This window comes from Mustelus asterias, chromosome 7 (genome assembly GCF_964213995.1).
Source record: "Mustelus asterias chromosome 7, sMusAst1.hap1.1, whole genome shotgun sequence".
NCBI lineage: Eukaryota > Metazoa > Chordata > Chondrichthyes > Carcharhiniformes > Triakidae > Mustelus > Mustelus asterias.
This window is the reverse complement of record NC_135807.1, coordinates 120,002,885-120,068,877: the sequence shown is the minus strand read 5'-3', so window position 1 is coordinate 120,068,877 and position 65,993 is coordinate 120,002,885. Positions and strand designations below refer to the sequence as shown.

The 65,993-nt window shown below is 43.6% G+C and overlaps 1 protein-coding gene across 3 annotated transcripts; it reads right to left on the bottom strand.

The window, feature by feature from the left end:
* Window positions 1–5,972: 5,972 nt before the first annotated feature.
* On the bottom strand, window positions 5,973–61,667 carry cd226 (CD226 molecule). 3 transcript variants are annotated; one of them, XM_078216709.1, is made up of 7 exons: window positions 61,314–61,667; window positions 37,809–38,141; window positions 29,390–29,740; window positions 20,298–20,375; window positions 14,357–14,450; window positions 14,201–14,261; window positions 5,973–9,443 (listed from the first exon to the last, which is right to left on the bottom strand). In XM_078216709.1, exons 1-7 carry the CDS (start codon window positions 61,366–61,368, stop codon window positions 9,339–9,341), a joined length of 1,077 nt encoding a protein of 358 aa, XP_078072835.1. In that variant the 5' UTR covers window positions 61,369–61,667; the 3' UTR covers window positions 5,973–9,338. The 3 variants fall into 3 exon arrangements, with proteins under 3 accessions (XP_078072835.1, XP_078072836.1, XP_078072837.1); XM_078216710.1 differs by lacking the exon at window positions 20,298–20,375 and having other exon boundaries at window positions 61,314–61,453; XM_078216711.1 differs by lacking the exon at window positions 20,298–20,375 and having other exon boundaries at window positions 14,357–14,444; window positions 61,314–61,443.
* Between the last annotated feature and the right edge of the window lie 4,326 nt (window positions 61,668–65,993).

Below are 65,993 nucleotides of genomic sequence, written 5' to 3'. Positions count from 1 at the left end.
ACAATCCAATCTGATGTTAATACTGGGCATGTCAGATCCCAAAGTAAAACCTGGCTTGATACATCCTAACTTTTAGAAAAAAAAAACTGTGGAGGAAAGTTACTGAACAAATTCACAGGAATCTGCTGACGAACTTTTTAACACAAAAGATAAAATATTTATTAAAGCAAGAAAAATGAACCATAAAAAAATCAGACAAAAAAGGTTGGAAAGATTTCAATATGATGATTCTGTTTCCCAATATTCCTTTGCCCAGCAACACCTTTACAGATGCACAAACCAGTGAAGAGTTACCACTATCTTGAGACAAAGTTTTAAGTTTAACTATTAGTGTCACAAGTAGGCTTATATTAACACTCACTGTGAGAATCCCCTCATTGCCACACTCTGGCACCTGTTCGGGTACACTGAGGGAAAATTTAGCATGTTTTTTGGACTGTGGGAGGAAACCCACGCAGACATGGGGAGAACGTGCAGACTCCGCACAGACAGTGCCCCAAGCCAGGAATCAAACCCAGGTCCCTGGCACTGAGAGGGAGCAGTGCTAACCACTGTGCCACCCCTTTGAGGGGTTCTTTGATTGGGACTGGCATAGGTGCAAAAGATTTTCTCATCCAGCTCGAATCTCACCCTGAGACACCCAAAAATAACCCACTTCAAAGTCTGCTTTAGTTGCAACTCCGTTAAACTGAGCCCTACAACTGACTATCCAGTTAACTGCAATCCAGTGGGCTTTGTAAGTTTCTCTTTTGAGGGTGCTGAAAAATCCCTCTCTGAAATCATAGAATTCTTACAGTGCAGAAGGAGGCCATTTGGCCCATCGAGCCTTCACCGACTCTCTGACAGAGAGTCTTCCCTGTCTTTATCCGTTGTCGCTTGATCACTGTTGCTAGACAACAGCCCAGTTTTCTCCCAAAATCTTCAAACATCTAACCTCTTTTAATCCATCTTTTTAACTTCAGGGCTGTAAACCCTCATTAAAATGTGTTTATAAACAAATGTAAAAGACCAACCTCTGAGCCACAGGTCCACTCAGATTTCTGGGCACCAAAGGCTCATAAATAACCAAAAGCTAAAGTGAAACCATTTTACCTTTCTTAACACGTAAATATATATATTCAACTCAAAAAATATACAATGTTCCTAACAGTTGGGAAATAAGGAAATTGTATCTGCAGTATTTGTTATAATATCTTTCATTGTACAGTCATTCCAACAAAATATGTTTGGTTAGGAGAATGTTTAAAGGTCGAAACACATTGATTGTTGAAGGTTACCTCATCTCACTTATCTGAGAGCTTTATTCGAACTGGTATGCAGATTTGGAGCGATTTTTAAAGTGAGATTGGATGTAATAGTGTGTGTTGACTGTGGGGACTTTTAGCACTAGTATTAACTCATGAGTCTATTTTTATTCTCATCTTTTCAGAAGCAATGTTAGGTCATGAAGATGACTTGTTTTGGTTCCTTTTACTATGTACCATGTCAGCATAATATCTGGGAAGAACTTGGGGTGTTGCAGTTTCAACATCTATGACTATATTTGCCAATTTCCATCTGTGAGAGAAGCAAGCTCATTTGTGTAATATTGCTTCAGTCTTCTGAAGTCCTGAGGCATCATGCACATCGTGAAGAATGGTAGAGTTTTGACCTGTTTTACTCATTCACTGATGTCACCTTTCCCTCGTGAATTCTCCACCTTTGTCTGTCCTGTCCTTTCACATTCTACATAATTTAACTGCATCCAATTAATTCTGTCCATCATTGATTTTGCCCTCTGCCTCCATCTCCTACATTTTCCATTGATTTGCCCACCAATAACTGTCTCAGTTCACCATCTGATCTAATGAGGTGGCCCCTGTATCGCATCTGAGGAAGGATGTCCTTGCTATCGAGAGAGTACAGCAGAAGTTTACCAGGCTGATTCCTAGGATGGCAGGTCTGTCATATGAGGAGAGACCAAGTCTGTTAGGATTGTATTCATTGGAGTTTAGAAGAATGAGAGGGGATCTCATAGAAACTTCTAAAATTCTAGCAAGATTAGACAGGGGTAGATTCATAAAAAATGTTCCCAATGGTGGGGGAGTCCAGAACTAGGGATTATAGTTTGAAGATAAGAGGTAAACCTTTTAGAACTGAGGTGAGGAGAAATTTCTTCATCCAGAGGGTGGTGAATGTGTGGAATTCACTATCATAGAAAGTAGTTGAGGCCAAAACGCTGTGTGATTTGAAGAATAAATTAGATATAGCTCTTGGGGCTCAAGGGAGTGAGGGGGATTAGAGATATACACATAGCTCTAGGGCTAAAGGGGGAGAAGAGGGAATCAGGATATTGAATTTGATAGGTAGATCCAAATTGTAGGAGCCAGAGTATCAAATCCTAATAAAACTGCCACATTCTTATAAGTTGTGCTATTTGATATGCGTTCAAGAAGGTACCACACCACCGCCTTCTTCAGAGCAATTAGGGATGAGCAAAAAATGGTGACCGAGCCAGCAGAGCCCACATCACATGAATGAGTCAATAAACAATAAACCATGCTGATCACCAGTTTATTAAACAATTTACCTGCTTTTGAGAATGTGTTGAATCCGCAATCAAACCCAGACACATGGAGAAAGTGGGTAAACAAAGTGCAAATGTTGGATTCCCGCAGAATTGATCTTACAAGATTCAGAATGACGTTTTGATACGGAAAGCCCAACCCTAGGCAAGAGGGGTAACTTTTTGACTTTGGTCGCAAGTATAAAACGGGCAATATTAGCTCTATCACAGGTTAAACATCCACACTTCATTTTCATTGAAGTCAGTAGGAGAGGCTGAGCAGTCAAATCAACATCACCCATTTTACACTATCTCCCAAAGTCAAAAATCCCTGCACTTTATCCACATACACAAGCAGATTCCTGGAAAACATTCAGAAGGTTCATTCCCTTAAGACATGGCCACATTAAGAGAAATATTAGCACAGGCGTAATTAGAAATGAATACTGAAGAATTTAGTTACAGCTCTCGAATCAAGTTAGAAGGAAAGATCTGTCCAATAATGGATATTAAGGTAAGGATAGAAATGTTATCAAAGAAGAACACAACAAACACCTGCCCCTTTTAGATTGGATCGACTGTTTGAGTTTTAAGAGGCAAGTTATGTTTGCGGAGTAATATATTTGTGACACTTACCAAATCTGTTTGTGAAGGTGGAACATAGAAGTCAGAAAGTCCACAGCCAGAAACATGAAGCAAAATCACGCTATGAAGTGTCAGAAGTGATTGTATATAGTCACCTAGAACAAGTCGGCTGTCCCAAGGTAGGAATATTGTAGTTAGGTCCGGTAGTTAGAGTAGGATTTGTTCGGAGAACCCACCCCTGACCTTTCGTAATCTTTGGGCCCCAGACTTGTATTTGAAATTGAATCTTTTTCACTCCACCAGCTAATATACCGTGACTGGAGTTGGGGCTGGAAAAATTTGTTGCAATAAAGAAGTTGTTTCAATAATTGCTGTTGGAGCTTGAGCCAGTTTCAAGAAATCTTGCTTCACGGTGATCAGTTGTATCAAAAACCTGATGCACCATCTGTCCCACATTTCTGTTGCTTTGTCACAAATGCATTCATCGCTTGTTAACTCCAAATTCATTGCAGTTACTGCTCCCAGCAGAGGGGAGCCTAGAGCAACCACGGAAGGGCCCGTCAGAGCAGCGCTCCAATTTATGACTCACCAAAATATTTGGCTCTTAATTTTAATAAATCCTGGATCGATAGTACTGAAAGTTGCCTCTGTGTGGCTCACTGATCAAAGGATTGGCCAAAAATGGATTATATGTCATCGTTGACATTGTGAAAACTATGTTCAAACATGCTAGTTGTTTCAGAAGTCATGCTAACTACAGAGTTAACTGTTAAACAAGTGAAAGTTAAAACGTTGAAGCAGCAATGGACTTATTGATTACAAATTAACAAAGATCCATTTGACTGATACTACAATTGGTCAGACAACTCTTACCATTCGTCCATAAGTGAACTAGTTCGGGATCCCTATATTTTCCATGGTTAGGTTTGATTCGTAAGTAAAATAAGTTGGGTTTGCTCTGAATCATGCCAGAGTGAATAACCCATTGCTCTTAAAGATGGTTTTACTCCAATAGTACAAGCTCACACCATCACCAAAACTGAGGTAAAGGTGAAATGCACTGGATGTTGGGTACTATTTGTCAGCCTCAGTATGGTCCTTTACATACAAAGGGGTCTTGTTTCATTGTTGTGCTAATGAAGCTGCAATTGGAGTGAACAGGCAGTAGCTCAGTCACAAACCAAGTTAGGTGGTCGCATTTCTTTTTTCAGCAGTTTCTTCCGCAGATATTGGAAGTGAGCTTTCCCCATTCTGCCTCAGAAGCATAGAAAGCCCCACATTTTTAACATAAAATTATAATGAATGCTTGTTTCACTGTGATGTACATAATTAATTAATGAAATGAGGTGGCGATTGGTACTACCTATTGCTGTGTTTTTCCATGGTGTGCTGTTTTGACATGAATTTCTATTACGTCCATATTTGTATTTGTGGAACTTTTCTAACTGCCCTGCTAACTTGCTTTTCATTCCCTCCACCCCCTTTATCATGGCTTCCATCTCCTAGTTGTTGGAACAGTCAAGTTATTTTCTCTCCATGTTTTCTCCACTGTAACTCTCTTCAACTGTGTGACAATTTGTTTTCTTTCTCAGTGGGTTATCTGCTCTCCTTATAGTCAAAACCTTGTATGCTGTAAATTAGAAGAGGTCTCGAGAAAATCTAGGGTGTCAGTGAAATCGGCTGTGCATTTAGACTTTAAGCGCCTGTTTAATACACTTGCAGGTATGTCGAATGTTGTAAGTCATGCACTTTGCGCACTGGGCTGGCAACTAATTACAATCATGATTCACTCTGCTCGTCCCAGCTTCAGCTGGTTGTGTCAATCTTCGAAAATTCAACTGCATGAAATGAGGAATTCACTGGCTTCAGTGAAATCTCGAAGTTTACGGCGTTCTAGATTTGCTTATAAGGTTCACTGTACAATCTACAAGCCTGTAGCACAGAGGGTGTTTGATCGTATGCATTGTATCTGTTCCTTTGCAACATGACATTTTCAATATTGTGGAAAATTAGATTTAATTTCTATTCATGTTATTTTGTTGCTCTTAGAAAATCATTGTGTGTTAGGAATTGCGTTTTTTTTTAAACAAAATGTTAATAATTTGCTCGTGAATTCTGTATTGGTCATGTCCAGCATCCATCTTACACTTAAAGGCCTACTTGTCACCACGGTAACTTGTCTTGGAAGACATTTTAGCACGGCTGTATACTGAGATTAGTGCAATTAGCAAAATTATCACGCCCCTGGCCGCACCTAGTGCGACAAAAACTTTGGTTAACGATGCAAAAAGCATTTTGAAAATTAGATCGAGTGTTGCAAGTCACAGCCAATGGGGTTTTGGTGTTACAAAGCTTGAAGAGTAGGTTATTTCCAGGACTTGCCTATTGCCTATTCCAATTACTTGCCTAGTAACTCCCTAATATGACAATGTTATGATGCTACCAGTGTTATGATAGGTGTGAAGATATTAGTTCACACTCTGAAACTGCTTCGGTGAGTATCATGACTAAATGTTAGTTTGGTGTGAAAACAGCAGAGTAAAATGACACTGATCTCCAGTTCAGATTTTAGGCTACTTTTCTTTTGTTGTTTGTCTCATGCACTTAATGAAAGGAACAATCTGATGAAAACGAGAAACTGATTCCTAATCAAGTTCATCAGACTGGCCTAGATATCTGTATCCAAAGGAAATTTGCATCTTAGCCATCGTTATCTACTATTTATCTCATGCTTCATGATGTATTTCAGAGTATGGTTTTCAGTAGATGTTATTTTTATGTTGTAATTTATGGTTCTGTGTGACTGCTCTTGGAAATAAATTATTGGCTTTATCAAACTGTGGGTTTTGAGTTGCGTTTTATTTTGCACACCGTGGTATCGGTTACATACAAAAATGAGTTACATTAAAAGCAGATTGATTATCATAAGTGCAGATAAGTTCACCATTATCGGTAACATGTCAGGTAATGTACAAGAAGTACAGATCGCCATTTCTCAAATACATTTGGCTCCCATTTGTATTGTGGGGTGCGACTGTCTGAGGTTCCGCTGAGTTGAGGGTGTCTATCAGCAAGCTTTCATTATGCGGTCTCAGAAGCAGATCAAATGAAGCCGCCGGAAAGTAGAACAGGCCTTTTCACCCGACTGCTAGTTCCAGAGTTGACCCAGTTCCCCCTGCTTAAAATTTTCAGTGTGGCGAAATAAATAAATGAATGGTACTCAAAGCCACCTTTAGCACGATATGAATGAAAATGATAACCGTGCCGTTTACAAATGGGCACATGATGTGCTTATGCATAGGCACATAACTAAGGTAGGAGGAGATTTGGGAGGTGCATAAACCTGTTAGGCAAATGACCTGTTTTTGTGTTTCAAATTCAATGTAATTCTGTGGCACCTCTGTAGGAAATGGCCGTCTCCAATAACTCCCAGTGTTGGAGTCTAGACTTGGGAGACCCAATTTCAAATGCCACTCTGTCTTAATTTTTTACCCAAAGCATTCCTTTACAGCTTGGGTTTTTGCTTAATTCATTTAAGTTTGAGTTTATTTTTATTTATGTCACTGTAAAAATCCCCTCCTCGCCACAGTCTGGCGCCTGTTCGGGTACACTGAGGGAGAATTTAGTATAGCCAACGCACCTAATTTTGGACTGTGGGAGGAAACCGGAGTGTCCGGAGGAAACCCATGTAGACATGGGGAGAATGTGCAGACTCTGCACAGACAGTGACCCCAAGCTGGGAATCAAACCTGGGTCCCTGGCACTGAGAGCAGTGCTAAACACCGTGCCACCTCTAAGATTAAGATTGGTGAGGGAGAGAATATTTCTCAAAGATGCTTTCTGAGTCAGACCAGCAGGGCCAATTGAATAATTCCACTTGTTGCGTGCCCAAGAGTTGGCAAAAAGGGACCTCACAAGGGTGAAGTACCTTATACTGGCAGACTGAGATAGCTTTGCTCACCCAGGTATTTTGACACTTTCCAGTTTGATCATAGAGATTTGCCAGTGATTTCTGATTCACTGCTTACAGATCACATATATGGTGTGCCAGAGGTTCTTTATCTTTAACATGCTCTTTTGTTATTTACATATGGACATCATCCAAAATCATGGAGTAAGCTTTTGTCTAGTTACCAAAGACCCTCAGCTCTATTCTTCACCTCTTTGAATTAGCTGTTATTAAAATCATAATGATCTATGTGTCCTTTAGCCGACCAGTTCTGACCAATTTTGACCTCCGAAAGCATTTACTTTTAAGTTTATTTATTAGTGTCACAAGTTGGCTTACATTAACACTGCAATGAAGTTATTGTGAAAATCCCCTAGTCGCCACACTCCGCTGCCTGTTCGGGTACACTGAGGGAGAATTTAGCATAGCCAATGCACCTAACCAGCACGTCTTCCAGAATGTGGGAGGAAACCCACACAGATACAGGGAGAACATGCAGACTCTGCACAGTGACCCAAGCTGGGAATCGAACCCAGGTCCCTGTGAGGCCAGCAGTGCTAACCACTGTGCCACAATGCCACGGGTATGACTCCGGTAATTTCCTTGTCTAACATCTGGGTTAAATCCAAATTCTCCACGTCCTTGTTTCTTCCAATCTGCACGATCCTTTCAGGTTTATACCCCTGTGCATACCCTCTGCCCATCTAATATTTTAGTAACTTTGACAACTGCTGCTTGAAGCACCAAATAAACCTCTTCTACTCTGGAGCTCCCTTAATCCGTATCTCAATCTTGCCAGCTCCTTCCCTACTTTCAAACCTTTCCTAAAGACCCTGGTACAATATTTCCCTTTCCCTCTGAAGCTCAGTGATTAAATGGTAAAGGGATCTTGTTTGTGTTGCTGTAGGGGAGACTAGCATAGTGGTAATGTCGCTGGACTAGTAATTCAAGCTAATTGGAACTTAAACCGAATTAGTAAAATCTGGAATGTAAAACTGTCAGGAATGGTAAACATTAAACCATTGTCGACTTTCGAAAAAATACCCCATTTGATTCACTTATGTTCTTTAAGGAAAGAAACCTGCCATCCTTCCCCAGTCTCCTCCACATGTGACTCTAAACCTATAGCAATATGATTGTCTCTGAACTACGCTGTGAAATGGTCCTCGCAAGCCACTCAGTTCAAGGACAATTAGGGATGGGCACCAAATGCTGGCATTGTGGGCAATTCCCACATCCCATGAAAGAATAAAGGAGAAAAAACTTCAGACTTATAGAATTTCTTTTGCAGGGATCACAAAGAAGCCCGAGACTAGGAAGAAGCTCTTGATCAACTGAGGGTGACCATAGCTGAATAATAAGTACAAGACATAAAAAATGGAGCACAAGTCAGGAAATTAATATAATATTCCTTGTGTATATGAACAAGCTGGAATATGGTGCTGTACCAAAGCTCCCACAATCTGGTATAAATCCCTTTTTTGGCACTTCATCTGTTCAAAAGTAACACGATAATACTTGCAGAACGCAAAAACAGAAAAATGCTGTAATATCTCAGCAGGTGTGACAGCAGCTGTGGAGGGAGAATTGCCAATGTTTCAAGTCTAGGTGACCCTTCGTCAGAGCTGACAATAGCACTTAGGCTGGAATTCTCTGACCTAACCCACGGCTGAGATTCTCTGCTTCCACTGAGTGCCCAATTCTCTGCTCCCATTGGCAGCAGTGGCGGGGCATCCAACATGGGAGAACTCCAGCCGTAGTTTCATGGCCTCTCAACTGAATATATTTGGACACAATCCAAATGTCAAAGTGTTAAACAAACTTACAAAAGAAATCATCTAATGTCTGCAGCCAAGTTTTCAATCACACCTGAAGGACTGACTTAGTTTCTCAGAAATAGTTTTTTACTCACATAATGTGTTTTGCTAAGCGAATATTTCCTATAAATTCTCAATTGCCAAGTATATAAAGATACTTTCCTTTACTCTTGTTTGAAAGATAATCATATGGAACTTATAACAATAAAACAAGTGGAGCATTTTTAAAAGTTAAAAGAAATAAAACAATAATTTCTTACAGATTTGGTTCTAACATTACAGTAAAGTTCACCATTTTTGCAATGGAATGAATCCACAATCATCTTGTTAGTGAAGAAAATGAAGACTGAAACATGGGAGCGGTCCATGGTGATGAAGGTCTGTCCGCCATCTACCAGTGAAGTTACTGGTGTATCCTTGATCAGCTTATCTGCTGTAGATTCTACAAGTTAGCATAAATAGATTCTTCCTGATATCCCGCAGCCCTGGAATTTGCTCGGTCATAGATGTCAGGGGCTGCATAGCTGTTTGGATTGGCTCTTCTTTGCTGTTTGTAAAGAGGGCGGTTAGAATGGTATTGCAGACAGCGACAATCATTAAACACCAGCTGAACATTGTTCAATGGTGGCACAGTGGTTAGCACTGCTGCCTCACAGCGCCAGGAACCCAGGTTCAATTCCGGTCTTGGGTGATTGTCTGTGTGGAGTCTGCACATTCTCCCCACGTCTGCATGGGTTTCCTCCGGGTGCTCCGGTTTCCTCCCACATGTTGATTGGCCATGCTAAATTGTCCTTAGTGTCGGGGGGATTAGCAGGGTAAATATATGGGGTTAATGGGATAGGGCCTGGATGCGATTGTTGTCAGTGCAGGCTTGTTGGGCTGAATGGCCTCCTTCGGTACTGTAGGGAGTCTATGATTCCGTGAGAAGATTAAGTTTATTTATTAGTGTCACAAGTAGACTTACATTAACACTGCAATGAAGTTAATGTGAAAATCCCCCAGTCGCCGCACTGCGGCGCCTGTTTGGGTACACTGAGGGAGAATTTAGCATAGCCAATGCACCTAACCAGCACATTCAGATGGTGGGAGGAAACTGGAGCACCTGGAGAAAACCCACGCAGACACGGGGAGAACATGCAGACTCTGCACAGACAGTGAGCTAAGCCGGGAATCGAACCCAGGTCCCTGGCTCAGTGAGGCAGCAGTGTTAACCACTGTGCCACCATGCCACTCACACTTGTTCAATGAAAAGATAAACCCAATAAATAGTCATGTCCCATTATGGGGCACAGCGAAAAAGGGAGAGACAGACAAGATAAGTCAAATCAAAAAGGAGCGGTGAGACTTTGTTCTGGCTGGGTTTCAATCCCTGGTTCACTTGATTTACTCTATTCCAAGAGGAGGATTTATTACAGTAATAATGACCAAGTAATTTTGTGGGAAAATATCTTCGGAAACTGTTAATAATTTGCCCAAAGAGAAGCAATGGCCTAGTGGTATTATCGCTAGACTATTAATCCAGAAACTCAGCTAATGTTCTGGAGAACAGGGTTCAAATCCCATCACAGCAGATGGTGGAATTTGAATTCAATTTTAAAAAAATCTAGTATTAAGAACCTTGATGACCATGAAACAATTGTCGATTGTCGGGAAAAAAAACCATCTGTTTCACTAATGTCCCTTCAGGGAAGGAAATCTGCCATTCTTATCTGGTCTGGCCTACATGTGACTCGAGAGCCACAGCAATGTGATTGACTCTCAACTTTTCTCGGGCAATTAGGAATGGGCAATAAATGTGGAGATGCCGGCGTTGGACTGGGGTAAACACAGTAAGAAGTTTAACAACACCAGGTTAAAGTCCAACAGGTTTATTTGGTAGCAAAAGCCACACAAGCTTTTGGAGCCCCAAGAAGGTGAGTGGGAATTCTGTTCACAAACAGGGCATATAAAGACACAAACTCAATTTACATGAATAATGGTTGGAATGCGAATACGTCCAACATTCCAACCATTATTCATGTAAATTGAGTTTGTGTCTTTATATGCCCTGTTTGTGAACAGAATTCCCACGCACCTGAAGAAGGGGCTTGGGGCTCTGAAAGCTTGTGTGGCTTTTGCTACCAAATAAACCTGTTGGACTTTAACCTGGTGTTGTTAAACTTCTTACAATAAACGTTGGCCAGTCAGCCACACCATGTCCCACATGGATAAAGAATAATGAATGAATAAAGATAAAGGTCCAAGGAATCACCGTTGAGTGTATAACCAGTTGTTATAAATTCTGAAGTCACTTTTGATATCATTGCAACCAAGCCTAATTCTGCCTTAGGTCAACATAGACCTACACTGCCAGGCCAAGTTTTTGGAAAACAGTGCTGGAAAGCCCGGATAATTTTATTGCCCCACCCTCACCCCAGCCTTCACCTCCCACTACCTTACTCTGTGCTACTGAGGTCAAAAATTGTACATTTCCACCACCACCCCAGCTAACTCAGGATATGGATATAGATCTGCCCGAGCTGAACCATCTGAGCTTGCAGCAGAGCCATTCCTCATTACTCGATAAAACTGCTGGGAATGAGAGGGACTGGCCATTGACGCTATTGTTTGTTACATGCATTAAACAATACATTGCTCTTTGTAACCCAACCCTTGGATATTATTACGTCCTCGTTATCTTTTACACCTCCAATTCAAGGCCAAATTAAGTGGATAGAAGTTTTTTTTGTAAAATGGGGAATGTTTTGTGCTCAATCGACGTCTAAAATTAAAGACTTGAAACTCAATTGTAGGATGGGTTATTAAAAGCAGAGTGAAATTCCTCCAACTCAGCTGTGTGCCCCACCACAACCTGACAAGAAGCCTAATGCGAAGGCAAAATACTGCAGGTGCTGGAATCTGGAACTGAAACAGAAAATGTTGGAAAATATCAGCAGGTCTGACAGCATCTGTGGAGAGAGAATAGAGCCAACATTTCAAAACATTTCCACAGATGCTGTCAGACCTGCTGAGCATTTCCAGCAATTTTCTGACAAGAATCACAGAATACTACACTGCAGAAGAGGCCCTTCAGCCCATCAAGCTTGCACTGATGCATGAAAGGCCCTGACCTGCCCACCTAATCCCACTTGTCAACTCTTGGCCCAAAGCCTTGAATGTTATGGCGTGCCAAGTACTCATCCAGGTACTTTTTAAAGGATGTGGGGCATCCCGCCTCCACCACCCTCCCAGGCAGTGCATTCCAGACCATCACCACCCTTTGGATAAAAACGTTTTTCCTCAAATCCCCCCTGAACCTCCCACCCCTCACTTTTAACTTGTGCCCCCTTGTAACTAAGTTAACCCATTAACTAAGGGAAACAGCTCCTCCTTATCCACCCTGTCCATGCCCCTCGTAATCTTGAACACCTCAATCAGGTCACCCCTCAGTCTTCTCTGCTCCAGAGAAAACAACTAGAACAACAGCAAGAAGCCTCATTGTTTTCATTCCTGCATCTGAGTTTTCCGAATCAGAGAGATGCTCAAGCAATGTACTTCTTTCCAATACCTAGCGTAACCAAACACAATACACAAACCTTTTTATTTTGGTCACACAATAACCAAAAGGTAATTGTTAGATAACCAGAAGGTGATTGTTTCCCATTGCAAGAGAAAAACATGGGCAACCAGAAAGTGTCGTTCAACCAAGTTTATGCAATCCTTAGAAAGAAAGCTCTTTCTGGTCTTCAAAGGCAAATTGACCGAAACACCAAAAAAACCCCAAATCTTACATCTATTCAATAACAAAGAACAAAGAAAAGTACAGCACAGGAACAGGTCCTTCAGCCCTCCAAGCCTGTGTTGATCAAGATGCCCTAACTTAAAAAACACCTTCTGCACTTACTCGTCCATACCCTTTATTCCCTCCCTATTCTTGTACCCACCCAGATGCCTCTTAAAATTTGCTAATGTGCCTGCTTCCACCACCTCCTCTAGAAGCACGTTCCAGGCACCCACCACTCTCTGCATGAAAAATTTCCCCCACACATCTCCCTTAAACTTTTGCCCTCTCACCTTGAACCCGTGCCCCCTTTAATTGACACTTCCACCCTAGGAAAAAGCCTCTGACTATCCACCCTCTCTATGTCTCTCATAATTTTGTAGACTTTTATCAGGTCTCTCCTCAGCCTCTGCCTTTCCAGTGAAAACAATCCTATTTATTCAACCTCTCCTCATGGTCAACACCCTCAAGACCAGGCAACTTCCTGGTGAACCTTCTTTGCACTCCATCCAAAGCTTCCATATCCTTCTGGTAGTATGGTGACCAGAACTGCATGCAATATTTCAAATGCAGCCTAACCAAGGTTTTATATAGCTTCAATATGATTTCCCAACTCAATGCCCCAGTTGATGAAGGCAAGCATACCATATGCCTACTTAAACACCTTGGCCACCTATGCTGCCACTTTTAAGGAACTGTGGACCTGCACGCCCAGATCCCTCTGTATGTTAATGGTCCTAAGGGTTCTGCCATTTACAGTATAATTCACAGCTAAATTTGATCCTCCAAAATTCATCACCTTGCATTTGTCCAGATAAAACTCCATCTGCCACTTCTGTGCCCAAGTCTCCAATCTATCTAAATCCTGTTGTATTCTCTGACAATCCCCGGCACTATCAGCAACTCCACCAATCTATGTGTCATCCACAAACTTACTAATCAGACCACCCACATTTTCTTCCAGATCATTTATATATACCCTTTGGTACAGCACTAGATTCTGAAAAACGTCCTTCCACCCCTACTCTCTGTCTTCCATAACCAAGCCAGTTCTGTATCCATCTAGCCACCCCACCCCGAATCCCATGTGATTTTAGTTTTTGTACCAGTCTGCCATGTGGGACCTTGTCAAACGCCTTACTAAAGACTACATAAGCTACATCCACAGCCCTTCCCTCTTCAGTTTTCTTTGTCACCTCTTCAAAAAAACTCAATCAAGTTGGTGAGACATGACCTTCCTCATGCAGAGGAATAGACAGGGAGAACGTGCAAACTCCACACAGACAGCGAAGCCGGGAACCGAACCCAGGGCCCTGGCGCTGTGAGGCAGCAGTGCTAACCATTGCGCCACCATTGTGCCTGTAAGGGAGCAGATTGGAGTCCCTGTCAATGGCTGAGAGCTTTTTTTTTATCTTTCAACCCTTTAAGGGCCTGGAACTGCAAAGTCTTATAACTAATCTAAGTTGATGTGGCCCATCATAAGATTTACATTAACAGCAAATTAATTTAATAAGCATCTATCATTGTAACAAAGATTGTCTTACATAATTCCTTTCGGCTATGCCCTTTTTAAACTGTTTTTTGTTCCTTTTCCGTTTCTTTCTTCTGAGGAAAAGAATAAGGCACGTTAATATGTCCCAGGTCAATCACTTCATTACCTATTCACTCATTCACTATTTAATAAATCGCAGAATACATACCTCTTTACACAAATTACAATAACAACACTGATGACCAACACAAGGCTTCCAAAAGCAACTGCACCAATTATTAAAAACATTGTTATGTCTGTAACTGAACAAGAAAAAAGATATTAGTGCATAATATACTAACTTAAAATGAAATGAAATTACTCAACAGATTCCATGTGATTATATTTGCTGCATATGTACTTTGCCTTGCTAATATTTTGAGCTGTCAACTATTTGGTTTTTTTTTAATCACATAAAACTAACACATCACTTGCTTTGGTTTTCCATCTCCTATAGCAATAATGAAACTGTCATTGCTCAGAGGTTATTACACAAACGGGGCAGCATAGTGGCACAGTGGTTAGCACTGCTGCCTCACAGCGCCAGGGACCTTGGTTTAATTCCCAGTTCAGGTCACTGTCTATGCAGAGTCTGCATGTTCTCCTTGTGTCTGCGTAGGTTTCCTCCGGGTGCTCCGGTTTCCTCCCACAGTCCAAAAGACATGCTGGTTAGGTTCATTGGCCATGCTAAATTCTCCTTCAGCATACCCGAACAGGTGCCGGAGTGTGGCGACTAGGATATTTTCACAGTAACTTCATTGTAGTGTTAATATAAGCCTACTTGTGACACTAATAAATAAATAAACAAATGGTCTTGTGGCAAAAAGCATGGATGTACCAGTGAGCCACATCACAGAGAGGTAGACAGAAATCTGAAACACAAAAAAGAAAGTGCTGGAAGTACTCAGCAGGTTGAGCAGCATCTGTGGAGAGAGAAGCAGAGTTAATGAACGAGAATTACCGGCCATCCCGCCAATGGGACCTTCTGGTCCTGCCACTGGTGACCTCCGGTAGAGGGTTCCCTGGCAGCGGGATGAGCATGACACGCAAAACGTTATAGATACTGACGGGACCAGAAGATCCCACCGACAGCTAATTGTGAGTCACCTCCACGACTGGAAAACACAGGGCGAGGGGGAGAGGAGTGGAAAATTCCACCCTATGTTTTGAGTCAATTATGACTCTTCAAAAAGCTCAATCTCAATCCTTCTATCCTCTCTAATTACCATCATACTTCAAACTTCCCCACTATTGCAAACATCCTAGAATGTATTGAAACCAAAGCCCTTTTCAGTTTGAATCTATTTAGTCCATTTCCGTCACAGTGTTCAACACAGCCAACTACTTCACATTCCTCCATCATTTATCTCCATGTCAATGCTCTTGCCTGGTTCCAATTCTATTCTTTCCAAAATAGCTAACACCTATCCTGCAATGATGTCTTCTCCTACCCATGCACGGCCACCTCAGGATTGCTCAAGTTACCAACCATAGGGAAGTTGAGGAGATAATGTACAACAACTATTGTTGTAGAGAATGTTATCAGCGACTTTGCTTCGGCAATGTCAGCCCTGCTGATGTGATGGAGTGGGCTTTTTGAGGATGGGAGTGGTGATGATGATAACCATTTTGAAGGGCTGAGCAACAGTGCCCGCGGAAGGGGAATAGCTATCAATATCAGCAACTCGTGGGTCGAAAACTGATAAACGTGAGGACAGCAATTGGGCTCGGACAGTCTCAAGTGTGAGGGCCAAGTGTGAGCCCTCATCACGAAGAACCCTACAGTGCTTCCCCCTGAAATTTACAGCACTCTTTCCATAAGCTTATGCTGAAACATGTCAAGAATCTCATTAATATCTAATGGACTACAAAACCTGAAAAACAAAGCAAAAATTAGCATTAGGATTGCAAGAAAAGTTATAATCCACGGAATAAAAGGGACAATAACAACGTGGATACAAAAGTGGCTGAATAATAGGAAGCAGGGAGCAATGGTCAATGGATATTACTCGGCTGGAGAAGATTTGTAGTGGTGTTCCCCATGGGTTGACATTGGGACCCTTGCTTTGCCTGAGTTATATTAATCACCTAGATCTTGGTGTGCAGGGGACAATTAGTTTGTGGATGATACAAAACTTGGAAGTACAGCATAATCAAGGACTCACGCAACCCAGACATACTCTTTTCCACCTTCTTCCGTCGGGAAAAAAGATACAAAAGTCTGAGATCACGTACCAACCGACTTAAAAACAGCTTCTTCTCTGCTGCCATCAGACTTTTGAATGGACCTACATTGTATTAAGTTGATCTTTCTCTACACCCTAGCTATAACTGTAACACTACATTCTGCACCCTCTCCTTTCCTTTTCTATGTACGGTATGCTTTGTCTACGCGCAACAAACAATACTTTTCATTGTATACCAATACATGCGACAATAATAAAACAAATCAAATCAATAAATCAAAAAAGTATTATAGACTGTGAGGAGAACAGTGTTGAAGTGATAGTGGCTGATCAGAGCAATCCTTGAGGAAATTCCCGGCAATTCTGACAGCTTAAATGATGTCTGGCAAATTAATGTATGCAGTGGGCTGTTGGCAAATGTACGGGCAAGACAGCCCAACTCTCATCAATTTACATTGACCTGATAAAAACTTAACTCAAGCAAGGTAGGATCTCAACGTTAATCAAAGGCAGTGTTTGTACCATTAGAAATTGATAGTTTACTAAATCAAAATGAAATAATTTTCTTTGCTTTAGAATAGCACTGCGGTTAGTAATTGGTTAGTGATTAATATCTTTAGTTGCCAGCTGTGTGAGCTATATTGTGCTGACAAGCTGTGTCCTATTCTTTCATGATGCTGTGAATTACAGAGCTTCATCATAGAATGATGATTTTCTGAAAGGTTTTTCCTGTTATTTATCAGCTCCCTTACAATTTAACTGGAAATAGGAATAGGAAAAGATCATTTGACCAGCAACACTACTCTCATTTCCACCAATTTCTACCCCCCCTGCCACCACCCCCCTCCATCTACCTTCTTAACATATCACCCTGTTATTCTTTTCTCCAAAAAGACTTCTAGCCGTTTCTTAAGCTAATTCTTTCTTTCATCGCCTGCACTTCCGACGGTTCTTCCACAAGCAGTTTCACAAACAACCTCAGCAAGTGTCCATTTACTTATTTTCATGCCATTCATAGAATCCCTACAGCGCAGAAGGAGACCATTCGGCCCATCAAGTCTGCATCGACTTTCTGATAGTGTGTCTCACCCAGGTTCCCTCCTTTGCCCTATCCCTATAAATCCACACATTTACAATGGCTTATCTATTTAACCTCCACATCTTGGGACACTAATGGGGGAATTTGCATGGCCAATCCACCTAACCTGCGCATCTTTGGAGTCTGGGAGGAAACCACAGCACCCAGACGAAACCCAGACACAGACACAGGGAGAACGTGCAAACTCCACACAGATGGTCACCCAAGGCCAGAATTGAACCCAGGTCCCTGACGCTGTGAAGCAGCAATGCTAACCACTGTGCCACTCTATTTACTGTATACAGTACAGTGTGCTTTATACTGGGGAGGCCTAGAAATTTTGACCGTTTGCTGCTCACCGCTTGTTCTGTCCATAGATATAGTCCTGTTTGACTGTAGCTATTATCTCTGCTGCTACTCTTAGCACAGTCAAATGTTTCAGTCTATGCTGTCCCAACCAAATTCCATAGGAACTTCAGATCAATGTCTCATTTTTTCCCATGGCGCCATGTGATCCCCTCATCTGAACACTAACTTGGTAACTCCAGACTTAAGCTGTCTCTCCTTTTATCCTTCCAGTGTTCCCCATTCTATCTCCCACTATTTTACATATCTTTTTATTTTAGCCCTTTTCCTAACCAGATTGAGGTGAACTATTTATGTCTTCCAGTGCTTTTCATCTCTTTGCTAGCTACGTAAATAACTGCTCACAGATTATTAGCTACCTCTTTATAATGGTAGTTATCTGTACTCATTAACTTTTTTTTATTTGTTCATGGGATGTGGACGTCACTGGCTGGGCCAGCATTTATTGCCTATCCCTAATTGCCCTTGAACTGAGTGACTTGCTAGGCCATTTCAGAGGGCAGTTGAGAGTCAGCCACCTTGCTGTGGCTCTGGAGTCACATGTAGGCCAGACCGGGTAAGAACGGCAGATTTCCTTCCCTAAAGGACATTCGTGAACCAGATGGGTTTTTTCAACAATCGACAATGGTTTCATGATCATCAGTAGATTCTTAATTCCAGATTTTTTTAATAATTGAATTCAAATTCCACCATCTGCCATGGCAAGATTCAAACCTGGGTCCCCAGAATGTTATCTGAGTTCCTGGATTAATAGACTAGCAATGTGGCCACTAGGCCATCGCCTCCCCTGTTATCTGTTGTTCTGCTTTCCTCTCTATATTTTGGTCTTTTCAGTTCTATAAAGGTTCTCTATTCAAAACATCAATCCGTCTTTCTCTTTACAGATTCTGAAAGACCTGTTTTCTTCCATTGTTCACTGTTAATTTACATTATTTTATTCAATGGCATTCCCTGGTAATATTTATCCTTATCTTCTCTGTGAAATATCTCCTCCTAACTTCTCTTTTTACTCCTATTTTTAGAATTATCCACCAATTTTTCCTTGTACATATCCACACTTGTATGGCCCTGATAATGATGTCGAAGCATTGGAGAAGGTGCAAAAAAGATCTACTAAGGCTGTTACCAAGATTAAAGTTGGGTGCTATCCTCAAGGTAATCTCAGCAGACTGGGGTTCTTTCTTCCAGAAAAGAAAAAACTATGAGGAGAACCGGAGGGGTTTTGTAAAATTATGAAGGGGTTTGATAGAATGGATGTCAAGAAACTGTTTCCAATGGTGTGTGAGACTTCTTTAGCCAGAGAGTGGTTGGAATGTGAAATTTGCTATCATATTCAGTGGTTGATGTGAATGGCGTAGGTGCATTTGTGGGGAAGCTGAGTAAGAGGGAGAAAGGGATAGACGGATATGCTGATAGGGTTAGGTGAAGGAGGGTGGAAAGAGGATCATGCAGAGTATAAATATGACATTAAGGTGTTGGGCCATATGACCGGCTTCTGAGCTGTAAGTATTATACAATTCCAGGTGGCAAATGGGCGTTATTAGAAGATAACCAAAAACAGGTCAAATAAAGAAATTAACAGGAATTTCTTTACATCCAGCGCAGCGAGAATGTAGAGCTCTCTGTCAAATTAGATGATTGAAGCAAAGAGTATTGATGAATTTAAAGAGAGGCTTGATAGAAATTGAGGAACACAGGAGTCGGGGGGGCGGGGGAGGGGGGGGTAGAGTGAAGAATTGAAAGATAACTGGAGTGGGAGGAAGTTTGTATGCAACCTAAACACTGCTATTACACTATATGGTCTGCCTCTGTGGTATGGATTCTGTTATTTTGTACTTTCCATTCATTATGAAAATGTCAGTATTCTCAGGAAAATAAGCCTAAAAGAGATGGATATTTTTAATATGGAATATTTCAATATGGAATAGGGCAGCATGGTGGCACAGTGGTTGGCACTGCTGTCTCACAGCGCCAGTGACTCGGGTTCGATTCCGGCCTCAGGTGACTATGTGGAGTTTGCATGTTCTCCCCGTGTCTGTGTGGGTTTCCTCCCCATGCTCCAGTTTCCTCCCACAGTCCAAAGATGTGCAGGTTAGGTGGATTGGCCATGCTAAATTGCCCCTTAATGTCCCAAGATGTGTAGGTTAGGTGGATTAGCGGGGTAAATAAGTGGGGTTACGGGAACAGGGCCTGGGTAGGATGTTCTGTTGGAGAGTCGGTGCAGACCCGATGGGCCGAATGGCCTCCTTCTGCACTGTAAGGATTCTATGAATATACCTACTCATTCACTGCCCTATGAACATGTCTTGCCGATCCAGCGGACAATAGCTTTTGATCATTTGTGTCAAATCAGGTATTATATTCAGACAAAATGGAACCTAGTATAAGCTGTGCACTGCAATTTTCTAACGCACATATATGTGCCAATGATACAGTGATGCAACACAGTCTATAGGAGTGTCTCCCTGCTGAGGACTCACCTGCCTTTGATGGGTCGCTCTGTCCTTCAACAAGTACTTGGGATGTGGCATGAATTCTTGGTGGGACATCTGACTGCTCTTGTATGAAAGGAAACAATGGAACTGGTAACTATTCTATCCAAAATAATGGGCCTAATCACAGGCCAGAATTAGTAAGCATATACTGCGAGAGGAACAAGGCAGAGGTTAATTCATTTAGTCATTTTTTTCTTTATAATCTGATTGAAACAATTGTAAAACACTGGCTACAAACGTCAAGGCCAACCAGCCTCTTACCACCGACCACATGTTGAACTCGACTTCCTCTCAAATAAAATATCACTGAGCCTAAACTGTGTCAGTGGAAATACAGTTTAACTGGAGATGACCTGATTACATTCAAACAGATGACAATCTAAAAAATATGTTAGGATCTTAAAGAGACGAGTAATTAAAAGGAATGCAAAAAAAGACAAACATTTAGTTATATTTTCAAGGAAGCACTTTACTAGATCAAAACAAAAACAAAAGGTCAATTATTTCTCAGTGAAAGCGACAGCTAAACAGATCGAAAAAGCGTGTGTTAAAGTGTATGATTTTCCTGCTGATAGTGACTCGTCTTGTTCAGAGTGTGGTCGTGACATGTTCCCACCACAACCTGAGATTACAAGACCGTCTTCTGCTGAACCTGGTACTGTTGGTACGTCTCAGGTATTTTTTCCAGCAGCTTTTATCTTTTAGAAATAGCGTGATGCCAGTTTCCATGAGCAGGCCACCCATCTTACCAGCCAACGTCGAGATAGTTTACCCTCTGTCACACAGCGCGTAGTCCAAATCTAACAAATGAACCTGATCACAGTGAATTAGTCCTGGACAATGCCGAGGGAGCTCTCCTGAAACTTGAGAAGACGTAAAATATTCACACCCTGGGACCATTTTGTAACGGATTAAACTAGTGTCCGGATGCATCTACAAAGAAGCTGATTTACAGATGCATTAGCATGAGGCAAACTAATATATCACACGAGGCAGCACGGTGGCACAGTGGTCAGATCTGCTGCCTCACAGCGCCAGGGATCCGGGGTCAATTCCAACCTTGGGTGACCGTTTGTGTGGAATCTGCACATTCTCCCCGTGTCTGTGTGAGTTTAGTTCGGGTGCTCCAGTTTCCCCCCACACTATAAAGATGTGCAGGTTAGTTTGATTGGCAATGCTAAATTGCCCCTTTGTGTCCGGGGGATGTGGGGTTAAGGGGAGAGGATCTGGGTGAGATTGTTGCCGGTACAGGCTCAATGGGCCAAATGGCCTCCTTCTGCACTATAGAGATTCTATGATTCTCTATGACAATCTGTAAGTTACAACAGAGTGGAATGGCAATTTAAAATAAACTGTGTCTTTCAGTTTCCCTCAGCAAACTCTTGAAATGGCGCACTCTCTGATAATAAATATTCAAGTGCTGCTCATACTCGAGGTTCCCCCATGATAAATGTAGGGGCACACGATAACAGAATTGGTGAACACTAATATTTTTAAAATTAAGAATCTTTTCTTTGCAACAGCCAAGCAAATAAAGAGTGTTTTATTATATTGAGCTCAAAACTAACAATGCTATGTGAAAACTAGGCCAGTGCTAAAGCGAGCTTACAACGGAGATATTTTTATTCAGTATGCTCGAAAGCAATATGCTGAAATATTCTTGATATTAACATTATTGACAAACCCAGACATTCATGCATCCAAGTAGGTTAAACTATGCAGGCATGATGTGGAGATGCTGGCGTTGGATTGGGGTGGGCGTAGTAAGAAGTCTCACAACACCAGGTTAAAGTCCAACAGGTTTATTTGGAATCACGAACTTTGAGAGCACTGCTCCTTTATCAGGTGAGTGACTCACCTGAGGAAGGAGCAGCGCTCCAAAAGCTCCATATTCACTGCGTTAATGGGAGACACACTTGTACTCCTACTATTGAAACTGGGCTTGTTGTATTTGGAGGCACTTGCTTGTAATGTACATTTCTGCAAATAAATGCATATTAGAAGTGTATAACAGTGATCCCTGTTATAAGATTGTGTCTGGGGACATTGACCGAACACAGAACTGGACTGCCAAAATCTAGACAATATAGCACATTTGACTCAGCATATCTATGTACAGGTAGATTTTTTCCTTCTAATCTCATTTCTCTGCCATTCACCCAAACACTTTCTACCAATTCATCCAATTCCTACCAAATTGTTATAGGTTCTCCAGTAGTAGCCACTTGTGCTAAAAAAAAATGCATAATGCATAATCTAATAAACCTCAATGTTCAGAAAGAAAAACTGTCAACAGTTTTATCCTTCACTGACTGGTTTTCTCAATTACTGGTTAACAATGCATTCATTTTCATATTTGGTATAAATCAATATTCGTTGCAACACGATATTGAGCGCAAAATATTTTTCGTAATGCTGAAGGCTATTTGCATTATTTGCTGGCCACCTAGCTTTGAACACTATGGACAAATATTATAATAGAATGAAGAAAATTTTATCCAGAGATCCCGTACACTCAACTTAGGCCAATGCCAGGTTTTATGATGGAGTTATGACAACCCTTTAAAGTTTCAGTCAAACCAAAGCCTATTCCCACTTTTTGTCACAGCAATATCATTCACTATATAGATCTATACATTCCTCCCCGCATCTAGATCACTGGGACCCACACAAAACCTATACTCAGAATACAGGACATTCAACCTCCTCTGGAACAGGACAATTTCATGTTAGCTAATTAGACAACATATTTTACCATCAATTCTTTTACATTTTAGCCAAGGGTTATAATTGCTGAAGTTTTTATTGTCAGATCTTCATTACAAAAGAGAACCAATTGTTTTATGAAAGAACTAAGGCCAATTAGATAGAGTTCTATGTGGAGCGTACAGGGCCTGATATAACCCTCACTTCAAGTATACTTTGCTGGAGAATACAATTGCAACGCAGAAAAGAAAGTTTTTTCAGGTAAATCCCTTAACTTTACAGTGGGTAAATGAAACATATACTGATCAGAAAGATCAGAAGATCTCCTTGTGGCAGGTTAGTTAATTCCCAACATGGTTGGAGTTGGGAATATGGAATTAATCTCAAATTTAAGTTTTAGGTTTATTTATTAGAGTCACAAGTAGGCTTACATTAACACTGCATGAAGTTACTATGAAAATCCCCTAGTCACCACATTCCGACGCCTGTTCGGGTACACCGAGGGAGAATTTAGCATGGCCAATGCACCTAACCAGCACATCTTGCAGACTTTTGGAGGAAGCCAGAGCATCTGGAGGAAACCCGCGTGGACACGGGAAGAACATGCAGACTCCGCACAGACAGTGACCCAAGCCGGGAATCGAACCCGGGTCCCTGGCGCTGTGAGGCAGCAGTGCTAACCACTGTGCCACCGTGTTCTCAGGCAAGGGATTCATCAAAGGTTCTCACGTTTAACATTGTACAGTGATCCCTGTTCTAAGTATTTGTGTGTGAACATTGACTCAGCTCAGAACCAGACTGACAGAAATCGAGAGAACGTTGTCTGCATTTGATGGTTTTTGGGAGGAATGAGGAAAGCGGAATGAAAAGTGACTGGCCCCTGTTGCTCCTGCCCCAGCACCATCGATTGTTGGAGAAATCTATCTATCAGATAGGTTTTTCCAACGATCAACAATGGCCATCAATAGATTCCTAATTCCAGATATTTTTTATTGAATTCAAATTCCACCGCCTGCCGTGACGGGATTCAAACCCGGGTCCCCAGAACATTAGCTGAGTTTCTGGAATAATGGCTGAATGATAATACCGCTCAGCCATCGCCTCCCTGTCTCAGCCTCTTTCCTTTAATTTCCCTTTTGTTTGAGCTTTTATTGGCCCCCTTGACAAAGTCATTCTATTGATATCTAATTGAATTATCAGAAGCCAGCCCCCTTCAGTCTTCTCTCCGGTTCTGTGTTGTCACCACTTTCCCCTAGTTACACTGTTAAGACCACACTTCACACCAATCATAGACATAATCCAGCATCCATGGAAGGCTTCAGGATAAATGCATCTTTTTTAAAAAATGCAGTGCCCTCATGAGAAACAAGGGGCCATTTCAAAATCACAAATCCCGAGAGGTTAGTACTTGGGGAATGATCATCTTTTTTACTCTAATATATTGTCAGAATAGAATCTTATTTTAAATAGTGCTCTTCCCTGAGAACATATTGGCCAAGTGAAGTATAAATTAACAAGTGCAGTAAACATGTAGATTGAATATTTCCTTTGCCTCAAATCCAATTCATTGTACTGCCATGAATTTATCATCGGTCTGCACTGTCATACGGGGTTTAGTATTGTGGAGAAGAATGCACAGGCTTTTCACAGGTAAGTGTAGGAAAAATAGATAAACACAATAAAGGATGGCTTTTTGCTGATAAGTAACTCTTCGTCAGGTTTTAACAAAGACAGGGAATATCCAATATGCAAGCTTAAGAGCAAAAGAGAGGAGAAGACGACATATATATTCTAAATTTTAATCGACTGGAAATGATTTTGTATTGATCTACATTCTATCCTTCTCTTGAAGTGATGTACAGCCATTTCTTACGTTGAATAAGGTTTTAACCATGTGTGCGGTCATTAAACTCTGTTCTACATTATTTTTGAGGATGTATAATGGTACATTTTTGATTTTTAATTGAGAACTGGCAAACGTAAAGGTCAGTTGTGAATAATGAGTGCAATTTTCTCATTAGCTGTGACTGAAAACCAATGGGCAGTTCCCTAGCTGCACAGACCAGTTTTCTCTCTAGACCTTGAGCCCTTCTGAGGAAAATAATCAGTGGGCAGGGTTTACACCATCACTCTGATGGGGAAGGAGATTTGAAAATGACGCCCTGATCAACACAGAAAATAAATGGCCTCCAGCGCACACCCCGCCCCCCCCCCCCACACCCCCCACTGCACATCTTACCCCCCCACCCCTCCCTTACAGACATGGAGGTGACCCCCTCTCACACCCACTCCCTCTTTGCAGGCATCGGGACATCTCCTGCAACCCCCCCACCCCCACTGCAGTCTCAGGGGCATACTCCCCCCCCCACAGGCATCAGCCCTCCCCAACAACGATAAGGGGAGCCCCTTCCACGGGGCTGCCCAGAGAGCCCAGCCTTGGCACTTCCAGGTTGTCACAGTGCCAATATGGCCGTGTGGCAGAGTGACAATGTGGCAGTGCCAGCCTGGCAGTGCCGCCCTGTGCTAAGGGACGGTGCCAAGGAGCAGTGCCATAGGACGGTGCCCAGGCATATCCCGCTTCCCCCCATGGGCTGAACTTATCTTTGCATTCCCAAAGGGGATTCCCGCGACAGAATCTCATTCTTGGAAAGCTGTTGTAAACCTCGCTGGCATGTTTGAATATTCTGGCGGGGGTGGGGGTGGTGGGGGTGGGGGGGGGGGGGGGGTGGGGGGGGGTGGCTATTTATATTAAAGTTTATTGAAATCCACTGAGATGAGCTTCTTGCCCTTTCTGGGAGTGAACCTGGTGACATCACCAGTGAGGGGTGGGGGAAAATTGGGAAAGGCAATCTCTTCACAGAGAATCATGTTTTCTCATGCTCTCTGGATTTTCTGCTCGCGTTGCTGTTCTTACTGACAGCGAATGTGGGTTGGAAATTGTCCCCAATGTCTTGAATAGGTAGTAAAGTGGGCAATTTGCAAAAATGTTTGATTGTTTTTTTTAGCACAGGAAAGGACAAAATCTGCCATGGATGTTCAAAGCAACTAAAATCAAAAAGAAATAATTAATTATTTCTGAAGCTGTGAGGCAATATTCTTGGGGTGATATCCTCTTGTGGTGAGTTTTCTGTGCACTGATGTCATTCTGGACTCTTATAAGTTCATGTTTTTTCATTAGTGTTACAAGTCGGCTCACGTTAACACTGCATGAAGTTACTATGAAAATCCCCTAGTCGCCACACTCCGACACTGAGGGTACACTGAGGGAGAATTTAGCATGGCCAATGTACCTATGATGTGGAGATGCCGGTGTTGGACTGGGGTAAACACAGTAAGAAGTTTAACAACACCAGGTTAAAGTCCAACAGGTTTATTTGGTAGCAAAAGCCACACAAGCTTTCGGAGCTTTTAGCCCCTTCCTCAGGTGAGTGGGAATTCTGTTCACAAACAGAGCTTATAAAGACACAGACTCAATTTACATGAATAATGGTTGGAATGCGAATACTTACAACTAATCAAGTCTTTAAGAAACAAAACAATGGGAGTGGAGAGAGCATCAAGACAGGCTAAAAAGATGTGTATTGTCTCACCAGCACATCTTTCGGACTGTGGGAGGAAACCGGAGCACCTGGAGGAAATCCACACAGACACGGGGAGAACGTGCAGACTCCATACAGACAGTGACCCAAGCTGGGAATTGAACCCTGGTCCCTGTGAGGCAGCAGTGCTAACTACTGTGCGTCCATACTACCCTAGTCTTACAGTCTTATGAAGGTCTATAAGCAATATGCTGGATATTGAGGTCAGCAATGAAGCAGTGCCACTCGCTGCAAAGATTTGCGGATCTCTGTGACGAGAATGTTCGCTATGCCGAGGTCAATTTGTCATCGCAGGTCAAAGGGATCACCAGGCACCCAGCAACAGTGATTTTACCGAACATCACACGAGGATATTCTCAATGGGGCAACAAACTAGGACGTAGAAACCATTGCGTGGCTTCACTTTTCTTTTTATTTGACAAATTAAATGATTGGGACCTGCACATGGATAGATGCAAAAAAAATCTTAAACTTATGAAACTAAAAATATTGGGCTGCCCCTTCCCCTCCCCTCCCCCCATGGAAAGGCAATGCGCCCACCCCGTTTTTGGCAGGGGGTGGAGTGGTGCACTGCTGTCCCACCCACCTTTGGCCTGGTCCCAGTGATACGTGGTGGAGTGGGTAAGATGCCCCTGAGCTGCCTGTCCTTCAACCTAATGAGCCTCTTAAATGGCCAATTTTCTTTTTACCGTCATATAGAAACTTGACATTCAGCAGATATAAAATTACTCATTCAGGGCCATTAAGGAGGTTTAGCAGGAATTATGAACTCAGTGCACAGTTAAAAATCCAGTCAATAGGGTGTAACTTTTTTAGTAGTTTTTACAACGGAACTAAAAGTGTAAGAGTGGATGTTCTATTCAGTTCATTGATTCCCATATCATTACAGTCTGGGGGAACCCTCAGAAACACACCCTCTGAAGAAAAGTAGAATCGTTGACAGAAACCTTCTGGAGTAGTGTTTATTGGCGGGATTCTCTGACCTTCCTGTGGTGTGTTTCTTGCAGCGGGAGGTGGTGTGCCGGTGGCTGGCAACGGGATCTTCTGGTCCCGCTGCTGCCAATGGAATTGCCATTGGCTCTGCCCCATGCTATTGGCAAACCCGTAGCAGGGTGGGCCATCAAACAGCCAGAAAGTTCCGGTCATAGACAACAAGTTCTGGATTTTCTGAACAATGCTACTATGCTACCATCCTTTATGGAACAAAATCTGCCATCCTTGTCAAGTCTGACCTATACGGGGCTCCAGGCCCACAGCAGTATAGATGCCTCTTGTCTGCTCTCTGAAACTGTCTGGCAAGCCACCTTCTCAGGAGGAATTGTGGATGACCAATAAATGTCGGCTCCCCAGTGCGGCCCACATCCCCCTTAATGAGTAATCATAGAATCATAGAATGCAAAAGAGGCCCTTCGGCCCATCAAGTCTGTACCAACACACGAGAAACACCTGACCTCCCACCTAATACCATTTACCAGCACTTGGCCGATAGCTTCAAGTTATGACATGCCAAGTGCTCATCCAGGTAGTTTATGAAGGATGTGGGGCAATCCGTCTCTACCATCCTCCCAAACAGCATGTTCCAGACCATCACCACCCTCTGGGTAAAGATGCTTTTCCTCAGATTCTCCCTTAAACCTCCTGCTCCTCACCTTGAACCTATGTCCCCTCATGACTGACCCTTCAACTAAGGGGAAGAAGCTGCTCCCTATCCACTCTGTCCATGCCCCTCATAATCTTGTACACCTCGATCAAGTCGCCCCTCAGTCTTCTCTGCTCCAACAAAAACAACCCAAGCCTATCCATCCTCTCTTCATAACTTAAATGTTCCATCCCAGACAGCATCCTGGTGAATCTCCTCTGCGCCCCCTCCAGTGCAATCACATCCAGTACTGAAAAAGAATTCCGGAGGACATTGTAATTTTTTTTATAGATATGAAAGGAAGGTTGAAATTAAATTTAACTGTAATTGGTGCCACGGTGAAAATCAAGATGGTGCATCCAGGGGAAGAGGGAAACTGGAGAGTGGTTGACCTTTGTCACTCATACGTGCCTCCAAGAGGTTGATTACAAATTTTAAAATGTCTGGGGACCACGTATCTTATCATCCTCGCGCACACTCTGTGGCATGGAGGCCAAAGGAGAAGCAGGGGAAAAATAACGGCAAACTTAATAAGCCTGCAATTTCGAAAGGCACTGAACAATCTACACTTGCACTGTACCACCTGAGAGAAAGTTCCACAAAATCTTTCCCTGACCACCAAAGGTAATATAGCAAAAATTCAGACTATCCATTCACTCTCACGTCATTGCCAATCAGCACTTGCTGGTGCCAACATCATAGGGACATTAATGCCCATGGAGTATATCATTCTCTTAGTCTATGCTTACCCTTTAACCTTCAATCAACTTCTACTTATCCACGAATGCATGGGAGGGGGAAAAAAAACCGTCTAACGTCTCTCATCTCACTTGGGGCATTTTAATTTTATCCTTCTTCCTCTGGTTTCGAATTCGCAGTCGAGGTTAAATGACGAGCTTGTATCTCCATGCCTCTCAGCATTTAAAAATAATCTGGATCACACCGTTCATCTTTCCTCTACTGAAAACAGGTTCAATTCTACAGGGATCGTCGGTGAATTAGAGCCAGAAACCACAATTATATTCTGGGATCATCCTTGCCATCGAGGAGTTGGAGGAAAGAGTTGGGGGAAAGAAGCAATTACAAAATAGGATAAAAATAGAGGCAATTATATTAGCACATAACTCGCTCACCTCCTTCCACGCTAACATCAAAGAGTTTGGTCCATTTTCCATTACTCGTGACAACATGACAGGAATACATTCCCACGTCGTTTGTTGTCACATTCTGTATGGTCAGACTGATGTTTTGATGGGGCATGTAGTCAGTTTGGATCCTCCTTCTGTAGTCATAGCCGATGAATGATTGTGACTGTGTGAAGTTAGCTATCATGCTTATTTCTTCTTCTGTCACCCGTTGCCACGTCAGCTGTACAACTTTGTCCCCATCCAGATACCCGCAGGATAAGGTCATGCTGTTGTCTGGTACAAGTAGCACTTGAGTGTCTGCTGCCTGACCTTTGGCAAACTTTGCTTTAAAGGTATCTAAAGAAAGCACAACATAATTTAGTGACAGTGTTGGAAGGTTAAAATGCCCAGTACAGTGTCACCACTGCAATTGCACTGAAATAAGTTTACATGGAGAGTTTTCATTCCCAATGTTGAAGCGCACTTAGACGTAAGAGTGCTTTAAGATATAGATTAGTTAATGATTACTTCTCCAGTTGATAATTTTATTTATTAGTGTCACAAGTAAGCTTGCATTAACACTGCAATGAAATTACTGTGAAAATCCCCTGGCCGCCAGCCTCTGGCGCCTGTTCGGGTACACTGAGGGAGAATTTAGCACAGCCAATGCATCTAACCAGCATGCTTAGATATAAGAGTGCTTTAAGATATAGATAGATTATTTAAAGCTTACTTCGCCAGTTGATTATCTTATTTATTAGTGTCACAAGTAGGCTTACATTTATACTGCAATGAAAGTACTTTGAAAATCTCCTTGTCGCTACATTCCGGCTCCTGTTTGGGTACACGGAGAGAGAATTTAGCATGGCCAATGTACCTAATCAGCACATCCTTCAGAGGAAACTGGAGCACCCAGAAGAAACCCACGCAGACACGAGGAGAACATGCAGACTCCGCACAGGCAATGATCCAAGCCGGGAATCGAACCCAGGTCCTTGGTGCTGTGGAGTAGCAGTGCTAACCACTGTGCCACCGTGCTGCCCCAAATGTCCTTATTCCCCTCGTGAACTGTTAACGTGCTCAGGTCAGCTGGTGTATTTTAACTTGTTTAAAAAGGAACAGATTGGTATCTGTGCCACAATATTACAGACAGATATTCATGTTAATGGGCAGTGCTAGGAACTGGATACAGATGAGACCGAAACCTCTGGTTCCAACTTATGTGATGTTTTAATTCTTTACAAATTGTCTACAAAATCTATTTCATCATAGAATCATTGAATCCCTACAGTGCAGAAGGAGGCCATTCGGCCCATTGGGTACGAACAATCCTACCGAGGTCCTATATCTGTAACCCATGTATTTACCCTGCGAGTCCCTTGACATTACGAGACAATTTAGCATGGCCAATCCACTTAACCCGCACATCTTTGGACAGTGGGAGGAAACGGGAGCACCCTGAGGAAACCGGAGCACCCTGAGGAAACCCATGTGGACACAGGGAGAACAGTAACACAAGGCCAGAATCAAATCTGCATCCGTGGTATGGTGAGACTGCAGTGCTAACCACAGTATCACCATGCCGCCCCCATTTCATGCAACGCCTGTACAGCGAAATGCCTTAATCTGTGAGGATATGGTTTAAGTGCTAGAGAACACTTGAGAAGAGGAACTAGCTTGAAAATAAATGAGACAAACTCAAACTGAATACCCACTGATGGTGCACAGCCCAGGCAGTTTTGTTTATATTCATTCATGGATCATGTATGTCACTGGATGGCCAGCATTTATTGTCCATCCCTACTTGAGAGTCAACCACATTGCTGTGGTTCTGGAGTCAGATGTAGGCCAGACCAGGTAAGGATGGCAGATTTCCTTCCCTAAAGGACATTAGTGACCCAGATGGGTTTTTCTGACAATCGACAATGGTTTCATGGTCATCAGTAGATTCTTAATTCCAGATTTTTTAAAATTGAATTCAAATTCCATCATCTGCCGTGAGGGGATTTGAACCCAGGTGCCCGGAACATTAGCTGAGTTTCTGGATTAATAGTCCAATGATAATACCACTAGGCCATCGTCTCTCCTTGAATGAGGTAAAAAAGGAGAGAGAGAGAGCTGTGGTTTTGGTGAACAATTTTCAATGCTCCAATAATGTACAAATGTACACTAAAGAGTAGCTTATGTGATATTTCTGATATAGCAGAGGACAAATCAAATAACTATATATCAGGTAATCTAATGCTAATCGTCTAACTGTTAGAAACCGTAGTGATACCATGAAACGGGAAAAACGTATAACACCAAGCCAGAAGAGATTTTGGCAGTATAACACTGCTGTCTCTGGAATTGAGTGATAAATAGTTTATTATATTCTGCACCTAAAACCAGGAGAAGGTGAAAGAAATGAAAATGGATGGCGAATACACTTCGGAGTCTAATGGACTGAGCTTTACACGGCTGAAGAGAATCAATAATATACTGGAGAGATAAACAACCCAAATGTGTATTGAAAATGACAATAGGATAATCATATGTATTGATCTCTGTTGAGTCCAGCATACCAATTACAGATCGAAAAGCGTGTTGTATTTTCATTATTGCAGGCAAAATGAAATGCTCAAAAGCCAGCCTGATACAACCCGATAGATTCATTAAGTGTTCAAACTCTATTTATAAATAAAACAATGGAACTTAACTAGCTGCCAAGAACGTGTTATCTCACAATGATTCATGTCTAATGCGCAAACAGGAACTGGTCTTCTCGGCAACTTGACTGTGGAGGTCATTGTAGCTTCTTTCCTGCCAATACCCAGTTTTCATGCTTACTCATTTTGTAATTTGGGTTCATTTGAATTGAACTCTGATGAACTCTCATTTATTTTTCATCTCCTGTTCCCAAGGGTGTTGAGGCTGATTACTATACAGCAAAGGGCACATAGCACAAATGAGACAAGGAGTCTGCTGACCTGTATAACACAGCGCCATATCATTAAATATATTAACAATGCAATCATTAAATACATATATACTTCATGGCCACTTGCATATTCAATCATCTCAGAGACATTCCCTGAGTTGAGTCATACAATTTCAAATACTGAAGCAATACTGAAGAAAATCCCGAAATATATTAAGTGTATTGGAGAGGTGAACAAGGAGATTAGGAGGTTTAAAGGGACTATAAATAAAGATGAGAAGGTGTCATAAATGGAAATGGAGAACAATTTTTTGAAAGTGAATATGAAGGTGGCAGCACTCAGAGAAAAAACTGGGGATGGTTTTTCAGAAACTTTACAAACAATAGCGCTGATGCACTATCAATCAAGCAAAGACTAGTTTGTATGCAAGAACAAATAGGCTTTTATTCGCAAAAGACTTGGAGCACACCCATGCTGATGAACTGGTCCGGCGACTGAGGCAGGGGGGTTGGGAGCAGTCACCTTTATACATGGACCGGGGGGGAGGAGTCTCAGGCAGGGCTGGCAGGGGCATGCCCAGGCATGTCACACACACAGGCAATAAGCTCAACAGTGGTTTACCACATTCACCCCCTGCTTTTAAAAAAGAGTCCAGCGGGGGAGGTGGGTGGAACGATATTTACAGAATTACAATTTTACAAATTCAGTCTCTCTGGGGGCTTGATCTGCCGCTGCGACCGCCGTAGTGCCGGTTGTGGTGTCGGTTCCGGTGGCCGCGGTGTTGGTTCAGGCTCCAGGCCGTAGTCGCTCGAGTCATCTGTAGTCCCTTCCAATTGTTGGGTGCGTGGTGGCGGCTCCTGGGGCTCAGGCATGCTGTATACGGGGGTTGGGGGTGTGGGATTGTGGGTCGTCATGGTCGCTGGGGCACCTGTGGGTGCCAGGTCTCGAATGGAGACCGTGTTCTCCCGCTCGTTTGCTTCACTGGCAGTACTGAAAGGGCGTAGCGACTCACTGTGTTAGGGTGAATAAAGCTCTCCATACTCCCACAGTCAGATAAACAGTTTGTAGTGCGACCGTATACCTCGATGTCCATCATGGACCTGGCGAGTTGGTGAGGCCTGGATTGGTCCAGCGTAACCGAAGCTACCGTTGGATTTTGCGACGCAGCTGACAGCCTCCAAGATGGCGGCCCGCACGGCTCACATGCGGCTACCGGCGCCCAAGATGGCGGCCCCCGTGGGTCGCACGCGGCGCTACTGGGCTTGGAGGTCGACTTCGCCCTGCATTCCTTCGCGTAATGGCCCTTCTTTCCACACCCGGAGCAGATCGCATCCTTCGCCGGGCAGCGTTGTCTGGGGTGCTTCCCCAGGCCGCAGAAGTAGCACTTCAGGCCTCCAGAGACTGCCACAGCGGTCGGGTCATTGGTGAGACGTGGCGTAGGCTTGCGGCCCTCCCGAGTACAGAGGTGGCGGCGACTGCGGCATCCACGATGCGCCCCCGTTGTCGGGGGTGTAGGCCTTAAGATTACGGAAGGCCACCTCTAACGATTCCCAAGCACTACAGTCTTTTGTAGATCCAGCCCACCCTGTTCCAGCAGTCGTTGTCGGATATAGTTTGACCTGATACCCGTGACATAGGCATCTCTGATTAAGTCCTCAGTGTTTTGGGCGCATGTTACGGCCTTGCAGTTGCAGGCCCTGCCAAGTGCTCGCAACGCACGCAGGAATTGGTCGCCCGATTCTCCTGGCTGTTGTCTGCGAGTAGCCAGAAGATGTCTGGCGTCGATTACATTAGTCTGTTTGTTGTACTGGCCTTTTAAAAGTTCGATCGCATCCTCGTAAGTTTCAGCATCTCTAATCATCGAGAATACTTGATCGCTTACCCGGGCGTGGAGCACGTGTAGCTTGTCAGTTTCGGTCCAGACGACGGAGGCAGAGGCGGTGAGGAAAGTTTCAAAACATCGCAGCCAGTGATCGAAGCTGTTAGAGGCCCCTACAGCTTGAGGATCCAATTCTAATCTATCGGGTTTTAGTATCTGCTCCATCCCAAAACTTTTTGCTAATAAAATTGATGCACTATCAATCAAGCAAAGACTAGTTTGTATGCAAGAACAAATAGGCTTTTATTCGCAAAAGACTTGGAGCACACCCATGCTGATGAACTGGTCCGGCGACTGAAGGGGGTTGGGAGCAGTCACCTTTATACCTGGACCGGGGTGGGGAGGAGTCTCAGGCAGGGCCGGCAGGGGCATGCCCAGGCATGTCACATACACACCCAGGCAATAAGCTTAACAGTGGTTTACCACAAGCGCTAGTGAAAATGTCGGTGTATAAGAGGAGGCTAGGTGACAATTGTTAGAGAAAATTGTAGAAGAGCAACTAGCTCTCAAGTAAATGAGCTAAACCCAAACTGAATAACCCCCGATGGTGCACAGCCCAGGTAGTTGAATGAAGTCGAAGGGGAGAGAGAGCAGTGGCTCCATCAAAACTTTTCAATACTCCAGAGTGGCACAGTGGTTAGCATTGCTGCCTCACAGTGCCAGGGACCTGGGTTCGATTCCGACCTTGGGTGACTGTCTGTGTGGAGTTTGCACATTCTCCCCGTGTCTGCGTGGGTTTCCTCCGGGTGCTCCGGTTTCCTCCCACATTCTGAAAGACGTGCTGGTTCGGTGCATTGACCCGAACAGGCACTGGATTGTAGCGACTAGGGGAATTTCACAGTAACTTCATTGCAGTGATACTTTACTTTTGGCAGGGTAAATACGTGGTGTTACGGGGATAGGGCCTGGGTGGGATTGTTGTTGGTGCAGGCTCGATGGGCCAGATAGCCTCCTTCTGCACTGTAGGGATTCTGTAATTCTAATCTATAATTATGGAAATGACAGTATCTTAAGAGATATTTCTGGTTCAGCAGTGGATAAACCAAACAATTATAGATCAGTTAATCTAATGCTAATGGTCTAACTGTTAGAATCCATAATTTGAAACAAAGTGATTAAGCGTTTAGAAACACATGAACTAATGAAAGATGTGGATTTATTAAACTCAAGTCATATTTGTCAAATGTAATAGATGCTTTGAAGAGGTGAATGATTGGACAGAGAGAGGATACAATAGATGTTGTATCAATTTTCATATGAATATGATAAGTTGTCCCTGAAGAAATTTGATACAAGTAAAAATTGATAAGAGATTGGCAAATAAACAAGAAAAAAACAGTTACGGTAAATGGATCTTGCATGAATTGGAGGAGGATTGGAAGTGACATGATCAGGAGGCAATAACGATTCCATAACTGTTCTTAATTTATAGATAATTTGTATTCTAGTATAGGTAGCACAATTAACATTTACTGATTACATGAAAATATTTGCTTTGATAAACATTGAGGACTGTGAAAGGCTTTGGGCAAATAGATACCAGCTAAAGGTATGAGCGGGTCGGTGGATGATTCAATTTAACGTGGATACGTGAGGATAGGAAAAACAAGAAATGAGTACATACTCTGCTAAAAATAAGTTTAAGTTCATTTATTAGTGTCACAAGTAGGCTTACATTAACACCGCAATGAAGTTACTGTGAAAATCCCCTAGTCGCTACACTCCAATGCCACACTAGGGGAGAATTTAGCATGGCTGGTACACCTAACCAACATGTCTTTCGGACTGTGGCAGGAAACTGGAACACCCGGAGGAAACCCATGCAGAATCTGCACAGTCACCCAAGGCTGGATCTGAACCTGGGTCCCTGCTGCTGTGAGGCAGCAGTGCTAACCACTGTACAACCGATCTTTAGGGGTTCCCAAAGGCTTATGCAGCTAGATAAAAACTATAAAAATTCCCAATCCTATTTTCAGGCTTGTCTATATGAGAGTGGATCACAAGAGTACAGATGTAATGATAAAGTTGTACAAGACATTGGGAGGGTCACAGTTCGAATGCAGTGCACCGTTTATCCTAGGAAAGATATTAAAGTGACAGAGTGTACATTGTAGATTCATCAGAATGATAACCGGATGGGAAACTATGGAAATGAGATTGGAGCTGGGTGGGCGGCACGGTGGCACAGTGGTTAGCTGGCTCATAGCTCCAGGGACCCGGTTCAATTCTCAGCTTGGGTCACTGTGTGGAGTTGGCACATTCTCCCTGTGTCTGTGTGGGTTCCCTCCGGGTGCTCCGGTTTCCTTCCACAGTCCAAAGATGTGCGGGTTAGGTGCATTGGCCAGGTTAAATTCTCCCTCAGTTTCCCCGAACAGGAGACTGGGGGATTTTCACGGTAACTTCATCACAGTGACTAATAAACAGTGACTAATAAATAAACTTTAACCATTTCCACAGGAAGGCTAAGATGAGACGAAGTAGAGTTTCTTTTTAAATCATAGGCGGAATCTTACCAAAAAATGGGAGATTGGGATGCCCTCTTTAAAGGCATTGGACACCTTCTTACCTTCCCCACCCTCTGCCCTCCCTCTGCTGCCCCGCCTGACCTCCCTCCACCACCCCCCCCCACCCCCACCCGCAAACAGTCAATGCTGGCATCAACCCCCTGTGCCAGGTCAAGACCCTTTCCCCCAGGGGGTACGCTCACATTTATGCCACTGGGGGATCTCCACGACAGGTTTGCGTCTGGGTGAATCTGTTGTAAACCACACTCATGTGACATCAAGTCGGTGATGTTTGAAAACATGGATTATGCGGCCATGGGCTGGGGGGTTTAATTATATTGAAATATATAAATATATTGTAATCAGTTTCATGCCCATTATGTCGGTGAGAACGTGAGAAGTTGGGAGTCGGTGAGAAGAGATCATGGATTTAATATTATTACTCAGAGCTGAAGGAGGGAAGTTTGGAAAAAAATCTTAAACTGAAGGTTTTTGGAGCATAGAATATTTTGCCAAAGACAATGGAAGAAGCAGTGACCATCGCAAATTTTGAGGGATAAGTGGGGATGTGATGGTCTAGTGGTATTATCGCTAGTCTATTGGTCCAGAAACTCAGCTAATGCTCTGGGCATCCAGGTTCAAATCCCACCATGGCAGGTGGTGGAATTTGAATTCAATAAAAAAATCTGGAATTAAGAATCTACTGATGACCATGAAACCATTGTCGGAAAAACCCATCTGGTTCACAGTAACTTCACTGTAGTGTTAATGTAAGCCTACTTGTGACCAATAAGTAAAGCTTTAACTTTAATGTCCTTTAGGGAAGGAAATCTGCTGTCCTTACCTGGTCTGGCCCACATGTGATTCCAGAGCCACAGCAATGTGGTTGACTCTCAACTAGCCTCCAAGGGCAACGAGGGATGGGCAATAAATGCTGGCCAACCACCAACACCCATGTCCCATGAACGAATTAAAAAAACATATTTGAAGCAGTTGAAGATATAGGATAAAGGAAGAGGGCTGGGCAATTGAATTTAGTTTGGGATTACTTGAACAAAGAATTGGCACAGACATGTGTTCCCATCAATTGGTCAGTGCTATAGTTTGAAGCAATCACTCACCTGGATTTATTACTGCAAATTGTTTCAGCAACACCCCCTCAAGAAAAGTGTTAATGGAACATTGATAACTGCCTTCCTCTGCAGCTGTTGCCCTCAACTGTATATCTCCACTAATGGATGTTGAGAGAAATGTCACACTTTGATTGTACAGAGGGAAAATGTGCTCTCCTCGTGAGGGGTTATACACAGCAATTTTGTGCTTAACACCTTCAATGTTCTTCACCCAGGACAACTGGATCATTTTGCTCATCTGTGGATAGGCGCATTTCAGCACCACTACATCCTGGCGTTTCATCGTAGAGTCCACATTCTGGTACTCCTCACAAGCCACATCTGAAACATCAAGATTTTACAAGTTTACTGCAGGAAGGCTTCAAAGCACAATATTCATAAGACATGCTCCATCATCGAGTAGCACCAGGTCACATACATCATGAGAAATAGAGGCAGAGTTATGGTTTTGACTTGTTTCCAAGATGGAGCTTCATGGGAACACAGAAATATAGGAATTTCCAGACTAAAGCAGGCAAAGTGGACTCCTTCTCATTGACTTTGTTAATGGTTAGTAGATTATGTTGCTAAAGATACACAGGTTATGGGCATTGTTTTACTAAGGACTGAAAATGCATAAGGAGAATCTTGTTCGACCCAATTATCTGTCCCAATTCTACAGGTATGTGATGCACAGGGTGTCGGATATTCATTCTGAAAATCCCGCTAAAAAAAATCTGTGGGAGTTACTCCAGTTTTCACGCAAATTCAGCACCTAGAATGTTTTTGGGGAGAATTGCCCTCGTGATGTCTGTTAGTATACTTGAAGTTTTCAGTGACTGGTGGGTGCCACAAAAATCAATCCTCAACCCCAGAAATGACATTTTAATTTAACTTGCTAAGTTTCCATTAAAGCTTTATCTTTTTGTTTCAATGGCCCCTTACAGGGCTGTTAATTTGTTCATTAGCTGAGCTATTATTTATTTTTCTTGGTACTCAAAACAGTAAGAAGAGATTCAGCTGAGTCACTGAGTTAATAGTTAGAAGGCAGAGATTTGTAATTTTGAGTTCTGTGAATAAACTTATTATCAGGGAAGATCTGTATCCTATTCCATGCTTCACCATCAGCCTTGGATCCACTCAACATACTTTCCACTATCTTGTTAGTCATGATACAATGATAATCATCACAATCAACCTTTATTAAATTGACCCAGAAGTAGCAGAAGCAAAACCTCACATGGAGAGTTTTGGTAACCTAGGGTGATATTTTATCACCACAAGAGGCGTGTCATTTCTACAGGTGAAGCCAGAAGTGGTTTGGACTTCCGCTCTCATGATAGACTTATGTTTAAAGTTTAAGTATTAGAGTCACAAATAGGCTTGCACTAACACTGCACTGAAGTCACTGTGAAAATCCCCCAGTCGCCACACTCCGGCGCCTGTTTGGGTACACTGAGGGAGAATTTAGCATGGTCAATGCACCTAACCAGCACGTCTTTCATACTGTGGGAGGAAACCGGAGCACCCGGAGGAAACCCACAGACACAGCGAGAATGTGCAAACTCCAGACAGACAGTGACCCAGGCCAGGAATCAAACCCAGGCCCTTGGCGCTGTGAGGCAACAGTGCTGACCACTGTGCCACCGTGCCATTTCAGATGTACAGATCATTGGTGAGGCCACATCTGGATTTCTGTGTAAGGTCTCCTTATTTAAGAAAGAATGTAAAAATATTGGAAGAAGTTCACAAAAGCTTTATCAGACTAGCACCTGGAAGGGGCTGATTGTCTTTTGAGGAAAGGTTAGACAGGTGAAACTTGTATAGTCTGAAATAATTGATTTGAATGAAACATATGACACTGAAACATCCTGGGGGGACTTTGACAGGATGGATGTGGAAGAGATGATCCCTCTTGTGGGAATATTTAGAACAATAGGCACTGTTTGTGTTAAATCCTGTTGTACTGAGGTTCCTCCTCAATAACTACTCCACAGTCAGGCCTCAGGGACCACAGCTCTTTATTCAGTTTATCCGCTCCACACTCCAAATGTTGACTGCCCACTCTGGGCAGGTCCCAACAGCTCACCCCACACCCAAGGTCACGTGATCCATTCCCTTAAAGGGGCTATTCCCCACCACACACAACAATTTGGAAATAAAGGGTCTACCATTTAGGACCACGGTGAGGAGGACGTTTTTTCTCTCAGAGAGTCGTGAGTCTTTGGAACTCTTTTCCTCAACAGGCGGTGAAAACAAAGTCTTGTGGGAGAATCAGAGAATCAGAAAGCAGTGGCAAATAGATTTGCGATAAGCAATGGGGTGAATGGCTCTTGGTGCTGGAGGTAATGTAGAGTTGAGGATATTGAATGTTGGATGTAGGTCCAAGGGGGCATGTGGCCTACTCCTGCTCTGAATTCATACAGGTGTACGAGTGTTTTTATGCCCCAAATGATAGTTATTAAAATGTAAAGTGCAGCAGCAGACACAGAGGCATGTGCGATCACAGACTGGAGGAACATTTCAGAGGTGAAAGATGCTGTCAGCTGACAATGCAGCAGATATGAGTGGGCAAAGAGTCTTTTGAAAATACAAGGAGGCTGTGTATCACAGCCACAACCTCCCTGTCAAACTCCGTTTCCTCAGTAACCTTATTCAACAAATCATCACCCTCACCCCACCTCCATTACTCTCTATCTTATCAATTACTGTCATATACAACTGCCCACCACACCAAGGACATCAGGCTCTTCCCACTTCAGTTACTCATGCCCACCCTCTGCACTCTGTCCTCCCGCTTCTACTTCTCCGTGGCCCTGACCACACCACAGACGCCACCCGCCGTCTCCTCCCCCCACAACCTCCACAAGATTTCAATGCTTGGCCTGACTTCCCCTTGTTGGGCTCGAGCCCCCATGTGAGTTGCTGCTGACCTGCTCTCTCTCCTTATACTGCAGAGTTCAATGAGAAAAACTGCTGACCTCAAACACAATGGCACAAAGCTGCCTTGAAGTGAATGTGAACTGGGTACCATGAAGTAGCTCTTGAGTTCAAAAGGTTTTACTCTTATGAGTATTCATGGCGTGCTATTATATTGCAAGGAGGAATCTGCCATGGGACAGTATGAGTCTTGAACCGCCATTGCCAGTCTGCTGACTTAATCTCTGCATCTCAACCTGCCATTGGGAATCTAAAATTTCAGCTCCATTGAATTAGGTCTCTCCATCCACCACCTTCTCAAGGGCAACTAGGGATGGGCAATAAATGCTGGCCAGCCAGCGATGCCCATGTCCCACGAATGAATAAAAAAATATACTTTTTCTGTTCTTACAGGCCCAATGATAGTCAACCCTCAGAGGTTCAAAGTGATCGATTCCTACCAAGCATGCTAACATAGAAGCGGCATGGTGGCACAGTGGTTAGCACTGCTGTCTCACCGCACTAGGGACCCAGGTTCAGTTCTGGCCTTCGGCGACTGTGTGGAGTTTGCACTTTCTCCAGGTGCTCTGGTTTCCTTCCACAGTCCAAAAATGTTCAGGTTAGATTGATTGGTCATGCTAAATTGTCTTTTAATGTCCCTAGATGTGTAGATTGGGGGTAAACACGTGGGATTATAGGGTCTGGGTGGGATGCTCTTTTGGCGAGTCGGTGCAGACTCGATGGGCTGAATGGCTTCACTCTGCACTATAGGGATTCTATGTCATGTTTCGAATTATTGGTACAATATTTCCCAAATATCATTTTACAAGGAGAATCAATCTAATTTGCATTTGAATAATCAATACTGTCTGCTTCCATCATCTCCTGTAGGAGTTTATTTCAAATATTGAAAATTCACTCAATGAAATATTATTTCTGCGCATTAGTTTTGAATTTACTCCCTTCAGCTGTGAGCAGTGTCCTCTGCTTCCACTGCTCTGGACAAGGTGAAATAGTTTCTCATGTTCTACATTATCTAGTCAAGTAATTGTCAAAAAGATTTTATTTCTAGGCCACAGCTTTTGAGGTTTTGCAAGTAAAGCCAAAGTAATTGTATTTCTATGTTGCTTATCCCCGACTCATAGGGAAAGAAATCAAGTATCTTTTCATTTTGCACAGAATTACACATAGCCACCAGAGGAGAATTTAATTCCATCATCATGGCTAAACTCAAACTTGGAGTGTACTTGTTGAATAACAATGTGCTAACTCATTCTATCATCTAATTACCCCAGCTCCAAGTTCTTATTTAGAATCTTTTCTTATAATTACTTCTCAAGTTGTCCACAAGAAACAAGGACTATACAATGACCATCCTGGAAATCTCAGCAGGTCTGACAGCACCTGTGGAGAGAGGACAGAGACAACGTTTCATGTCAGGATGACCATTCATCAGAGCTGGGTCAGAAAGGATCATCCTGACTCAAAACTATCCACTCTCCACAGATGCTATCAGACCTGCTGAGATTTTCCAGCATTTTCTCTTTTTGGTCAGATTCCAGCATCCGCGGTATTTTGCTTTTATATTCAACAATATTAATCCTATTCTATGAACAATGACAACTGTTTTTTTTTCTCCCTCATTGCTTCATTCATATCAGCTATTTTTCCAAGTTTACAATACCATTTTATGCTCCGCCACCTCTTCCCCAACGTGTTTTGAGGCAGGGTGGGAGGGGCGTAAAATTGCTTTGACCGGATTCCCTTCAGGATCCCATCCACCCAGGCCCGGAGGTGATTTTATGATGGGGTGGGCAGGGCCTCAGACAGGAGCCCCACCCTGTGGTTAAGGACCATTTCCTGCCCAGCCTCAATTTTTAGGCTGGCAGATGCGATGACTGAGGGTGGAGAACTGAAAAAGTTTGCAGTTTAAGTTTTAAAGTTTATTTATTAGTGTCAGAAATAGGCTTACATTAACACTGTAATGAAGTTACTGTGAATATCCCCTAGTCGCCACACTCCGGTGCTTGTTCGGGTACACGAAGGGACAATTTAGCATGGCCAATGCCCTAACCAGCACGCCTTTCAGAATGTGGGAGGAAACTGGAACACCCGGAGGAAACCCACGCAGACTCCACACTGACAGTGAACCAAGGATGGAATTGAACCCAGGACCCTGGCGCTGTAAGGCAGCAGTGCGAACCACTGTGCCACCGCAACCTCAATCTCGGGCGGGAAGGTGGAGACATTTCGATCAAAAGGCCCCTTCAGACTAGGGGTTCCCTCACCCCAAGGGCCGAAGAGCTTTGGCCCTCCCTCCCCTCAGGAAATCCCCTAAACTTCCTGCCCTGAGAATCCTGGCACTTATCTGAAGTGCAGTCCTGGGACTTTGTCACAAGCAATGGCACTGCAGTACCTCTTCTGGCCACTGCAGTGCTGTGTCTGGAGGGGCTGGAGAGCTGTCAGCCTATCACATTGGCTGACGTCATACCAAGGGCAGACTCAAGGTTCAATTGAGTGTAAAATGGCTGTGGGCCTGTCAGAGTTGTTGGGATGCTCTCAGGCTGATGGGTGCTGAATGTTCACCATCCTGAAAATTCAGGCCATTATGACAATACATATTTTACACCAGGAGAGCCCATGGTTTCTAAATCCGAATAGCCTAAAGGGAGGGTGGGAGGGGAGGCCAAAAAAAAAGAAGCAGGACCACAGAGAAATAGCAGCTGACTGCAGCAAATGGGTAAATGTCACTTCCAATGACTGAGAGACAGAATCATAGAATCCCTACAATCCAGAAGGAGGCCACTTGGCCCATCAAGCCGAGAACAATCCCACCCAGATCCTATCCCCATAACCCAAGTATTTACCCTGCTAATCCCCCTGACACTAAGGGACAATTTAGCATGGCCAATCAACTTAACCCACACATCTTTGGAGTGTGCGTGGAAACCAGAGCACCCGGAGAAAACCCACAAGGAGAATGTACAGACTCCACGCAGTCACCCAAGGCTGGAATTGAACCTGGGTCCCTGGCGCTGTGAGGCAGCAGTGCTCAACACTACTTCAAACAAGACAGGAATTGTTTTTAAAAAAATTGTTTCAAAGAGATTCCTTTGAAATGTGGATTCCTGTGCAAAAAGTAATGTCCGTTCTTTATGTGGGTAGGCTAATTATTGTAATTGGTAAAAGAATATAGGACACACATTTATACAAATATAGGGCGGCACGGTAGCACAGTGGTTAGCACTGCTGCTTCACAGCTCCAGGGACCTGGGCTCGATTCCCGGCTTGGGTCACTGTCTGTGTGGAGTTTGCACATTGTCTGCGTGGGTTTCCTCCGGGTGCTCAGGTTTCCTCCCATAGTCCAAAGATGTGCGGGTTAGGTTGACTGGCCATGCTAAAATTGCCCCTTAGTGTCCTGGGATGCGTAGATTAGAGGGATTAGCGGGTGGGATATGGGGGTAGGGCCTGGGTGGGATTGTGGTCGGTGCAGACTCGATGGGCCGAATGGCCTCTTTCTGTACTGTAGGGTTTCTATGATTTTGAAGGATTTACTAAACTTCTCAAGCAACATTTGGAAGGCTTGAAAGTATACCCCAACATGTAAAAAAATAACTGAGCAATCTTGAACTCTTTGAGGAAGTGGATATAATAATTCTTGCTCACCAGTTAAGGGAAAAATAACATGTTTATTTACGGGTAAAGGCTAATCAGAGGCTTGCAGCCCTGTGCTTGCAGCCAGCTCCCGAGATGATTCTGAAACACAAACCTGAACTCACCAGGGATGATCCCACACCCTGTGTCCTGATTGACTCACCGGGTCATGTGACCCTTATTCCGCAGATTGAACCTTAAAGGGACAATCACCGATAAAACAAAAACAGTTGTATTTCACAATGACATGGCAGGCATATAACATCTGAGCTTCGATGTAGTTATAGAATCATGTAGCACAGATAGAGGCCATTCTGCCTCTCTTGCCAGCACCATTACTTCGAAACAACAATCCAATTAGTTCCATGACATCAGTCATGGACTCAACAAGAGCCAATGGGTGGGACTTTCTGGCTGCGTTCGCCCCAAAACCAGAAAATCCCGCGCGAGGTCAACAGACCTTTCCATGGTCCACCCCTCGCCTGCTGCGATTCCCATGGCAGGTGGAACGGGAAAATTCACCATAATAAGAATGCTGGAGAGGAAACCTTTATCGGATGACAATCGTTCCAGGCTAATGGGGGATGAGGCATGACGGAGGAGAGAGAAATGGGAGGTTGAAAAAGGGGAGATGAAGAAGCAGCCAAAAAGAGTCCCTGAAGGTGCTGGGAGTGTGTGGTAGCATAACAATATTAATCTGTTATTCAGTGGAGGGGACTCAAGGTCTAAGTGTGTACACTCCGAACACTATGAAGAGAATACAGCATGTGGTTAAAGAGAAACAATGAGATGACGTTGATTAAGTATCCTTGCAAAGTGCACTAAACCTATTGTCTAATCTACACAATCACAAAGGCATCTCAGGAGGTGAATCATAGAATCCCGACAGTACAGAAAGAGGCCATTCGGCCCATCGAGTCTGCACCGACCACAATCCCACCCAGGCCCTACCCCCATATCCCTACATATTTACCCACTAATCCCTCTAACCTACGCATCTCAGCACACTAAGGGCAACTTTTTTTTAGCATAGCCGATCAACCTATCCCACACATCTTTGGACTGTGGGAGAAACTGGAGCACCCGGAGGAAAGCCACGCAGACATGAGGAGAATGTGCAAACTCCACACAGACAGTGACCTAAGCCGGGAATCGAACCCAGGTCCCTGGAGCTATGAAGCAGCAGTGCTAACCACTGTGCTACCGTGCCGCCCACCGTGCCGTGCCATGCCGTAGGTGCTTCCTACTCCATCGCTTTGCAATGTTATCTTACTTCGTGACATTTTTATATTAAGTTATGGAGAAACAACTAAAAATATCCTAGCTTTGCCACTACATCTACATTTCACTGTTTACTCCCCCTTATACCCTCCCACAGGCAGTGGAGGAGCAGCTCAGTTTGAATATAAGAAAAAGAATGTTTTATCTAGCCCAATACATCCAACCCCCTCAATGGCCATGTATAATTTATTGTATTGAGGAGTCTTCCTCTAACTCTTGACATGAAAAGGGTCAGATGCCCAGAAAGGAACACGCTGCAGTATCAGTACTATAAATATTTATAATGATTCATTATATTATAATAATGCATATTGTTCACAAAAGGCAGGACAAATCCAACCCAAATCCAATCCAAGACCTCTCCATCAATCTGGTGTTAGTCATCAGCAAAGTGATGGAAGATGTCATCAATTGTGCAATCAAGTGGCACTTACACAGCAATAACCTTCCATAAGGACCACTCAGCTCCTGACCTCGTTACAGCCTTGGTCCAAACATGGACAACAGATCTGAATTCCAGAGATGATGCAAGAATGACTGCCGTTTGACACCAAGGCGGCATTTGACTGCATGTTGCATTAAGGAGTCCTAATAAAATTGAAGTCAATGGAAATCCGGGGAAAATTCTACACTATTTGGAGTTATTCCTGTCACAAAGGAAGATAATCGTGGTGTTGGAAGTCAATATCTCAGCCTCAGATCATCACTGCATAAGGAGTTGCTCAAAGTGGTGTTCTCGGCTCAACCATCTTCAGCTACTTCATCAATGACCTTCCCTCCAGCATGAGGAGTAGTGAGGATGTTTGCTGAGGATTACATTGTTCAGTGCCATTTATAGCTCCTCAGATAATGAAACACTCCATGCCCACTTACAGCAAGACTTGGACAACATTCAGTCTTGGGTAATATTCATAAGTAACATTCATATGGCACAAAGCAATGACCATATTCAGCAAGAGAGAATTTAACTCCTTCACTTGGCAGTCAATGGCATTACCATTGCCAAATCCTTCATCAACATCCTTGAGGGGGTCATTATTGAGCAGAAACTTAACTGAGCCTATTGGCCAGGGGCTAAAAGGGGCAGTTAAAGTCTGCAAAGACTGCTCGAACTGGAATAACCTGAAACTTGAAACTGGTTTGAACTGGTTAAGCTTACATAGTTCTGTAAAAAAATGCAAAGGAAATCTTGTCAGGCATCAACCCTTATTCAGCCAGAGAGCAATGAGGTAATCCCATCTATGACCTTGGGTTGGGGCCATTGAGGGAAAGGCACGAAATAGGGAAGCAAGTTTAGACCAACAAAGAAGAGGCAGCACATCTGGAAAAAAGATAAGCAGCAGGGTAAAAATGGAAATTCCTCAACAAGCAGCAGGGAAACTCCAGAGATTAACAATGCAGAAGAAGACGCTGCATCGGGGATGTGGAGACGGTATCCAGAGGGAGCACAAAGGCCTGGCCAGCATCAGCTCTCCTTATCGGGTATTATCTTTTACATTCTGTGATTACTCAGTAGGTGTCATGGAAACCTAGTGGATGTGCATTTAGACTGCATAGTTTTGATACAAATTGTATACTTATTTTCTAACCAGACGTATGATTTATATGCATACTGTCTAACAACGATAATAAAGTGGATTGCTAATAGAAACAGACCTGTCTCCCCTCCTCTTTCCACCAACCTGATAATACTTGCCGGTAAGTAACGGTCAACAGCCCTTACTCTGGCTACAAGCGCAGATCAGAGTCTGAGAATTGGGTGGCAAGAAACTTGTCTCCTGTCTCCCCAAAGCCTACCCATCATCTCCAAGGAAAAAAGTCAGGAGTGTTATGGAATACTCTCCTCTTGCCTGGATGAGTGCAGCTCCAACAACACTCAAGAAGCTTGGCACCATCCAGGACAAAGCAGCCCTGCTTTGATCAGCATCTCAGCCACTACTTCAACTTCACTTCCTCCATCACTGGTTCATCATGGCTTCAATGAGTCCCACCTAAAAGATTCACCACAGCTCATCAAGTTTCTTTCAGTAACACCTTCCAAACCCACAACATCCAGTACCTAGAAGGACAAGGGCAGCAGATGCATGGGAATGCCACCACCTGTAAGTTCCCCTTTGAACCACTCACACCATCCTGACTTGGAAATATATAGCTGTTCCTTCACTGTCGCTGGCTCAAAATGCTAACAACACTTTGGGTGTACCTACACCACATGGAGTGCAGTGGTTCAAGAAGGTGGCTCACCACCACCTTCTCAAGGACAATTAGGGATGGACTATAAATGCTGACTCTGGTAATGGTACCCACATCCTATGAACAAAAGAAAAAATGGATGATTTCATTGGAGAGACAGCACAACAGAAGATGAAGCAAAAACTGGAGCTGTTCACTAAAACCAGAGTAGGAAACAGAAACTCAGTGCAGCGATAGACAGTAAAGCCTCTGCCACAGCCAACCTAACACCTGTGCATTACAGCTACACACCCAAAAGTCCCAGCCACCTCATTGCAATCACTCACCATCTAGTGCGCCAGAGTTACACACTGAGAATCAGCCCACAACCCCCACCCAGCTAGTCCACCATCGCAATCATAATGCAAGCCATCAGAGAGCAAGAGGTGGAGGAGGTGTCACCAAGTTCCCCACATTATGGGAATAGAAGCAATGTAGATCATCACTGGCAGAGACAGCAGCGCCAGAAATAAGATGAGCTGTCAGCTTTCACAGTAAACCTCTTGACAAATGCGGGAGGTATCATTAAAAGTCTGAGATGCCCATTACATGAAGTAGTTTCACACTACAAGCTGCCCATAGATATTCTGTCCTTTTCTCATTTCTTATTCTCACATCTCTTATTTATTTATTAGCCTCACCAGTAGGCTTACATTAACACTGCAATGAAGCTACTGTGAAAATCCCCTCATCGCCACACTCCGGCATCTGTTCAGGTACACGGAAGGAGAATTTATCATGACGAATGCACCTAACCAGCACGTCTCTCGGGCTGTGGGAGGAAACCAGAGCACCCGGAGGAAACCCACATAGACACAGGGAGAATGTGCAGACTCTGCACGGTGACCCAAGCTGAGAATCAAACTCGGGTCCCTGGCACTGTGAGGCAGCAGTGCCAACCATTGTGCCTCTGTGCTGCCCACTCTAAATGTACCAACAATTTGACTTGTAAAAAAATAGGTTTATTAGACTTGTGGCCTAGTGGGAAAAGGCAGAGTACATTGTGCCCATGGAGACAGCAGGCATTAAACATTGAGGAGGCCAGGGGAGTGTTGAACTAACAAGAGTAGGAAACAGACTTTAACAGCTGTACGGACTCCTCCTGAACCAGAGGGAGCAGAGAAGAGGAGGCTAAAGGACCAATGGGTCAGTAGGAGTTGCAGGAATGGAGAACAGGAGCGTTGCACAGTGGTTAGCACTGCTGCCTCACAGCGCCAGGGACTCGGGTTCGATTCCTGGCTGGAGTCACTGCCTGTGCAGAATCTGCACGTTTTCCTTTGTCTGCGTGGGTTTCCACCGGGTGCTCTGGTTTCCTCCCACAGTCTGAAAGATGTGCTGATTAGGCGCATTGGCCATGCTAAATTCTCCCTCAGTGTATCCAAACAGGAGCCGGCGACTAGGAGATTTTCGCGGTAACTTCATTGCAGTGTTAATGTAAGGCTACTTGTGACACTAATAAATAAACTTTAAGGAACAGACATTGAAAGTAGTCGCAGAAACAGGGCAGCAGTAACAGTTGGCCCAGGATATGGCTGGAACCTGGCAAACTCAGGGTTGACGGGAAGGAAGCCAGTGTTGGCTGAATTATGAAAACAGTTTTTTAAAAACCTACAATTTGGAGTATTATAAAGCAGCTTTCCAACAATAGTGAAAGACCTACTATTGTATAAGATTCTAAAATCTTTAAACCGACTCATGGAGATACTTCAGCTCAGCGATCGGACTAACATTGGACGTTCTGATAGATTTCTAAATGAAATACAAGGGGAAACGGTCACAGGGGAACAATATCTGAGGGAATTAGAACTTGCTATACAGTGAAGCAACTGCATTGGCATTGAGCATACTGCTAAATTCATGGGGGCCTTTGGTATTACAGCATTAGAACCCTTTATTGTGCAAATTAGAGATTGAAACCCCATTGAAAGACCCCATCAAGAAATTATTCAGTGATGAGTGACCAGCTCTCATCCATTCAGGGGTCTTCACTTGTTCCCATCATTGCCGACAGTAAACAAGGTAGAATATTTTTTCTGGGTGATCTTACCTATGTCCCACCTCCAATTCAAACACCATAGCAGAGGTTCAGAGAAGGTGGGCAGGGTGACCCAGTGATCTAACCCAACTCCTCCGTAACAAAAGGTTGGTTGGCCATCCTCTAAATGCGCATGTTCAGCCCCAGCCTATCACCCGCCCCAAACCTCAACTGCATAGCACCACAGACTCATCTCATTTTATGGTGCTGTAGCCACAGAACAAGCTGGATATACAACAACTGCGCCTGCAGATAAAGTCATGTCAAATGGTCAATCAATATAAAGACCTCGCTCTGAAATTCTGCAGGCTTCTGTTGCTAGATTTACAATGAGAGACTGATGGCAACTTTGAGGATTTTGGAGGTAGGAGTCTCAACGTTCATGGAAGGTATCTTCATTATTGCGATGAATCGTGGATGGGGATCAAGATTTTGGTGGATAGATTGGATCCTAATGAAGACATGGAAATCCTACAAAAAAAATGGCAGTGCTGTTTCTGGTGAGAAAACCGGCGTGTTTCTCTCCCGAGAAACACATTGTTATCTCTCTGGACCTTACGACACTCTGTCCAAAAGAATTAAGGGGACATGTTTCATGCTGTTATGGGGGGGCGGGGGGCCTCAACATGCCGATAACACTCAGCTGCGCTGTGATGGGGGTGCCATGTTTAAAGGGCATCCCGATCATAACAGGAATAGACCTCCCCTCCCCCCCCACAATGGAAGTCTCAGGTGCCTTCACCCCGATTGGAGTTGGTTCTCCTCTCCCCCTCCACTTCCTCCCCCCTGCCCCCCCCCCCCAATTGTTGGCCCATACGCCCCAACCCAACTGATCATCAGCCTCTACTCTCCTCCCCTTTCCCCAATCATTGGCCCCTCCCCCCACCAAACAGCCACCACCGGCACCCCCTGCTTCTCTGTCCACTCCTAGCCCACAATCAAATCTGAATGAATCCCCACCCCCCCCACCCTGCCATTCTCCCATGAGGCTCTCACTGGGACCTGCCGTTGGCACAGTTTGGTAAAGCCTAGACATGGTAATGGTAATAAATGGCACCAGTATGCCATCATGCCGGCGCTTGCTAAATATATGGTGGGGGTTGGGGGGGTCAGGGGGGGGTGGTGCTCCAGAGAGAGTGCTCACTGATAACATTCTAATGGATTAAAATGAACTTCCTGGGCTCCCGCAGCGTGTTTCACACCCCTCCACCGGCGAGAGGACTGGAAGATCGGAGCTCGGAAACTCGCCGATGTGAATCGCGCTTTCCGAATCTTTCCAGATTTTGAACGCCATTCCCATGGACGGAGAGCATTGACTCAAAATCGCCCCAGAGAGGGCCAATCTCAGTCACATTACACACAACCTTCTTTGTAACGTTTCATGTTGCAAAGGTCCAATAAAGTTTAGTAACCAATTTAAAAAGACACATTACTAGCGACAAACTTCACCCATGCTGCAGTTTTGATTTATGGCTTTCTGTAATCTGATTTCAATTATATTTTATATTTACAGAAATTGAAAGCAGGGCTACTTTGGTCGTACAACGGGCAGTAGCTCCACAGAGTAATTATATCTCATTTTGTAATTGCTCCAATAAATATTTAGTTATATTCTTGTATTCATTTATTCATATTCCTAATAAATGTTTGAAATACATTGGAGATAATCTCACCAGGTACAATAAATCCTGGTTTTCATACAGAACGCTAGCGCTTGTTTCTTGACATTCTGTTGCCCTTTCCGATATTGATTAATACAAGGACCGATGTTAGCAACCTGAATGTGACGGCAAAATTCAGAGAGCTCTCAGGAGTCAATCACTTGGCAGCATATTCTTTTGAATATTGCTCTCGTTGTAATTGAATCCAGCCGAGAAACAGGGACACATTTCAGCAATTAAAGGGACACTGCCATTGTCAATGAGGATGATAACAGTTTGGAACATTGCAATTGTAAAGGACCAAACACAGTAGAGTTTTACATGATTGTTGGATTTAAAATAGAATTTGGAGCACGGACTCAGGCCATTATGCTCTACATGCTTATCGAACCCAACGAGATTATTACAAAGCTATTTCAATCATTCATTAGGAATATGAACGAATGACTATAGGAATATAACTAAATATTCTTCCCACATTCCACTGGCCTAACTATATGAGCATACCCTCTAATCTCTCATCCTCATGGCCTTCCTTAACTTTCCCTTAAATGCACCAACACTGTTCACATCAACTACACCTTGTGGTAGAGAGTCCCACATTCTAACCATTCTCTGGGTAAACAAGTTTCCCGTGAATTCCTTAATGGATTTATTAGTGACTACCTTGTATTTCAAGGGTCTTGTGGCACAGTGGGTAGCATCGCTGCCTCTGAACCAGAAGCTGTGGGTTTGAATCTCACCCCAGTACTTGATGTTCATGGAAGGTGCGTTCATAATGGAGTCAAGCAGCTTGAGAATCAACTTGTAATTCCTTCCAATATCCACCAATGGCAGGCAGTACGAGTGGGAGAGATTTCTCGGCACACTGTGTGATGGAAAGAAAGTTGGACCCTCTACCACTGCTATCCATAGCTCCAGAGTATAAAATTTCTGTAAAAGTGCATATCGCCATATCAACATGACTCTTGAGCAATCTGTAACACACCACCACCATCTTGTATTTATGATTCTAAGTGGGCAGCACGGTGGCACAGTGGTTAGCATTGCTGCCTCACAGCGCCAGGGACCCAGGTTCAATTTTGGTCTCGGGTGACTGTCTGAGTGGAGTTTTCACGTTCTCCCCATGGGTTTCCTTCGGGTGCTCTGGTTTCCTCCCACACTCCAAAGTGTGGATTAAGTTGATTGGCCCTTTAGTGTCAGGGGGATTAGCAGGGTAAATTGCCCCTTGGTGTCAGAAAGATAAGCAGGGTAAATACGTGACGTTACGGGGATGGGGCCTGGGTGGGAATGTTATCGGTGCAGGATTGATGAGCCAAATGGCCTCCATCTGCACTGTAAAGTTTCTATGAAGTTTTGAACTCATCTATAAGTTATAAGTTCAAATGGACTACTTCGGCAGAGTTTACATAGTGACATTCCCCAGAGAGAACAGTCCATAGAATCATAGAATCCCTACAGTGCAGAAGGAGGCCATTCGGCCCATCGAGTCTGCACCGACCACAATCCCACCCAGGCCCTACCCCCACATATTTTACCCGCTAATCCCTCTAACCTACGCATTTTAGGATTCGAAGGGGCAATTTTTTTAACCTGGCCAATCAACCTAACCCGCACATCTTTGGACTGTGGGAGGAAACCGGAGCACCCGGAGGAAACCCACGCAGACACGGGGAGAACGTGCAAACTCCACACAGACAGTGACCTGAGCCGGGAATCGAACCCGGGACCCTGGAGCTGTGAAGCAGCAGTGCTAACCACTGTGCCACCGTGCCGTCCAGACTTAAAAACTTGGGAGATTTTTGAAAACAGATTTCCAATCAACTTTTTTCCCCACTCTCTCCTTTATTGTCAAGGCAGCTTGTTAGCTGGACTTTTCCACCATGGTAGACCTTCATCTGCCAAGGAAACCATACTGTGAACAGCCAGATGGACTCATCCTTTCTGTTGCCCTTTCTTCTCCAGTGGGATATCCAGAAATAAATGTGCAAGGTGAATTGGAACCGTGGGAATAACCCAGATAACCCAAAGTTATTGAACAGTTTCAGTGAACTGAGAATGGGAATAAGCAGGAAGAAGGAAGTTGCATTTATATAGCACCTTTCAAAACCTCAGGATGTCCTGAAATGTTTTGCAGCCTGTTAAGTATTTCCGAAGTGTGGTCACTCTTTGGGCCCGATTTTACCATTTTCATTCTAAGTGCCGAATCTGGACGTAGTACAGATCCGACGTTGAAATCCACGCCCCCATACGCTCTCAGCAGTCCCATTCGCGCTGTGGGCGGGGCTTAACGCTGCTGGAACGATCGGAGCTCTAAACTGCGCATGCGCAGTTAGAAACAAATTGGAAAAAGCACGCCCGTGTTGGATCGCTCCCGACCCGCAGAAAGCAGAGAAAGGGGCCCGGCAGTGACAAGTGGGAGCGAGGGTGTATCTTGGGGCGGGGGGGGGGGGGGGGTGGGCGCAGATGGATCTCTGGTGGGGGGGGCAGATGGATCTCTGGTGGGGGTGCGGGGGCGCAGGGGGGTCTGCTGCCACTCTGCGGGCGATCGGTGGGGGGGGAGGGGGGCAGGGGTGGCGATCGGTCTGGGTAGCGGGGGGTGGTGGATAAAGGGGACAGTGATGTGTGTATGTCCCCCTTATTCACCCCCCCACTACGATCTGGCTCACTCGCCACCCCCCCCTCCCCCAGACAACGATCTGGCCTCACTCCCCTCCCCCCCCCCCCAGAGAATGGTCCGGCCTCATACCCCCTCCCCTCCAGAGGAACATCTGACCCACCACCCCCCCACCAGACAACGATCAGCCTTACCCCCCCACCAGAGATACATCTGACCCGCCTCCTCCTCCTCCCCCCGCAACCAGACAACGATCTGACCTCACTCCCCTCCTCCCCCCTCCAACCAAAGAATGATCTGCTCCGCCTCCCTCCTCCCCCCCACCACTGATCTGAGTCAGAGAGCCGTTGGAAGCACTGAACGTGCTCTTCAGAGGCTGGTGCGCCCGACTCAGACTTTTATTTCGCAGGTCCCTAAAAGCGCGGTTCCGGATCGGCAAACGCGGTGGTAAAGGGGGAAATGCTGATAGAGTTGGGCAGGCAGTTCATTAATTCAATTTAAATGCATGCAAATGCATTTAAATCGTCGTTGCGCCCGATTTGGGTGTTTGGATATTAGGATGTAGATAGGCTGGAAAATTGGGCGAGGATCCTGGATTCAGGATTCAATCCTGGACCGGGGAGCGGCGCGGGCTTGGAGGGCCGAAGGGCCTGTTCCTGTGCTGTATTGTTCTTTGTTCTTTGTTCTTTGTTGGAACGGATCACCGCCATTTGCGGGTCTCGGTAAAGTGGCGATCTGCGCGTTCGCTGATGCAAATCGCGATAAAGGCCTCACACCTGACTTTACCACGATTGCGAGCCCGGAAACGGGCGCAAATTGTTGGTAAAATCGGGCCCTTTGTGTTATAGGATCAGGCGTTTCTGCAAGACAAGATATTTCTAACTTTCTAGTAAAATTTCCCTGGTTGACACCAGTAAAAAAAATGCTTGGCATTTCAATAGTTTTGATCACATTGTAATATAAAATAAATGTATTCACAACATGGAGTTGTGGACGAAGGGGGAAATTATACGTGAATATTGCCTGAGGAAAGCAATAAAACCTCCATAATTCTTATTCCATGTTCCACATTCCTCTCTATTCATTGATATTCCAATAAGCATTGTCTCTCCGTGTGAATCTACCGACATACTGGTGGTATTTAATTATCAATATGCTGCACACAGATATTCTAACCATTCTCTGGGTAAAGAGGGTTCTTGTGAATTTCTTTAGGGATTCATTGGTGATGACCTTGCATTTCAGAGGTCTTATGGTGCAGTTGGTAGCATTGCTGCCTCTGAACCAGAAGCTGTGGGTCTGAATCTCACCCCAACATGCTGTGTCTTTAGCACAAGGATAACACTTGCACTTTCACCTCCAAAGTGGAGATAGTTTTTTTTGCCATGGAACTCTATTTCCACAATTGTCTTTCATGCAATCATAGAATATCTAAAGTGCAAAAGAAGGCCATTCGGCCCATCAGGTCTGCACTGACCACAATCCCACCCATCCCCTTAACCTCACGTATTCAGCCTGCTAAACCCTCTTACATTAAGGGGCAATTTAACCTGGCCATTCAAACTAACCCGCACATCTTTTGACTGTGCGGGTTAGGAAACTGCAGCACCCGGAGGAAACCCATGCAGACATGGGGAGAATGTGCAAACTCCACACAGACAGTGACCCAAGGCTGGAATTGAACCCGAGGCCCTGGCACTGCAAGGCAGCAGTGCGAACCACTGTGCCACCGTGTCTTTGTCGGAAATGCTATTTGAAATTGACCTGTGGAATTCCCAGGCTGGTGACACCTAAAATGTCCTAACGCTTTTGCCACATTTCTTTGAACTTCCTTGAAATTCTGTCACCTTTTTTATTTACCACTGGCAGAATCTCCAATGCCGTGAAACATTTTTGTCAAGGCAGGGTTAAGCTGCAAGGATGATGAAGGATTGACAGCAAGTTTATAAGAAACTGGTCACTAGAATGGATTTCAAAGCTTCAACTTTTATATTTAAATTAATAAAACAAGGATGTCACGGTAGCACAGTGGTTAGCACTGCTGCTTCACAGCTCCAGGGACCTGGGTTCATTGTGGTATTGTGGTCGGTGCAGACTCGATGGACCAAATGGCCTCTTTCTGCACTGTAGGGTTTCTATGATTCTAAGAAACGGGTAGAGGAACCACCCGAACTGCAAATATGGAGATATGAGGTGGGATTTTTCTGCCATTCCCACCGGCATGATCTTCCAGTCTCACACCCCCGAGTTTCCTGGCCTTGTGGAGTGGATTCAATGGGGAATCCCATTGACAGTGATGGGACCAGACCACCACCAGCCAATGGTGAGCCGCTGAGAAAAACACTGCGGGGATGGGGAGGTGAGTGGGGTGGGATGGGAGATCAGAGAATCTCGTCCATAGGATTTGATTGGCATTGTGTAATTTTGCTTGATTACCATTGGGTATTTGGATAACTGATGCAAAACTGTGGAGTTGAGAAATTGTGAAAGGATCTGGCTTGATGATTTGAATGATCAATCAATGCTTTTTGGTCCATTTTAATAATTCATACCTAGCTGTGATACAACCAGAAAGAATGCTTTCTGTAGTGCATCTGTAAAAGTTGGCGGTTACAGTAGCATGTTTATGAAGAAGTTGGTTCAGGGTATTTCATCTCTGCTGTATACTTATACACAGTTTTGTGAATACAACTTATTCCGGATTGCATCGAAAGGGAATTTAATTTAAAACTAAGCATTGCACCAACTTTGGTTTGCCATTGCACAAATATGTGCACCCAATGTGAAGTGGTTTCAAATGGGCATTGATGTCAAACAGGCAGCATTAAGTGTAAGTCACATAGAATTATAGAATCTACGGCATGGAGACAGGCCCTTCGGCCCAAACTGGTCCATGCCGACTAAAATGCCCATCTAAGCTAACCCCATTTGACTGCATTTGACCCCTATCCCTCTAAACCTTTTCTATCCATGTATCTGTCCAAATGCCTTTTAAATGTTGTCAATGCCCCTGCCTCAACCATTTCCTCCGGCAGCTCATTCCACATACTTACCACCCTCTGTGTAAAACAGTTGCTCCTCAGGCTCCCATTAATTATTTTTCCCCTCTTAACTTAAACCTATGCCCTCTAGTTCTCGATTCCCCAACCCTGGGAAAAAGACTGAGTGCCTCTCATGATCTTATGCTCCTCTATAAAATCACCCCTCAGTCTCCTACGCTCCAAAGAAAACAGTCCCAGCCTGTCCAATCTCTCCCTATAACTCAGTCCCTTGGGTCCTGGCAACATCCTTGTAAACCTCTTCTGCACTCTCTCCAGTTTAATAACATCTTTCCTATAGCAAGGCAACCAAAAATGAACATAATACTCCAGGTGCGGCCTCACCAACATCAACAATTCCACTTCAGAGCAATTAGATCAAGAGCTCCAGCAGAAAATGAAAGATTGCAAAGATTTTGCAAATGCGGTTTGCACCGCTAAAAAATACTTGAGCAGACTGCAGAGCCAGCTGGGAACCCTTTAAGCTTGGCAGGGGCGTTCTGGGGTCATTTTACTGAGAGTGCATAACAGGCACTCAACCTCTCATAATGCTACAAAACCACTTGATATATGAGGAGCATTTGAGGACTCTGGGTCTGTACTCAATGGAGTTTAGAAGGATGGGAGGGGGGAGGGATCTCATTGAAACTTGCAGAATACTGACAGGCCTGGATAGATTGGACATGGAGAAGATGTTTCCATTAGTAAGAGAGACTAGGATCCGTGGGTGCAGCCTCAGAACCAAGATGAGGATGAACCTCTTCAGCCAGAGGGTGGTGAATCTATGGAATTCATTGCCACAGAAGGCAGTGGAAGCAAAATCATTGAGTGATAGGTTCTTGATTGGTTAGGGGATCAAAGGCTACAGGTAAAAGGCAGGAGAATGGGGTTGAGGAACATATCAGCCATGATCGAATGGGCGAGCAGACTTGATGAGCCGAATGGCCTAATTCTGCTCCTATATCTTACGTCTTATGGTTTAATATCAGAGTGGGAGTCAACACGAAAAGGAAAACATGTGTGGTATATAACAATAACCTGAGGTTCCGGCACTGTATATAAACTCAGTCATCATCTTGCACACATACCATTTTAACCAGGCGGGAAAGAAAGATCTGTGTGGTTAGTCAGTAGCTTACAAGCTGCACCCTCATTGATCCCCATGTGGGGGAAGAAAAACAAGTCTGTGTGAGTAATGGCGGAGGTGTATAAAATAGGAACAGTTATTTCATCAGGCACACATGTCATATACTTTGATTTGCTGATTGTTAGTCTGATCAGGAATACTTGATTTTTATTATGCCACAAATGTGCATTTTTAATACACATGATAGGAAAATACGTCAAATTTAAAGCCATGTAATGAGTCATTATTTAAAGCAAGTTATAGAATCTCACAACCTGGCTTCTTCAATTTTTAACGTGAGGTAAGGTTAATTATAAATAAATAATTGAGAGATGTTCTGTGCAAATTACAAGTGAGGGGCGTCCTATTGTCCAACTTGTTCACACATTTTAAAAAGAATTGTGTTCTCCATGATATAATCTAACTGTCATATAAAAATGACTCCAAGGATTTTAGAAACCTTAGGTGGGATTTTCCAGCCACGCTCGCCCCAAGACCATAAAATCCCGCCTGAGATCAACGGACCTTCGCATGGTCCGTGTCCCACCTGCTACGATTCCCGTGGTGGGCGGGATGGGAAAATTCCACCCCTTGGGTGATGGGTTCCCTGGTGGCACAGCAGGTGAGCAACGTGAATGGTCATCAACCTCAGTGGGACTGGAAAATCCTGCCATGACCAATGGTGAGCCACCTCTGCCGCCAGAAAACCCCGCTGTGGGTCCTCGTTTGGATTGCATGGAAATTAATTTTGAAAAGTTGTAGTTAGATACTAATTTAGATATAATAATAATGCATGCTGTGCGATGATATAGATAAAGGCTGGAATTTTCTGACCATTCACACCAGCGGGATTTTCCCATCCCGCTGCAGTGAACGGAGATTTGGCTTGTCACCAGATTCTTCATCTTTACTGCAGCAGGAGCATGGCATGAACGGGCGGTAAGATCAAGTCCATGAACTTGTGTGTACAGTTTTGGTCTCCTTACTTGAGAAAGGATATACTGGCACTAGAGGGGGTGCAGAGGAGATTCACTAGGTTGATTCCAGAGTTGAGAGGGTTGGCTTATGAGGAGAGACTGAATAGACTGGGGCTATACTCATTGGAATTCAGAAGAATGAGGGGAGATCTTATAGAAACATATAAGATTATGAAGGGAATAGATAAGATAGAAGCAGGGAAGTTGTTTCACTGACGGGTGAAACTAGAACTAGGGGGCATGGCCTCAAAATAAGGGGAAGCAGATTTAGGACTGAGTTGAAGAAGAACTTCTTCACACAAAGGGTTGTGAATCTGTGGAATTCCCTGCCCAGTGAAGCAGTTGAGGCTACCTCATTGAATGTTTTTAAGGCAAGGATAGATACATTTTTGAACAGTAAAGGAATTAAGGGTTATGGTGAGCGGGCGGGTAAGTGGAGCTGGTCCACAAAAAGATCAGCCATGATCTTATTGAATGGCGGAGCAGGTTCGAGGGGCCAGATGGCCTACTCCTGCTCCTAGTTCTTATGTCCTTATGTTCTTAAGTTTATCAGATTGTTATATTATAAACCATCTGTTTAATTTAAGATAAAATGATGGAATGAAGGGGTGGGCTATGTGACCAGTTCTGATTTCTACCTGACAACAAGCCTGGATACTTGATTGTTAAATGTTTAAAAGGGCGGCCCAGGTTGGTTTACTGCGAAGAAGGTGAAAGATATTCACACTAGTGAGCAATGACCGGAGTAACTGTGCTGACGGTGGGTAAACTATTTGTTGCCAAGTCATTGGGAGGTGCTAAAAATGTCAGGCTTTGCAAATGGTTATACTTTAAACTGTCTATTTAATTCTTAGATAGAATTAAATAGACCGATTCTCGCACATATTGCAGTGCGTAAAAATCTCAAGACGGAGAGGGAGAGTTTGAGACAGCAAATCTCTATTGTTCATCATGCAGAAAGAAGTTGGTAGCTCATGCTCAAATTGAAGAGGCCAAGTTTGTGAGTGTTTAACCATGGCTGGAAGATTCACCTAGCTTGGGGAAAGAATCACCAATTTGCTCCTCATTGTGAAAGCTTGTTCAAGGATTAGAAGTAATCAGCTGATAAAGGAAAATAAATGAAGCAAACCCTTGGGAGCTAAGAATTGCTTTTGCCTGGTACTGGGAGAACAGAGTGTCTACTTTCGAGGTAAAGTAGAACCATGGAGGGAGACCTTTGGTTGTTTTAAATACTAAATGGAAGATCTTTTCTGTAGTTTAGAGTGTAAGTTGCCTGCTGAAATAATATTTGGTCAATGTTGCTTTTAATTTGCTTGTTCAAGTAAAAATCTTAAATCTTGAAATCTAACTATATTTGTCGTCATTCACTGGATATTCACGTTTCTTTTTAAAGGTTATCACTCTCTATGACGATCATAACAGTAAGAACCTAACCTTGGAAATTTTGCGTTCTTTGATTTTCAGCATGTGTAGGTGACTAACTCCCAAATTATATCTGGCAAAAACTACTTGAACATTTTCAAACCAAGAATAATATTCACTAATTCATTGGATCAGACTAACCTTCAATTGTAGTTTTCTTATCAAATTTTACCTAGTTCTTTCATTAATAAAAAGTCTAACTGTAATATAACATGTGCCATAATGTCATGCTACACATCATTAATTATCCCAATTTAATTTGTGACCAATGCATTAGATAAACTTAGCATGTGAAGACACAGAAAATATAACAATGCACAAGTTGAGGGTCACATTTTCACTAATTGACTCACAGTAAATGAGCATCTTTTGTTGAGAAAATCTATGTATTCTTTGTGAACAATGCTATGACACATTGGCTATTAATATATAGTTACAATGAACACAAGGCACGCATTCAGCAAAACTTATTCGTGCAAACCTCATACTTAAAACACTGAGAACAAGAGTAACGATAGTTGACTCAGATATTGAAGTTAGTTCAGTACCTACCCTTGTGCAGGAGAAGCAGTCCAGAACAAAAGAGATAACACGCTAACCATGACATGGATGGTGATCTGAAATGCTTAAATTAGGGGGAAAGAAAAGTCCAAAATCGCAGAGGTACAACCTAATGTAGAGAGTTCACCAAATGATCAGATCAGCTTCCTGACTCATTATATCTCAGACTTGTTTGCAGCCTTCTGCAACCTGATTGGTTGCAGAATGCATTTCAACATCACAACTTAACACAGAAAAGTGTTTACTGGTTACCAGCTAAGAGAAATGTAAAGGTTTCTTTTTTTAAAAATTCAAGCTACAAATAGAGGTGTGCAACATCTTTAACTATTCTGACTACTTCTGTATGTAAAGTTTTCGTCCACGATTCAGTGGGCGGCACGGTGGCACAGCGGTTAGCACTGCTGCCTCACAGCTCCAGGAACCTGGGTTCGATTCTCGGTTTAGGTGACTGTGTGGAGTTTGCACATTCTCGCTGTGTCTGCGTGGGTTTCCTCTGGGTGCTCTGGTTTCCTCCCACAGTCTGAAAGACATGCAGGTTAGGTGGATTGACCATGCTAAATTGCCCCTTAGTGTCAGGGGGACGAGCGAAAGTAAATGCATGTGGTTATGGGGATAGGACCTGGGTAGGATTGTGATCGGTGTAGACTTGATAGGCTGAATGGCCTCCTTCTGCACTGCAGGATTGTAGGATTCTATGATTCTATGATATAAAGTTCAGTGGCCAGGACAGATAATACAATGCTGGGGACAAAAGTGACAGAATCAGGAGCAGCAAAATTGAGGAGCGAGAAAAAGGGACAGATGCTAAGAGTGGCACTTTGGTAGAGGGTGCATAGAGGAGGAGAGGAAGCATGGAGAATTCAGCAACAGCGCTTTGGAAGGAGTGTGGAAAAAAACACTGTACTAATAAGATGTGGGAATGGGCGAGGGAAGGAGAGTATCGGGATGGATAAAAGAGGAAGGAGAGTACCAACTTAAGTTAGGCAGACGTGTGAAGAAGAATGCCTGATTGAATGGAAGGAGAAGCTATGCCTCTGGGTGGAAGAAGTTCCAGTTTGGGAGTGGGAGGAGAGTGTCATATTCATCTGGGTGGGAGCGATGAGGTGTACAAGTTAAAATGTATTTATTAGTGTCACAAGTAGGCTTACATTAACACTGCAATGAAATTACTGTGAAAATCCCCTAGTCACCTGTTTGGGTAAACTGAGGGACAATTTAGCATGGCCAATGCATCTAACCTGCACGTCTTCTGGATTGTGGGAGGAAACTGGAGCACCCAGGGGAAATCCACGCAGACACAGGGAGAACATGTAGATTTTGCACAGACAATGACCCAAGTCGGGAATTGAACCCAGGTCCCTGGTGCTTTGAGGCAGCAGTGCTAACCATTGTGCCGCCATAGAGATCCAAGAGTTCTGGATTGAATTTGATAGGTGAGAGTGAGAGAGAAAGAGAGCAGGAGGTTGGGGTTGAAGGTGGAAATACAGTGCCAGTGTAAACTGAGGTGGAGATTCCTAGAAACAAAAGAGCAACATTTGAAAGAAGTGTACACAAGTAAACATTTGATGCATCCAGCTTTGATTGGAGTCATTCTATCTTCAATAAGATTGGATTTATTTGTCAAGTCTTGCTTTAAGAAAATTAACTTAATTAATCCTTTTCTCTCTCCAAGTCTATGATTAGCAGCTGTGACTGTCAGAAAGGTTTCTAAAAATAAAAAGAAAATAAATTGTTTCCAAATGACTAATATAAAACAGATTTCAATCAAACTTTTAAAATCTCAAAGACAACCCAATTCTTCTCCAATCCACCCACTTCCAGTTCTAATGGAGTTGGGACAAGGTGTAGGCAGCTAACCCACTCTGAGGAAGGCATTGTATAACTACAAATGATTTTTATTTCTTCATCATCCAAATTGTTGATGCCAATTTATAAAAAACAAATCAAAACGTAACCTTTCAGGAGGAAGTCTCCAATACTCATTCCATTGCTTCCCACAGCGCCAAGATACATTTCATCTGAGGGGATTTATCTACTTTTCAGCCCACTGTGAACACCTCCTCCCTCTCAATGTTAATCTGTTCAATTATACCATAGCCCCCCTCCCTGCTTCCTATGCCTACATCGTCCTTCCCCATAGTGAACACAGAAGCAAAATATTCATTTAATACCTCACCCATATCATTCAGCTCCACACACAGATTGCCATTTTGGTCTCTAATGAACCCTACTCTTTCCCTGGTTCCTCACTTGCCCTTAATATACTCACCTAGGGATTTTCGTTTATTTTGCCCGCCAGTGTTTTTCCATGCTCCTTATTCGCTCCCCTAATTTTTTTTATAAGTACCTCCCAGCACTTTCTATTCTCCTCTAGGGCATCCAAAGTTTTGATTCCCCCATAATCTGCCATAACCCTATTTTTTTTTGCATATCCAATCCTGTATATCCCATATCTCTTGACATCCAGGATTCTCTGGACTTTTTGGTCCCACCCTTTAACTTTCCGGGACATGTTGGCTTTGTACTCTATTCCAAATGTTGATATCCATATTGATCTGGTATCCAGCGACTTCACACTAGAATTTACCTGGGACACTTGAAAATATCAAACACTAAACCAATTTACCACAACCTGATCAATTAGTGAGACTTAATGCTCAGCATATATGACTTTAGGACATTTTAAAAAGAAACTCAAGGATTGTTTCATTCAATTATCAGACATTCTCTGACCATTGGATCAGCCTGCTGAAATTAAATAATATTTTGGAATAATAAAGGCTCTCTTCATGTTCTGCAGGTAGGGAAATTCTCATGAAGTTATTGAATTGAGCATCTGTCAGAAACCTGGGAAACTCCACAGTATTTTATAAGTTAGCCTAGACCCTAACTTTGACATTTGATTGAGAGTGAGCATAAAGTGTTTCACTGCACGGATGATTCAAGTAACCCACTAGGCAGCTTTTCTCAAAACAAACTTTATTTAAGAACTCAGTTAGAATACAATAAAAAGAATTAGCATAACTTTTACCAATTACAATGCTTAAATATGACAAAGTATAATTCATAACAGCTAGCTATCTCTCAGTGTCCCCACATGGACATAAATCCCTCTTTAGAGTCAGTTAGCACAGAAACCAAAGATGCTTACATGGGTGCGAGATTTTCAGTCTTTTGACACTTCTGGAGGGCAGTGTCATCACACTGAAAAACCACTCCTTGCCAATAATTATTTTTTAAGACAAGTTCAGCAACAGGCTACTTTGACAGTAGTGCAGCTTCATTAAGATTAGGCTCGAGTTTCACGAAACAGCTTCAAGGAAACTAATGAGGAGGTAAACATACAAAGATAGTAAAGTGGGGTCGGATCTTCAGCTTGTAGCTTCTTAGAATAGAATCCCGAAAGTGCAGAATGAGACCATTCAACCTATTAAGTCTGCACCGACCACAATCCCACCCAGGCCCTATCCCTGTAACCCCACATATTTAGTTTGCTAATCCCCTGACACTAGGGTCAATTTATCATGGCCAATCAACCTAAGCCACACATCTTTGGACTGTGGGAGGAAACCGGAGCACCCGGAGGAAACCCGCGCAGAGATGGGGAGAACGTGCAAACTCCACACAGACAGTGACCCGAGACTGGAATTGAATCAGGGTCTCTGGCACTGTGAGGCAGCAGTGCTGACCACTCTGCCACCTTTCTTGTTCCTCGACAGGATCCCATTCCAAATTCTGAGGACAAATGAGGAGGAGACACCCTCTCAGTAGCAATGTTACAAGACACCCAGTGTGTTGCTCTAATTGAATTCAAACTTATTGCAGTGACCAGAGCTGACACAGCAGTCCTCAGGCAGCTGTCCCATAGATGACAGGCTGATATCTGAATGGGGTCAATTGCCACTGGAATCTTCTTTGCAAAGCCAACACAGGGTCTAGACCAGGAATTGAGGTTTTAGACATGCCAACTCACCATTTTCAAAACTACAGCTAGATAAAGACCAGGAGAGAAAGCCACTGTCCAATTGGGTGGGCTTCAGATCCAGGAGGGCATCCAGATCTCAGTGATCTGCGGCCAAGGTGGCAGCTGTAGTGTGAGAATGCAGAGAATTTGATTTGACTTGATTTGACTTATATTGGTATACAGTGAAAAGTATTGTTTCTTGCGTGCTCTACGAACAAAGCATACCATTCATAGAGAAGGAAAGGAGAGAGTGCACAATGTAATGTTACAGCCATAGCTAGGGTGCAGAGAAAGATCAAATTAATGTAAGGTAGGTCTCTTTAAAAGTCTGACAGCAGCAGGGAAGATATGTTTTTGAATCAGTTAATACGTGACCTCAGACTTCTGTATCTATTTCCTGACGGACGAAGGTGGAAGAGAGAATATCCGGGGTCCATGGGGGTCCTTAATTATGCTGGCTGCTTTGCCAAGGCAGCAGGAAGTGTAGACAGAGTCAATGGATGGGAGGTTGGTTTGTGTGATGGATTGGGCTACATTCACGACTTTTTGTAGTTTCTTGCGGTCTGGGGCAGAGCAGGAGCCATACCAAGCTGTGATACAACCAGAAAGAATGCTTTTCTTCTGACAAGAAAGAGCAACAAGTGTTCATTTTTATTTTTAAAACACCACAGCTGTGTATCCATAAATCTGGAGGGAAGACACCATGG

Excerpts from the sequence above, each read along its gene's own strand:
- cd226 (XM_078216709.1), bottom strand. The coding sequence starts at position 61,368 with ATGTCATGGTTAGCGTGTTATCTCTTTTGTTCTGGACTGCTTCTCCTG. Across the intron at positions 20,376-29,389 it reads TGATGTTAGCGTGGAAGGAG|AGCAGTCAGATGTCCCACCA; the intron begins GTGAGCGAGTTA and ends CTTTCATACAAG. Across the intron at positions 14,262-14,356 it reads ATTGTAATTTGTGTAAAGAG|AAGAAAGAAACGGAAAAGGA; the intron begins GTATGTATTCTG and ends TCTTTTCCTCAG.